Raw genomic sequence first — 60789 nt, 5'->3', positions numbered from 1 at the left:
CATTTTCTGCCGCTTTTCCAAAGACATTAACAGGAACAAGTTCAGCAGCAGCAGTAGCAGCAGCAGAGCAGCCAGATTTCAAATCAGCAGGTGCTGACTTGACAGGCTGAGCCACATGCCAACCCCAATGTTTCCTAGTTTCTGAAGTATTCGCCTTTGATCAGGGACCCCACAGCCATATGGGAAGGCCTATGGAGCCCTTTCTCAGAACACTATTTGAAACACATGTAGGGAGAGGGGTTTGGTGCCATAAGAAGCCACTTGGGATGCCCACACCCCACACTGGAGTCTCATCTCAGCTTCCCATTCCAGCTCCGGCCAATGCACACGGCAGGGGGCAGCAGGTGAGAGATAGCTCAGCTGCTGTGTTCTCTCCACCCATGTGGGAGGTTGGATGGAGTTCTCAGCTCCTAACTTCATCCTCGTCCAAACCTGGTTGGTGCAGGCACCTGGGGAGAAACCAGTGAATAGCAGATCTATCTCTTGTTCTGTCTCCCTGCCTTCTAAATAAATAAACAAAAATTAAAACACATGCAAGACATATAGGAATCCAATTGAAAAACTACACTGAATACCAGTAATCATAATAGTTTTTAAAAATGTGACAGAAGTGCATCTTTGATCTTTTTTAAAAAAGATTTATTTTTATTGGAAAGGCAGATTTATACAGAGAAGAGACAGAGAGAAAGATCCTTCATCTGCTGATTCATTTCCTAAGTGACTGTAATGGCCAGAGCTGAGCCAATCCAAAATCAGGAACAGGGAACTTCCTCCAGGTCTCCCACGTGTGCAGGGTCCCAAAGGTTTGGGCCATCCTCTACTGCTTTCCCAGGCCACAAGCAGGGAGCTGAATGGGAAATGGAGCAGTCGGGACACGAACTGGTGCCTATATGGGATCCCAGTGGATGCAAGGCAACGATTTCAGTCACTAGGCTATCATGCCAGGTCTTAAAAGTGCATCTTTATTAATTTATTAAATAACAAAACCTTGGAGAAAGTCTAATAATTACCTTAATTTTGAAGTAAGGATGAGTTTAAAGGAAATGAGAGTATTTGTGAACATTCATGTAAAATTGGATTAAAAGACAAATGTATTTTTTGTACAAAATATTTTGAATCTATGCAGAACTTTTTCGTAATATGCACTTCCATGAGCATTTTGAAGATGCCTTGCATTTCAAGATACCCACAATGAACAATGAAAATGAAAGTTACCCACAATGAAAACAACACAAAAACATCTGTGATTTCCTTAGGTGACAAGTTCAGAAGTGCTGTTTACACTGCTGGGTCTAACACCTATACCTAGTGGCAGGAAGGGCTGCATTTCAACTGGAGGTCAGTAAAGATTATGGTGGCATTTATTCCAGACTTCATGGACTCTCAAATTCTATCTGAGGAGCTACAGGGGTAGAAATTGTTGAGTTTGGTGGTCCCAAAAACCTAGAGTGTGGTTCTCACACCTGGTTCACCTTTTAATACCTGGCAAAGGGACGCCTGGCCCCATTCTTGCCCATTTGGGTCAGGCCTCATCATATGGTGTTTTAAAAAGCCCTCTGGGGGCTGCTGTGCAGCGCAGCGCAGAGCCCACAGCTAGAAGGACTGGAGGGAGGGTGTGAGCCCCGGGCGCTGGTGGCTGAGCATTAGTGCAAGCCCCAGCTCTACTCTGAGGACTGGAGCTAGGGTATCACTGCCCATCTTGTGGGCCTCACTTGTTGGGTGTCCTGTGGCCAGGTCTGTGCTGGGCATGGAGATCTCCTCCGCCCGTACTCCCCCTCACCTAAGCTGGCAAGCCCTTACTTAGCTTGGGTTCCTCAATTTGTCAATCTGCACTTAGTGCTCCCTTTTTTTTTGTGAGCCCTCACCGTGGTCCAGCCACTGCCTCTCCCCCCATAGCTAATCAGATACAACCCCATGGACACCACTTATATTGTGAACTGCAAAATGGCACCTTCTGCAATTGTGCAAGCGGTAGCTCTGCTCAATTCACCCCCAACAGGAATGCAAACTCTTTGCAGGTGTTTCACTTGAAAGATAGAATGAAAGAAGGAGAGCATGTGGGGAAAGGAAGGGAAGGAGAAAGAGCAGAGAGATCTGTTCCTTCTGTGGGTTCATTACTCAGTTGTCAGCAATAGCCAGGGCTTGGCAAGTGAAAAGTCAGGAGTCAGGAACCCCATCCAGTCTCCCATGTGAGTGACAGGAACTCAAGTACTGGGGCCATCATCCACTACTCTCCAAGATGTTCACCAGGGAGAAGTGGAGAAGCAGGGATTTGAATCAGCACTCTGATTGATGCAAGATGCCAGCATCTCAAGCAGTGGCTTAACCACCACTACCCCACAATTCCCACTCATGGGCACAACCTCCTTAAATGAGGTGGCTGGAGGAGAGCTCATCTAAGCAGCTAATCTGAGTGAAGTCGTGGAGGAGGAAAAGGAGAGGGCTGGGTGGGGAACCCCCACCACCCTGTCACAGGGCAGAATGTGGGGGTTACCTGCCTTTTTCCGGAGGAAATTCTAAACCAACCCCAAACCCTGCAGGATAAAAAGAATTAGGCACATCCCAAAAAGAAACCAGGGAGAAATGGGGGAATGGGTTGTAAGACCCTGAGCTTCAAGCGTCAGCAACAAGGAAAGGCTCAGCTGGGCTCTTATTGTCTGGAAACGGTAGCAGCAATGGCATGAGGTCCACCAGCGAGAGCCAGAGATGACCAGGTTCCAACTGAGCCAAACAGTGGAGGAACTGAGACCAGAGGAAGTGAAACCCCTAAGCCAGGATTCTGGACTGCTCCACTGCTGCCATGGCACCAGGTTCAGCAGGTCGGACTGGGGACTGGATGCCCAGCAGCCAGCCCAGACCTTGTCAAGCCTCCATCATGATGATGACATCATCTGGGCTCTTCCGTGGGGCTTCACAGTTGTTCTTATCTTTATAGTCCAATACGTGTGCAACTCAGTTCTATTCAGCGCTGTCACCTTGGCGTGATCTATCAAAAACAGCCCATCACATCACCTACCCTGTTCCTCTGTGATTCTACTCAATGTCCCTTTAGACACCAATACACACTTCCATGTTGTCTGTCTCCATCACTGATACACAAGCACCCACTAGGACAAACACTGCATCCTGTTCGTTGCTGGGTCCCTTAAGTCTAGATCTATGCCTGGCACACACCACACACTCTATTCTGTCACTTCTTTGCCTTAGAGGTTGCTTGAGAAATTATTTGCGTACTAACCAGAGTCTTTGGTAATATCTTTCCCATAAAGATACTCAATAGCTGTGGTGAGTTGGGGGGCCGGTGTTGTGGCACAGCAAGTCAAACTGATGCCTACAATGCCGACACCCCAAATTAGAGTGCCGATTCAGGTCCTGGCTGCTCAGCTTTTGACTCTGCTCCCTGTTAAAGTAGAAGATGGCTCAAGTACTTAGACTTCTGCCAACCACCTAGGATACCAGGATGGAGTTCCAGGTTCCTGTCACAGCCATTTAGGGAGTGAATCAGTAGATGAAAGATCTCTCTATCTCTTTGTAACTGCCGACAAATGGATCTAAGGAAAAACATTTGTACCAAATTGAATGATGTCTCCCACCAAGTTCAAGTTCACTGGGTTCTCAGAAGGCAACCTGATTTGGAAATAGGTTCTCTGCACTATAATCAAGCTAAAATGAGGTAATATGAAATTAATATGCATCCTTAATCCAATTGTATCTTTATAAGAAGTGAATATGAGAGAAAAGGAGGCAACTGCATGGTTGTGGGGGCAGGGATGGGGGCAATACATCCATGAGTCAAGAGATACCCAGGATAGCCAGTGACCAGCAGGTGCTAGAAAGAGGGTGGGGTCCTGCCCTAGAGCTTCAGAGGGAGCTTGGCCCTGCCGTAAAACTTGGTTTCCAACTCTCTCAGCTCCCAGCACCATGAGAGAGCACATGTCTGCTGAAGTGGGGCCATGAGCTCATGGTACTTGGAATGCAGACTGCCCTTGGAATGCGGACTACCAATGTTATGTGGGAGTCTAGTCTCCCAGGTGGCCCCAGAAGAAGCACTTTGTTGGCTAGGGGAGCCAGAGTACTAAACTTAACCCCTGCCCTCAAGGAGGCTTCAGTCTAGCTGGAGAAACATGAAGCACAGCTTCGTTCTGCACTCCTGGACAGACGTGGGGAAGTCCATCTGACTGCGGGAGGAGGCTCTGCATCCCCATCGGCAGGTGCCATCACAGAGCAGCACTGTTTGGCCAGCATGCAGCAGTCCCTGCTGCCTGTCACATGTTCTGGCCACAGAAAGACTGACAGACACAAAGGGTATTGCGGTGCAGTGGGTTAAAACTGCTGCTTGGGATACCCTGTGCTATCATGGAGTGCTTGATTTGAGTACTGGCTACTCTGGGCTTCTGATCCAGCAGTGCATGGAAGGCAGCAGATGATGGCTCAAGTGTGTGAGTTTCTTCCGTCCCTGAGGGAGGCCTGGATGGGGTTCTGAGCTTTAGGCACTTGGTTTCAGGCTCGCCCCGTCCAAGGTATTGCAGACATTTGGACAGTAAAATGGCAACTGGAGACAGGTCTCTCTTTCTCCCTCTGTTATTCTGCCTTTCAAATAAATAAGTCTTGGAGTAAGAATTCCCATCTGCTGACTCTCCACCTACCTGCCCTAGTGAGGGCTGCTAAAGCCTGGCATTGGGAACCCATCTTGAGTCTCCCATGTGAAGGAACCCAGTGACCTGAGCCATCGCCTGTGTCTCCTAGGGTCTGCACTGTCAGGAAACTGGAACTGGAAGTAGAACTGGGAAGCAAATCCATACTGCAATATAGGATGTGAGCATCTTAACCAGGGTCTTATCTGCTAAGCCAAACTGCCACCTCCACGTAGTTGTTTTTAAGATTCATTTAATTTTTATTGCAAAGTCAGATATACAAAGAGAAAGAGAGACACAGAGAAAGATGCTTCATCTGATGATTCACTCCCCAGCTGACTGCAATGGCCAAAGCTGTGCCGATCTGAAGCCAGGAGCCCAAAGCTACTTCCAGGTCTCCCACTCAGGTGCAGGGTCCCAAGGCTTTGGGCCATCCTCGACTGTTTTCCCCAGCGACAGCAGGAAGCTGGATGGGAAGCGGGGCTGCCGGGATTAGAACCAGCGCCCATATGGGATCCTGGCATGTTCAAGGCGAGGACTTTAGCCACTAGGCCACCGTGCTGGACCCTCCACATAGTTTTACAAAGTAAAAAGAAACCAGAAATCATGTATTTTATTTAACCCCAAATACCCACGCTTCCTTTAACACAGTCAATATGAATACTATGAGAATGTTTTTATGTTTTTCTATTATACTTAATCTTCAAAGTCATGTAGACCATATACTTCCTGCAAATCTCAAGGCAGGCCAGCTGCTGCGGAGGCACCCCAGGGCTGCAGGTGGCCACACTGGATGACACACTGCCACAGAGGCCTCCAGATGGGGCAGCAGTGCTCACTGCAGCATGAATGAGCCTAGGGAAGTCCTCTGATTTCCCTGAAATCGTTGGTTAACACTTGAGGGCTTGTATTTCTACCCAAGAAAAGTTTTGATGGTTGTGCTAACTCCTCAGTGTGGTCTGAGTCCTCCATGATGTTGGGAGTCCTGAGCAAAGGGTACAGGCCTGTAGGGCTGACGACCAAGGCTTCCTTTTGGGCAGTATAGGAGGCTGAGATCCGAGAAGATTAAGGGTGTTTTTCTGAGACTGCACTTGCATCATCACACGGCTTGCACTGGAAGCCATTTCTCAAGATCGTCAGCTCCTCCCTCTGCCCCAATCTATCCCCAGGGGACAACTGAGATTCCTGGACAGACATCCGCATGGGGCAGAGGCGAGGGTGGGAACTGAAATCAGCAAGTCGCAGTTTCCACAGCTTCTTGCACTTATAAGGTTGACATCCTCTGCATTCAACTCAGTTCTCACAGAAGTTTCCACAGAAAGACACAACTTCCCCTTTGGGGCTCTTCCCCATCTTACTCAGCAAGAAGCTACGATTCAGCTGATCTTCTACCTGCCACTCAGCGAGAGGCTGCCAGTGAAAGTCTTACATCCTCTCCCCTGGCAGAGCGGCAGAGCGGCAGAGCGGCAGAGCGGCAGAGCAACAGGGAGGGCCCTAAAACAATCTGGTCACCAAATTCGTGGGGAAGACCCCAGTTCTCCTGATGTCTTCATCTGTGTTGGCTTCTGGGTGCATTTTTGGTTTTTTCCCAAAGGAAGTGGTGTGGCTGAGAGATGAGCCCTGTGGTCACTTGATTGTAAATATTTATTTCTTTATCTTTTTTTTTCTGGGAAAAAAAGGATCAAGGATGAGAGAGACAAAGAGAGATTTTTCCATTCACCGGTTCACTCCCTAACTGCCAGCAAGCACCATGGCTGGGCCAGGCCAAAGCCAGGAGCCAGGAATTGTATCAGGGTAAGCCACATAGGTGGCAGGGGCCTACGTACTTGGAACATTTTCTTCTGCCATTCTGGCACATTAAGAGGGAGCTGGGCCAAAGATGGAGCAGCCAGAACTCTAATCAACTCCCTGATGTGAGATTGTGGCATTGCATGTGACAGTTTACCCCACTCTAGTATCATTCCAGTTCAGGTGCCTGAAATTTGAAGCTGGACTCCTTCCATGTTTTGGCTCTATGTCCTGGGGCACATTTTGTCCTCTACTGAATGGAGAGAATGTGAGATTGGATTGTACACACATAGGAGATCCCTGTGCTGAGGGCTCTCTGATGGCAGTTCCTGGGTTCACATGCCCCTGCACATGTCCCCACCCTTCTGCCTGGTCTCCCCCCATAGCACAGAAGTGTGTTCCCATGATTTGAACAGCAACCAAATGTTTCACACACCAACATATTTGGGCACAAGAAGCCAAAATAAAGATAACTGGCTATTATGCCCGGCGGCGTGGCCTAGCGGCTAAAGTCCTCGCCTTGAACGCGCCAGGATCCCATATGGGCGCCAGTTCTAATCCCAACTGCTCCACTTCCCATCCAGCTTCCTGCTTGTGGCCTGGGAAAGCAGTCGAAGATGGTCCAATGCCTTGGGACCCTGCAGTAATGTGGGAGACCCGGAAGAGGTTCCAGGTTCCCAGCTTCAGATCGGCGCAGCACTGGCTGTTGCACTCACTTGGGGAGTGAATCATCGGATGGATCTTCCTCTCTGTCTTTCCTCCTCTCTGTATATCTGACTTTCCAATAAAAATAAGTAAATCTTTTAAAAAAAAGATAAAAAAGATAATTAGTTATTTCCTCCAAAGGGAGGATAAAGAATATTCCTGAAACAAATTAAAATTTATTTATGGATTTATATTATTTTTATTGGGAAGGCAGATTTGCAGAGGAAAGGAGAGAATGAAAGATTTTCCATCAGCTTGTTCACTCCTCTAGTAGCCACAACAGCTGAAGCTGAGCCAATCTGAAGCCAGGAGCTTCTCTCAGGTCTTCCATGAGGCTGCAGGGTCCCAAGGCTTTGAGCCATCTTCCACTGCTTTCCCAAGACATAGCAGGAAGCTGTATAGGAAGTGGAGTAGCTGGGACATGAGCTGGTGCCCATATGGGATCCCAGCACTTGAAGGGGGAGAATTAAACACACACACACACACACACACACACACACACACACACACAGAGTTCTCTCTGTTGGTTCATTCCTCAAAAGGCCAAATGATTGGAATCCAGGAGCCCCGAACTTCTTTGAGATCTCCCATGTGGGTGATACTTGGGTCATCCTCTGCTGCTTTCCCAGGCACATTAGCATAGTTAGATTAGAAGTGGGGTAGCAGGGACTTGAAGCAGCACCCACATGGGATGGTGGCACTGCAGCAGAGGCATAAGCTCCTATACCATGGCGCCAGCTCCACAGGGCCTCTTCCTCCACCCATCTAATCCTTCAAGTCCCTCCTCTCGCACAGAGGAGTCCCCCATCTATGTTTGCAGGTGGCCTCCTCTGAATTCCCAGAGCCCTGAGAAAGCTGTGCCTCCTCCTAGCCCAGGCCTTGTCCTTACAGGCCGGAGGCATGGGTGCCCAGGCAGGTCCTGGCACACAGCAGTCTTCAGCCAGGCATCACTGACTGCTGTGGATAAACTGCCCAAGAAGTGGAAGCAAAAATGCAAAAAAAAAAAAAACAAACCTCAGAACCTGCACACTTCATGCCTATGTCAAGGCCCACTGAGCCTGAAATTGCAAAAGACAGGAAACAGGCGTTGCTGCAAACCACAGCATGACACATCTTGTTTGTTACCCGTGTGTGACGCTCTTGATTTCTGAAGCACATGTTACACCATTCCTTCTCTAGGCCAGAAGCTAGATCTTCTCCACCAAGTCCCCAGAGACAGTGACAGGTGCGCCTCCCAGGGATCAGGACCACTGACTCGTTCAGAAACTCTTTCTCACCAACCATCTGCCCACCAGCAGAATGGGTCACCAAGGCCCAGGAGGCAGCAACATGAGACGGGAAAAAAAACCTGTCCCTGAGTTTTTCCCCTGAGCTGTCAGTTGGATATCATGGATGATAATGCTGGCTTACATAACCAATCCAGTTTCTTTTTTCTCCTCAGGAACAAGGAAGCTCCGAGCTCATTTCTAAATCAGATTCTTGGCTGGTTCCATTTTGCATTCAAGTCTTCATTTTTCCTCTACTTTTCTCTTTCATCTGCTGAAATGTGTTCTCTTTAAAACAAGGAGGAGGGTTTAGAGAAAGGGGAAAATGATCCACACCATTGAGTCATCAAGAACAGTAAATAGGGGTTGGTGCTGTGGCACAGTGAGTGAAGCCTCTCATTGTGGTGCCAGCATTCCATATGCGCACCGGTTCAAGTCCCAACTGTTCCACTTCTGATCCAGCTCCCTGCTAATATGTTTGGGAAAGTAGCAGAAGATGGTCCAGGTCTCTGGTCTCTGCAATAAAAGAAGTTCATGGCTTCCTGCTATGGCCTGGCCCGGCCCTGGTTCTTATGGCCATTTGGGGAGTGAAACAGTGCATGGGAGACCTCTCTCTATATATATACCCCTCCCTCTCTCCCTCTCTCTGTTTAACACTGCCTTTCAAATAAATAGATAAATCTTCTCTTTTTTAAGAATACTAAGTGAGGAGATCAATGATAATGCTAAATTCATCATTGGCTCAATTGGCTAATCCTCCCCTTTCCTCTGCAAATGCTGGGATATCATAAGGGTGCCGGTTCATGTCCCAGCTGCTCCAGCTCCCTGCTGTGGCATGGGAACACAGTGGAGGACGGCCCAAAGCCTTGGCACCCTGCACCCACGCACGGGAGGCCTGGAAGAAGCTCCTGGCTCCTAGTTTCAGATAGGCTCAGCTTCGGCCGTTGTGACTACCTGGGGAGTGAACTGGCAGATGGCAGATCTTCCTCTCTGATTCTCCCTCTCCCTGTAAATCTACCTTTCCAATAAATTTTTTTTTAAACCACTATAGAAATTAACATGTTCTCAGCAGTTAGGCAAAGGAGTTTGGTGTGTATCATTCATCCAGTCCCCCAACTGGTCCATTGATCTACTGTTTTCCCCAAATTAGTATTATGGGCAGGCAAAGGGAAGCTGAAAGGGGTTCAGTCATGAGACGGAGTTTAAGATCCCACAGCTGCATTTGGAGTACGGTGGCCCAGCTGCCACCTGGAAAGCTGCCATCCCATATCAGAGTGCCGAGTGCAAATCCCAGCTGATCTGCTTCCAATCCAGCTTCCAGTTAATACACATCCTTGAAGGCAGCACATGATGGCTCAACTGCCTGGGTCTCTGCCACTCATGTGGGAGACCCCAGTGGAGTTCCTGACTCCTGGCTGCAGCCTGATCCAGCCCTGGCCACTGTGAGAATTTGGAGAGCGAACTAGCTGGTGGAAGATACCCTTCTCCCTCCCCTCTCTTTCAGATAAAGATTTTAGAAATGATCACAAAGCCGTGGGGGAGAGGGGACATTTGGCGCAGTGGCTAAGAGGCCCCTTGGGAGGCCTGTGTCCCGCGGCAGGGTCTCAGCTCTGCTTCTTTGCACTTCTCTCTTATTCCTAGTGGTCTGCTTGGCCCAGTCCTGGGTTAGCCTTCCAGCCCAACACAAGCCCTGCCAGCACACGGAACACAGAATGCAGCCGTCAGAGCCCTTCCGAGGCCCTGCGCCGCTCAACTCTCTGCACACAGAATATTGTATGAGAGAGCAAGTGAGTGAGAGAATTATTTCAAGGAGTTGACTCACAACTGCGGATACTGGGAAGTCCAACATCTGCAGGGGCCAGGTCAGGAGGTAGAGATTCCAGCAGGACTCGGTTATCACAGTCTTGAGTTGAAAGGTAATCTAGAGAGAGAATCCCTTCCTCCTTTGGAGACTTGAATCTAGTCTCAGAAGGCCTTCACCTGATTGGGGGAAGCTCACCCATGTTCTGCAGGGTCGTCTAATTTCCTCAAAGTCTATGGACTTAAATGACACTCTCTCCCCCTATATACCTTCATAGCAACATAGAGGACAACCATGTAAACTTTTTTAAAATTAATTTGAGAGGGAAAGACAGACACTACTTCTGTTCACTCCTCCGCTGTCCACAATGATCAGGAGCCTGGAACTCAATCCAGGTCTCCCACATGAATGGCAGAAACCAGAACTGTCCTCATTCCCCAGGGTTGGTTTTAGCAGGGTGCTGCAGCAAGGACTGAGGGCCAAGAATTGAACCCAGGCACTGTGAGGTGGGAGGCAGGCAGCCCAACAGTATTTTAACCATCACTCTGAACCGAACGTCAGTCCCTAGCGCAGTGTTTAAACAATTGGACCTCATAACCTAGCCAAGCTGAACATTACAAAATTAACCACCACCGACACTTACTAGCTTTGGATGTGACCTTGACAAGATCCCTGCTTGGCAAAGGGGTTGCGGGGGGCACGGTAGTTGGACAAGCGATACATGAGAGCACTCGGCACAGGCTCTGGCATCCTGTTGGAGTCGGCTCAGTCCACCTGGGGCTCTGGCAGTGCAGCATGAAGGGGATTCAGGCATCTGGAGTCCCTGTATTAAGTGGCAGCTGAACCATCTTTCAAATTGGGAGCCACAGCCCACCAGAGGTAGCCATCCTGACAGCAGCCAAAGATGTTCTGTCCACTATAGGAGAATGAATCTCTTTCCACAATTTTCATCTTAGCCAGACTTCTCAGGGATGTAGCCCTTCCTGGAGGTATCCCAGAGTTATTTGCTGGATCTGAGAGATAGGCCTGGTTACACACCCCAGAGGAAATTATTCATCACACCACTGGAACAACTTTTTGGGCATTTACATTCAGATCTCCCAAGCATTGCTGCTCACCCAGTCTGTGCTCCTCGTCAAACCATCTCTTCCCTTTCCTTATTTTCCTTGAGACATTCTAGAATATTCTTCAGAGTTCACTAGGGAGTGTTTGTATTTCACCTACATGTCTCCTTGGACTCTGAGACCCAATGTTGTGGCAACTAACTTCAGCCGCCAGCTGGTCGACCCCCAGCAGAATTCTCCTCCAGGTACAAGGAGCTCCGGGAATTGTGCGTCTAGGTTACCTAAAGCCCCCGGGAATGTTCATTCTGTCACTTGTCCACAGGCTAGGTTCCCCTTGCGGACCAAAGGCATAGAAGAACTTTCTGTTCAGGAGGCAATCCACTCCAGCTCCAGCTTCCTTCTCTGAACTGCCAAGGACAGGTGTGCTTTGCTGTACCCAGGAATCCCGTGGAGTTGTGCTAAAACAGATTCCTAGTCCCCAGGCCCAGAACTTCTGATCACATCTGGGCTACAGCCTGGGAGTCCGCATTTTAATCATAAATGTCTGATGTAGACATTGTGGGGACTTGTTTTAAGAAGCATGATACCTTATAGCTGATGTTAATACAGTCTATTGCTGAAAGCATAATCTTAAGGCTAACTGTCCCAATTACTCAGGAATCGTTAACTGGCAATTGTATAAACAAACCCCTGCACAGTCCTGGAGGACCAGAGTCGCCTATGTGAGCAGCAGCCTGATAGTTGAACATTCAGTTCATGTTGAACCCTGTTTTTCTTCTCTGCCTGTGGCAGCTTGGTGCCGTCCCAAGGCAGATGCCCAGGCCCCTTGTATCTTATCAGCTTCCAGAGGCTGACTGCTTGGTTTTCTGGGTGCCATAAGGGATCTCAAAGTGACTTTCCCTTATAATGCATGACTGCATTTCAGGTCATATCATTCCAAACATCACCTCTGTACTTGGCCTACATGTCCTGTCTAAGACATATCAAAAGATAGGTGTCGCTTTTTCATTAAAATGGTACAAAGCAGACCTGTGGAATTATCTAACAGTTTAGGTCATGATAACACATCCTGAAAGAATGAAACTTTACTTTTCAGACAAACTTGGGAAACACTTCTTAGTTACAAATGGGATGTAATTTTTTTAAAAAAAGTTTATTTTCATTGGAAAGGCAGATGCACAGAGAGAAGGAGAGACAGAGAGGAAGATCTTTCATCAGCTGGTTCACTCCCCAGGTGGCTGCAACAGCCAGATCTGAGCCCATCCAAAGCCAGGAGCCAGGAGCTTCTTCCAGGGCTCCAATGCAGGTGCAGGGTCCCAAGGCTTTGGCCCGTCCTCTACTGTTTTCCCAGACCACAAACAGGGAGCTGGATGGGAAATGGAGCAGCTGATTAGAACTGGTGCCCATATGGGATCCCAGTGGACATAAAGCAAGGACTTTAGTCATTAGGCTACTGCATTGGGCCCCTTAGTTACAAATGCAAGGTAATTATATTTTATGGGCTTCATGTACAGAATAAAAGATTAACTACTCAGAAGCAGGGCTTATGCCCATCTGGCAGATTTACACAATCAGCAGGTGCACGTGGTAAGGTGACTGTTTCCATTGTTAACATTGCGTACGTGACTGCACCATGTTCTTACTGTCTAAGCCGTGGCTTTTGGGACACAAATGCAAAGGGTAAAGGTTGTGCGCAGGAGGTTACAGGGGATAATGCAGGCTGATGAGTTCGTTGATAACAATATCAGACTTCGAGCAGTAAGGTGAAAGGCAAAGTGACTGAGATCAGGAAGGTGGAGGGGGCGTTGAGCAATGGGAGGAGTCAGAAGGCAATGGGGCACAGACACCAGGTGTGTGGCTTCTCAACAAGTCATTAACATCCAGCTTGCTCTCAGGTTTGCTGTCCTGAACTACATTTTAAAAATCCCACTGACACACAGAGCACGTACAATGCCTTCTAGCTGCTTCCTGTAGATAAAAACCGAATACTGGGTCACGACCTTCTGCGAAAGAGGCTGCTAGCAAAAGGGGTCTGGCTGGATCCCAGGGCTCACAGATGGGTGAGGTTTTATGACGGCTGTGCTCTCTGGGATGTCACACCAGCACACAGCTCTTTCTCAAAGTGTAATAGCCACAAGGATAAAGAATAATTTTAAAATAGGAATGGATGTCATGGGCTGTAGTTGATTTTTTTTTAAGAGACAATTCTCTGAAATGCAAAAGGCCCCCAAAGCCCTCTTACAGTATAAATGCATCTCTATGCATTTTAATTTTTGTTTTTTAATGCTTGGTCCATTTTAAAATGCTATTGTTCGCATCAACCTTCATCCCAGCAGTTAAGATCCCTGGTTTCACGGGAGTTTTGTTCCTGGCTCTGGCTCCCAACTGCAGCTTCCTGCTCACACAGACCCTGCAAGGCCGAGCTGATGGCCGAAGTAGCTGATTTCCACCCCCTACCCATTGTGGCCATTTGCGGAGCAAACCAACAGTGGAAGATATCTCTTTATCTCCCTCTCTGTCTCCTTGCCTTTCAAATAAACACATTTTAAAGACATATAACTTAGGGCTCGGCAACGTGGCCTAGTGGCTAAGGTCCTCGCCTTGATCCCATATGGCCGCTGGTTCTAATCCCGGCAGCTCCACTTCCTCTCTCTCTCCTCCTTTCAGTATATCTGACTTTGTAATAAAAATAAAATAAATCTTAAAAAAAAAAAGACATATAACTTAGAAAATAAAAAAGAACACACACAGGCCCGGCGGCGTGGTCTAGCAGCTAAAGTCCTCGCCTTGAAAGCCCCTGGATCCCATATGGGCGCCGCTTTTAATCCCGGCAGCTTCACTTCCCATCCAGCTCCCTGCTTGTGGCCTGGGAAAGCAGTCCAGGACGGCCCAATGCATTGGGATCCTGCACCCGCGTGGGAGACCCGGAAGAGGTTTCTGGTTCCCGGCATCGGATCCGCGCAGCACCGGCCCGTTGCGGCTTACTTGGGGAGTGTAACATCGGATGGAAGATCTTCCTCTCTGTCTCTCTTCCTGTCTGTATATACAGCTTTCCAATAATAATAAAATCTTTAAAAAAAAAAAAAAGAAGAACACACACAAAAAAACCCATATCTCTATGAAGCCCTGCCCTCTCGCAGGATTCAGGAGGAACTGGTAGCATGGGCTCAGACCGACTGATCTAGCAGGCAAGGCAGAGACCACCCAGACAAGCCCAGCAAACAGCGGCAGGTACAAGAACCATCCCCAGGAATCGTATAGGAAAATTCTCTCCATCACTCAGAGCAGCCTCCCAGAAATAACAGAGTAAGAATCGTAAGGCAGGGGAATGGCGTTGAAACAAATCCCAGCACTAGGCTATTCCCCAGAAGACAGGATATGTAATCAGGAAGGCCTTCACATTCACATACAAATTTCAACATTTTTCTCAGACAGCCTACTCAGGCTGGAGGGGTTATGAGGTCTCCTGGTAACAAGCATTAAATAGTTACCAGTGAATCAGTGAATGAATGCATGAGTGTTATCTGCCTGTTAGTCACCCACATGCCCAAAGTCTGAGAAGGGAACTGCAAAGGACAGTAGTATCCAATAGACATTTTTCATTAGCTCCATTATGTAGTCTTCACCCCCTGATGTTGGTTTTAGAGGTGAGGAAAAGAAGAACAAAAGGTTGCTTGAACTGAGTCTGTGGCTCTTATGGGTCACTAGCTTTGGCCCAAATTCTATCATGCAGCTAATGCCGCTAAGCGTTGTGGATATATGCATTTCAGAGCAGATTTTGCAAGCTTAGCACCGACTACTGAACCAGCTATCCGGGAGGGAGCAAGCCAGCTCCTCATTCCCATCAGCATCTCCACAGTAACAGGGATGAAACCAATAATGAAACACCAGCTTTACATACTTCAAGGAGGTGACACAGCATTAAACATTCCAGTATTACCAGGAAGTCCAAAACCCCCAAACCATGACATCACCGTGACTCCAAACTCAACCCAAACCAACATGTACTAAATAATAGAAGGATTGAATTTCTTCTCCCTGTTCTTTAAGATTTACTTATTTTATTAGAAAGTCAGACTTAACAGAGAGAAGAACAAAGAGAAAGATCTTCTGTCCACTGGTTCACTTCCCAAGTGGCCACCATGGCTTGAGCTGAGCCAATCCAAAATCAGGAGCCAGGAGCCTTCTCCGTGTCTCCCCACTTTTGTACAAGGAGCCAAGACTTTAGGCTGTCTTTGACTGCTTTCCCAGGCTACAGGCAGGGAGCTGGATGGGAATTGGAGCAGCTAGGACATGAACGGCCCCCACATGGGATTCCAGCAGTTGCAAGGTGAGGATTTAGCCATTAGGCTATTGCACCAGGCCCCAACTTCTTCTTTGGATGTGAGATCTGGATCAGCCACTGCAGCCACATTAGTGTCCTAAAGCAGCTTCAACATCCTTCACTCTGCACCGTGCCCAACCCAGAGAAGTCTAGGACAGGTTCTCAAAGTATAGGCCAGGAAACTTGGGCTACATACTGGGCAAGAGGGAATCCTATTGAAGCTACTTTCATAATCACACATTACTTTTTTCACTTTTATTTGCTTGTAAATGTATAATGAAGCTTTCCAAAGGATAGGAACCATAACAGCCATGAAAATCACAGCTCTTTCTATTAAAGATCAATGCAAAGATATAAACTATGCTATTCATCAGTCTCTTCTTGTGTAGGAAAATAATTTTTTGTATAAGGTTATGTTTGAATGCATGTTATTATAAGGCCAGTATTGTGGCACTAAGTCATACCCTGTGGTGCCTGTATACCATATGGGTCCCAGTTGACGTCCTAGCTGTTTCGCTTTTGATCTGAATCCCTACTAATGTGCCTGGGAAACGGCTCAAGAGCTTGGGTTTCTGCCATGCTTGTGGGAGAACCAAACGGAGTTCCAGATCCAAATGGAGTTCCAGGATTCAGCCTGGTACAGCCCTAACTGTAACTGTTGCTGCCATTTGGAAAGTGAATCATATGAAAAATATCTCTGCCTTTCTCATACTCTGTAACTCTGCCTCTGAAATACATCAATAAATCTTCAGAAAATAAGTGCATATTATTACTGCCATTATAACATCTACTTCTCAGGCCTGACACTGTAGCCTAGTGGCTGAAGTCCTTGCCATACATGTATCGGGATCCCATATGGGCACCAGTTCGTGTCCTGGCTGATCCACTTCCCATCCAGCTCCCTGCTTGTGGCCTGGGAAAGCAGTAGAGGATGGCCCAAGAGCTTTGGACCCCTGCATGGAAGACCAGCAAGAAGCTCCTGGCTCCTGGCTTTGGATCACCTCAGTTTCGGCTGTTGCAGTCACTTGGGGAGTGAATCATCAGATGGAAGATCTTTCTCTCTGTCCTCTCTGTAAGTCTGCCTTTCCAATAAAAATAAATAAATCTTTAAAAAATATATAAATTTCTTAATTTCCATCTCAAGACAAATTAAAAGATTTAAGAGTTTATAGAAAATGGAATTAGGGCCTGGTGTAGTAGTCTAGTGGCTAGAGTTCTCGCCAGGATCCCATATAGGTGCCAGTTCATGTCCCGGAGGCTCCACTTCCCATCCAACTCCCCATTTGTACCCTGGGAAAGCAGTACAGTATAGCCCAAAGCATTGGCACCCTGTACCCATGTGGGAGACCCAGAAGTTCCTGGCTGCTGGCTTCAGATAGGCTCAGCTCCAGTCATTTGCAGCTATCTGGGGAGTGAACCAGTGGATAGAAGATCTTCTCTCTTCTCTTCTCTTCTCTTCTCTTCTCTTCTCTTCTCTTCTCTTCTCTTCTCTTCTCTTCTCTTCTCTGTGTATCTGACTGTCCAATAAAAACAAAAATAAATAAAAAAGATAAAAGAAAATGTTGGCACCGAGGGCAGCTTCTCCTGTGTCATCACACCGCTGGCTCCTTCTCTGAACTTTTTTTTAATTGTATAAATTTTATTTTGATCATTTTTACATATTTGATTAGGGTGCAAACGGTCAAGGACTAGAGGAAAGTGGGTGAGACATTTTCTTTTTTCCTTACTGTATCTGGGGGGAAGGGGAGAGGTAAGAAGAGAAGCCACACCCAGCCTCCCACCCATCCCAGGGTCCCTAATGTGAGGCAGGCTCTGAGGGTCTTGCTCAAGTAGTTTTGCTAGTTCAGCAGTTCTGTATTGCTGCCAGTTTCGACACTCCAATAACGATGAAATCTCTCCAGACTCCACTGGCTGACACAGTCCACCTTAGAGACTCCATTTACTCAGGTATTCATTACCAACTCTTGGCTGGGGCAGTTGATGGATTTGTTCTGTCCTCCATTCTCTGTTATGGTACCAGGTGTCCTCTGCAGGCTCCAGAGCTGTCCAATGCCCTGAGCCACTGAGGAGGCCCAGCTCTGACATATGCACTCCACAGTCAGACCATGGAAACTGCATTCTTCTCCATGGTTGGAATTCTGAGTCTAGCAGTTCAGTTGGGGGGATTCCCAAAGAAACTTTGTCTGAGATAATCCCAGACCTAATTATTGCATGTGCGTGCCAATACAGGGTTCCGGACAGGCCGTCGCCCAAATCGACCTACGTGCATACTGTTAGTTGCAATTGCTGAGTCAGTTGTCTCCAGCCAATGGGTGTGGCAATCCAGTCCAATCCTGCCCACCGCACACTCGGTCCCCACACAAATCAGTGGGAATCGTAGCCTAGTCAGAGTGACCTACAATAACTCCCACCAGGCCCGCCCCTGTGCTTGCCAGTATGCACAGCAGACTGGTCCTGTCTGTCCCACATCCCACTCAGTTCTCACACATGTCAATGAGCATTGAGGCCTAGTTCAAACCAACTAGCCCCCCTATCCAGCCCACACATGTGCCAGTGGGTACCACTCTCTGTCTAGCCATGCCTGCCCCAATCCTGGTTCTCATGCTCACCAGTCAGTTACAGCCCAGTTTCCCTAATGGGCCCACTCCCACTCCTGGATCCTGACTCTCCAGGTGGTACTGCAGTTTAACTCAACAGAGTTTTTCCCCCATGCCAGCATCTGCCAGCTGATGCTGTGGCAAAGCCCAACCAACCCTCATCCCCTCTGGCTTATGCATGTACTAGTAGGTACCGTCCGTCCAGCCTGGCTTGTCCCTGATCCAGCTTACACACAGGCCAAGAGGTGTTGTAGCCCTGCCCGGCCTGTCTGCCCCCAGTCCCAGCTTTCACACTCACCAGTGGAATACTGACCCAGAAGGGGAGCACCCTGCAGCTCCCCCTACTGGGTTTGCCTACCCCTCCCACCCCCACCAGGTCTCACGTGTGCCGGTTGGGTGTTGCAGCTGGCCCAGTCTGACATGGAACGCCTCACCTCAGCATTTGCCAGTGGGTGCTGTAGCCTTTGCTCCACCAAAGGGTTACTTTGCTGCTTTTTCTTCATCCCTGGTCACTTCTCATTTTCTCAAAGTCCCATATAAATGAACACAACTAGAACAGCACCCTTCCCTTAAATGCTACCTATGTCACTCTATTTTCCTTCTTAATAGTACTGTGACCCTGAATTATCTTGCTTATTTGCTCTTTAGAGCAGGGCCGTGTGTATCTTGTTTGTCACTATATCCTCTGGGCTTAGAAAAGTAAGAATAGTGCCTGACAAACAGTAGACCTCAGTAAAAAATGTGAGCCACATATTGAGTGCATCACACATTGGTGACCACTGTTTTCAAATGTACATCGTTTTCTTTTTCTGGCCAGGTGCTTCTGTTGCTCTGGCACTTCGACTCTTGGCTGACCCAGGACAGGTAATCCTCTGAGCATGGTCCCTGTGTATTGCTTAGATGGGATAATGGACATAGTAATGTTGTTTCTGATTTGTGTGCTGTCAGGAGTTCCAGGAGAGGTGAGGCCTAGTGGTGGAATGTGGGCAGAGAAGCCAGGGAAAGGTGAATGTCTGCAGCTTTGTAAGTGTGTCCAGGTTATCTGTTAAATGTCTCTTAGGATAATTTATATTGTTGGGGAAGCTGGGACATAGGTCTTCAGCTTATGAATGGATTTAAGGATAATGGCCATTTGTTCCCCTTTGGGTTATGTTTGGTTGGATTATGATTGGTTGGATTGCCATATGGACTTGTGATTTGCTAATTCTAGTATGCTCTATTATCACCAAGTTTGGTTAATAAAGACTCCTTAATAAAACCTTAAAAAAAGTACATCAAAGGAAGGTCAAGGTAATTATCTTACACACACATTTATATACACAAGAATCTTATAGCTGATGTAGTACTAAACTTGCAGAAACAAATGAATAGGCAGCCAAATGATTCTCTATACTGAATTTTACAGTGGGTTCTAGCTGGAGGAAGAGGACTCCATTTTAATTGTGTGTTGCTTAAAATGGCAAACATATATCAACAATGCCTAACTACCACATACATATTCTTTTGCAACAGGGTAGAAAGGCTTACAAATCTACAAAGATTCTCTGATGAGAAACAACAACCACTAAGACTTTCTGGCATATAATAACAGGCTAGTAATTTTATGATATTTTATGAACATCATTTTAATGTTTTCTAGCTATGCAATGCTGAAGAAATATTCTCTGGTTTCAAAAAGCCAATACTTTTGAAGTACTAACAAATAAAATCAGCTCTTTCAAGGACACAAAGGAGAAATGGAAGTTTTTATTAGTGAAACAGTCAATTTATTGTATTTCCCACAAGCCCTTTTTTTTAAAAATAATTGGGACAAACCATTTTACAACACTTTAAAACAACATAACTTAATTTTTAGTATTTTCAAAAAGGATAAGTTTCTCTTGGCATTTAGGAAAGTAACTATTTTAGAAATAATAATTACAGGAAGTTAATTTTTCAACTTTAATAGAGTAACAGGCTCATCCACTAGGCAGTAGGTTCCTCTGCATGGAATCTACCAAGTACCAGGTCAACAAAGAACCTACAGTTAGTAAGTGGGGGCAGAAATGTTTGTATCTAAGTAGAAAAGAAGCAATCTAAAATATAAACCACATGCCAATTTTAACAAGGCAATTTACATAATTAGGTATAAATTACTAACTTCATGTTGATGAAGGTCCTAGCGCAGAGTTGATGGGGCTGTATCTCAAGTTCAAAGGCCACTCTTCTGCCTCTAGAGGGAAGGACCACAGGGAACTGGGCCTGTCTGACTAGGGAAAGAATTCTCTATGCCGCACATTTCCTGTGTACATATGAGAGCTAAGTTGGGGCCATCTTGCTTCTGAATCGCTCCATTTTGGTTGGGAGAAGATTAACCATTTCTTTACTAAGTTCTAGCTCAACTTCTATTTCCTGGGCAGCCTCGGGGTGCTTTTCACAGTAATCAACGATGAATTTGTAATGTTCTAATGATGTTGCCAAATTTTCTAGCTCTTTCTTGGGATCTGCAGTGATGATTTTGCCATAGAGTCGGGCAACTCGGAACTTTGCTAACATGGCAGGGCGGAGAACATCTTCCCCTATGTGCTCAGGGAAAACTTTATTTGGGTCTCTTAGGGAGTCTAAGAAGAGCTGGTAGTACTTCAGTGCAGACTTATTCAGATTATTGATTTTCTTTACAATGTGTGAGTCAGGGTCCCTTAGCTTGTCGGCAATGGCAACCTTCAAATCCATCATGTCATAGTAAGCGTGTGCAATTTCAAACTGAATCTGTCTGTTGACCAACAGATAATACTGTGGGTTCAGGTCAACAATTAGGGGCTCTAGCATGGCTATTCTCCGTTTATGCATCTTGCACCGTCTCTCCAGGTCAGTTTCAAAGAACGCAAGCACCTTAAACAGAGCACTGTGGTCTTGGACAACCTCAATGTGGTCGGTGACATAACCATCAATCTGAAAGAATTCTTTTGCCTCAAAGACATACTGCTGGCCCAGTAAGAAAAGTTCTCTGGCTTCTTCAAAATCTAAAGGCTTCAGATAGCTCACTTTCTCTTCCACGGCAGAGATGGCATCGCACAGCTCACCGGTTCCAAACTGCACAGCTTTTTTCCGAATGCTTTCTTCCTCATCTAGTTCTTTCTTCCTTAAAGCTCTTAGCTCACACTGTTTATCAACATCAAGTTCTCCTATGTTGTCCTGAGAGGAAAACATAAATTACGGTTAAATTGGCTATGTACCTGTTGCTGTCAAGTACAAGAGCAAACTTTAAAGAAAATTCTTACTTCCCAGCATGACTTAGCAGACATAGTACCTTAAATACTTTCTAAAACTCCTTCCTTTCTTTAAAAAAAAAAAAAAAACAAAGTTTAAAAAGTATTTTAAAAATACCTAAACCTCCTGTATATTATTTTTCTAGCCTGGCCATGGCAGCCCACTGGAAAGCAAATCACAGGTGGAAGATGTGTTTGATTCTGACCTAATCCAGCGCTGACAGTCCATCCATCTGGGGAGTGAACCAGAGGATGGAACATCTTTCTCTCTTTCCTTTTCTCTAACTCTGACTTTCAAATAAATAAATATTTAAAACAAAAAAGTCTATCCTTTTACGTTTTATCAAATCCATGTAACATAATGCTTCAAGGTATATAAACATTGGTGAGAATTAGCTTCTGCCGTTAAGTTGCTTACAGTATAAAAGATAATAAACATCCACTAGTTCACTCCCCAAATGGCCACACTGGCTGGAGCTGAGTCAATCCAAAGCCAGGAACCAGGAGCTTCCTCTGGGTCTCTCATGTAGGTGCGGGGTCCCCAGGTTTTGGGCCGTCCTCTACTGCTCTCCTAGGCCACAAGCAAGGAGAGGGATGGGAAGTGGAGCAGGCGGGACATGAATTGGCGCTCTTATGGGATCCCAGTGTCTGCAAGTTGAGTATTTAATCATGGAGTCATCGTGCCTGGATGACAACAAAAAGTTTTCAAAGATGCTATTTAACATAAGCTTTGAAGGACGAGTATGGTTTTTAAAAGGCAGAGAGATGAGGAAGGCAAGAAATAAATTTTATGAGAACATTCTCCACGCCTTTCCTAACAATCACACAGTGAGATCAATGAACACAAGCCCCGCTGTAAGCTATCGTGTAAATCTTGCTCATCTAAGAAAGAAAAAGACATCCTTTGACTGCCTTACCTGCATGGAGAGCTGGGCATTTTGCATGAGAGTCAAACAGTACTTAATCCAGCATCTTGCTATTTCCCCCTTTCTTTGATGATAAAGTTCTGGCACATCTCCTTCAGCCTCAGGAGCTAAAATCACAAACAGAGACTGTCAAAATGAATGTGACAACTGCAATTTTCATTGTGTTCTGCATTCTTTCTCTAAAATCATTTCCAGTTTTGTGCTTACTTATTTTCACTAGTATTGGAAAGGCAATCCCCACCCTAAATGCCCACAGCAGTCAGGACTGGGCCAGGATGAAGCCAGGAGCTTGACATGGGTCTTCTACATGGTTGGAAGGGATCCAATCGCTTCAGCCACTGTCTGCTGCCTCCCCCAATGCACACGAGCAGACTGCTAGCTTAGCAGTGGAGGAAGGACTCAATATGGGATGTGGGCATGTTGAGCTCCAGCCTAACCCACCATACCACAGCATCCACTGCTAGCTTCATTTTCAAGTATAGCATTACTAAACAGGTACTCCACAATTTAACCATTCTTCTAATACTAAGAGTTCATTATTTTTATTTTCTTTTTTTCAATTTTTATTTATTTTTATTGGAAAGGCAGATATACAGAGAGGAGAGAAAGAGAGGAAGATCTTCCATCCAATGATTCACTCCCCAAATGGCTGCAACGGCTGGAGCTGAGACAATCTGAAACCAGGAGCCAGGAGCTCTTCCGAGTCTCCCATGTGGGTGCAGGGTCCCAAAGCTTTGGGCGGTCCTCGACTGCTTTCCCAGGCCACAGGCAGGGAGCTGGATGAGAAGTGGGGCTGCCGGGATTAGAACCAGCGCTCATGGGATCCCGGTGTGTGCAAGGCGAGGACTTTAACCAATATGCTATTGCGCCGGGCTCTTATTTTATTTTCTTAAAAAAGATTTATTTGAAAGGCAGATTCACAGGAAGAGAAGGAGAGGGGGATCTAGAGGAAAATACATGTATCTTCCTTTCTCTTTCTCTCTACATAGATAAAAGTTCTTAAAGAAAATTCTAACCCTGGGGGCTCCATTTCCCATCCAGCAACCTGCTTGTGGCCTGGGAAAGCAGCTGAGGACTGCCCAAAGCCTTGGGACCCTGCACCTGAGGTGGAGGGACCTGGAAGAGGCTCCTGGTTGCTGGCTTCGGATCGGCTCAGCTCTGGATGTTGCAGCCACCTGGGGAGTGAATCATTGGATGGAAGATCTTTCTCTCTGTCTCTCCTTATCTCTGTAAGCCTACTTTCCGATAAAAATAAAATAAATCTTAAAAAAAGAAATAAAAAAAATCATATTTGAGGAGCAGATAGAAACAGAATATCCATCTGCTGGTTCTGCTCCCAAAGGGCCCTGGCTGGGAGGAGCCAGGAGCTAGGATTTCAACCTGGGTCACCCACCTGAATGACAGAAACCCAGACCTAAAGCCAGCATTGGCTGCCTCCCAGGGTGCACATTAGCAGGAATCTGGAACCCAGAGCAGAGCCAGCTGTCAAGGCCAGGCCCTGCAAGGTGACATGTGCCGAGTCTCTAACTGTCTGCCAAACACCCATCCCTCAAGGAAAGTTCTTAGAGCTCTCTCATAAAACATGCACACGTTAACGTACTGTCTTCCGTGGTTGAGATCTTTCCAATTTGACCGAAAATGACATTTGCAGCTGATAAACAGTGCCTGGCTTCCATGAAGCACAGCTGTTGGAGAAATAAACCAGAGTGAAGATGACTATCTCGCAGCCGTACATGCGACTGGTGCATGCCGAAGTCTTCAACACAGGAAAAGTCTAAATCCACGAAGGAGGCCCTGCATTGCTGCTCAACACCAAGGTATGTAAACCACACTGTAGTTTACCTAAGTTTACCTAAGACTCAAACCATCTCAAAGTCTTTAAGGTTCAACTGAAGCAGCCCATGGTAAGTTCTTAGCCCATCTGCACTCTACCGGAGGGCTCAAGTCTTCATTTTATCCGGTTAGGGATCCTACCAGTCAAAGGCACAGAGGAGTACCCTCACTCTGATACGAAAATATTCCTGTTTTCTAAAATCTTTGGGAGGAATTTAGTTACTAGCAGGGTTCTCGCCAAGTTTTAAAGTGAAAAGATTTCTAAAGATGAACTTTGTGGAATTATTCTATCAACAACACTTCAAAACTTCACCATTCCAACAGAGGCATGCTAAGTATCTCAGACACTTAAAGAAGACCCCCTTGTTAACAGAAACACTTGGGCTTGTGGTGTAACTCACAGAACTTCCCAGCAGAAATACAAAGTGAAAGTCCACCTGAAAGTGGGAGGCACCTTCAGTCAGTAGAATGTCTACTTCATACTAGTTGTAACTAGAAGTCTTTACACAGCTGGCGAAGACTACAATCTTGGCACCAAATGTTTTTGCTTCGTTACGGTGAATTCAAAAGCCATCCTGGCAATAGCTGGGCACCATATCTAACATCTAGAACATCTAGGTAGTGGAACGTTGGTGTTAATCCCAGAAAGCCAGAAGTGTGTTTACATAAACCTGCACTGCTCCTATAACTCCTTAACCATCATTATTTCTTGGATTTGGTGCACATGGATTCCCAGTGAACACCACTGCTAGAAAGGGGAGTGTCCCCTGCCTTCCAGGTGGCTGGTACTGGGGGACTTCAGTCCTGCCAGGTAGGGATCACCAAGCAGTAAAGCCTCATTACTAGAATCAAATGAAGATGATAATGATACAAATGACACCTGCATTTTCTAGCATTGTTCAAATCTCTCTGTTTGCTGAACAAAACAAGGGGCATCTACAGCCATAAAAAAGGTGCCACAAGCAGAGGCACTGGATACGCTTCTGCATGATGACCACAATGAAATGATTCAGAAGGAGATCGCTGAATGCGCTGCCATGCAGTGTCATTACTTACACACAGGCTCTTGGATCAAAGTCCTAGAAGCAGTGTTGCAGTCGCCACAGCTCTTTTTTTCCTAACAGTTTTTCTGAATGAAATTCTGTGGGACAATACTTTAAACATAGGGTGTATTTACAGAACCAACACCAACAAAAAGCTTAGGGGAATAAGGGCCTATGGAGCAGGCAGCTGGTAACCCAGAGAGATGAAAGCTGGGACTCTGATCAATAGAACTGCCAAATTGCAAAGAGGCTTGAGAATTAGAAATAATTTCCACAGCTAAGGCAGTTTATTAAGGATTATCACGAAAAAGTGGTTGGTAATAGGGGCTTAAAAGCACTGTCAAACTGGAAACTCTTCGTGACTTATGAAATAAATGGGTCAATTAAGAGTATAACAAAATGACTTGAGCTAATTCTGAAAAAAAAGTAAGATGCTAAAATTCACCCAGAAAAAGTGTATCATAAAAATGCAGAACTTTAGAATTCAGCAGACATTTCCAGCGCTAAAAAATTAGTAGAGAGGAGTTAATTCTGAAAAGTAACTGAAACGCATCACATGCTTTTATCAGAGCCCACATTTAACAGTCAACTTCCTTAGACAAATCTCATCGCTCCCAGATTATCATTGCACAAAGAAAAAGCTATATCTACAACAAGATAAAATCTGCAATTTAAGGTAACAGTTCCGTAGATGAACGAAAACAGCATGCCTCTTTTTAAAAACTGGTTTTAGGTAACATCTAGTTTTACTGGCTAGCAACATGTGAGACAATAATAAAACTTCATATTTTAGAACTCAAAAGGATTCATGAAACAAAAAAATGTAAGTTTCCTGGCAAATTGAGCTGCGTCTTCCTGTCTCACTTGATATCATTAAAGCTACCTGGTGCTAAAAGAGGATCTTTGCAAGGTTCTACTGGTTCTGTTTCTCTCGCTATCGGTTCCCTGCTGGCCAACCAGCTGGACAAGCCTACCTTATTGATGTAAAATTGCGATAAGGTGGCGGCATTAATAGCCCACTCCATGGGATGGTAGGCATTGTATTCAAGCTGCCGTTTCAATGTACTGTGGCAATAGTGTGCGGCCTTCTCAAACATTTCCATGTGCTGGTAGACTTGAGCCAGGTAATACAGGTTATGAGTATAAACCTTCTCAAACCTGTGAGGGGAAAAACATCAACAGCTGTGTGATAACGCACAATTTATAAGTAAATCATATATACTTATCTTGGTCTTCCCGCCAACCCTTTGAGATGGGTGTGGTTACTGCAGCTATCTGATAGAAAAGGAAACTGAGTCACAAAGCAAAATCACGAGTTACTCGTAGGTGGCAAATGGGAGCTACACTCATGGCAGAATCACATTCTGGAACCTTCACGCATGCCTTGAAACACTGTGTGCTTTTTCATCACCTTCCTTGCATTTTGTGGAAACACCCATGAGGGCAGAGTTCTCTGCTCACCTTTTGGATCGCTCTTGTTCAGTAAGTTTCTCTTCTTCAGGAAGAAAGTGCTCAGTAGGATCAAGGGGAGGACTCCCAATCTACAATGAATCACAAGTTCTTGCAGATATTAAACTGTAAGTGTCCAGCGCCCTCTTCTGGAGGAACTGAAGAAATCAACGTTTGAAAGCCTAACACACCTCCTTTTCTTTTCTTTTTCTTTTTTTTTTAATTGCATTTCATTTTATGACATTGTTTCATAGGCTCTGAGGTGCCCCCAAGCCCCCCCCGTACCCTCCTCCCATGGTGGATTACTCCACCTTGTTGCAGTATTACAGTTCAAATCCAGTCATGTGTCTTTCATTGTAAGCATGTACCATGCATAGAGTCCAGCATCTTATTGTCCAGATCAATTCAACAGCTTCTTGGGGAAACCATCTCTGGTCTAAAAGCAGAGCTGGCAGAATATCGTTCCGACCTATTAAAAGCCGTGACATAACATCTACAACAGTTTACAACATTATGGAGTTAAGTGACATGGTACTGAGTGACTGATATGTTAGAAAATGCAAGTTCTTAACCACATCCTGTGGCTACTTCATTGACATTTCATTTTTAGTTTACATACAACCGGCTTCTATCCACCTTAAAATGGCTATAGGATACTATTCAGCTGTCTCGTGTCTATTTTCATTTTTGTATTTAGCAGTTTATTGTATTGAAGCATAATTTGTACTGAACTTGGCAGATTTTAGGATAGTCCAAACTGGTTTATAACTTTAAAAAGGCATATGTCAACAGCTGAGGCACAGAACAGTTTTAGGAGGGGTGTGCAGAGAAATCTTCAATACCCCAGAACACACTTCATTTTCTACCCCACTTACTTTCATGTCACCCAGGAAGCAATTTTCCCTTATTTTTCAAGAAGCATTGTTTCCCAGGCCACAAGCAGGAAGCTGATGGGAAGCAGGGCCGTCAGGATTAGAACCAGCACCCATATGGGATCCCGGTGTGTTCAAGGTGAGGACTTTAGCCGCTAGGCCCCCACGCCAGGCCCAAAAATCAAAATTTAAATGAGTATTTGTTGCTTTTCTGTCTTGTTTTTCAGTATTTATTCTACTATTTTTTCTCGAGGAAATAAAGTATTACATAGACTTCCCTCTTTCAATACAAGGAAATGGAAACTAATGCTTCCACTCTTTCCTGCCTTGGCTATTTATTTTTAAATTTAAGAAAGGCACTAGTGACAGAGAGGCATAGATATTTTCCATCTATTGGTTTTCTTCCCAAATGTCCACAATAGCCAGGGCTGGGCCAGGCATACACGAAGACCCCAAATTGAGTTGGGTCTCCCATGTGGGTGGTATGAATCTAACTACATGAGCCAACAGCAGCTGCTCTGCAGGGTGTACGCTAGCAGGAAACTGGATTTACAAGTAGAGTGGCTGGGACCAGATCCAGGGGGCTGAAATGGGATGTGGGTCTCCCAGTGACATAAACATTGCACCAAACACCTGTCCTTCAGTGTTATATGCAAATGAAATACTATGGGCATTTGGCATCTTTATTTTCTTCTTTTATTTTATTTTTATTTTTTAATAATAATTACAGAGTTGAACAGGGTGGGAACGTTCGAGATTTAGGGAAAACTGGGTGAACTCATTGCTTCCAAATTTGCTATTTCTTCTTATTGTTCCTGGAGGAAGGGGAGAGATAAAGGGGGAAACTACTCATGACTTTCCACATGCCCCGGTACCCAGGGAAAACAAAAACCACAGGTCATCTCTCACTACCACCTGTGTGATCTCATCATCCCTCTGTAAATCAAGGCCCTCTAACCTTGAGGGTGTGCCGCCGGGCGGCCATAGGGGCTTCACCCAGCATCTTTGTCACCCAGCATCTTTGGCACCCAGGCCCCTCCCAGGGCAGCCATGTGACCCAGCTATAGGTACTGGTGCGAGTCAAAAACCTAACCTCCAGGATGGGGTGGTCCCAGAGGCCTGTTGAGCTTCCCTCCTCAGGGAGCTAGTGTGCTCAGTTGTATACACCTGTACCCACATCTTCACCCTCTAAGTGAACAATTTCAGTTACAAGATTATGATCCTAAAAGCACTTCACCATCTTTGTCTTTTTAGTGCTCTGCCCATCTCAGCACTTTAAGGGTAAAACTAAAAAATGTCATGGTAGAAGGGATATGAGCTTAAAGATTCTCAACTTAGGGAAGGGAGGAGGGAGACAAGATGTTAAGGGCCTGTAAAACAAGTATTTCAAATGCACTTTCCAAAATCTTTTGTGGGTGTCATTAACATGCCTGATGCTCCGATCTTTATCCTTAAAGCGAAGCAGCTTGTTATGGGTAGCACCAGATTTTATTCACATTACTACTTAGCAGTTTGCAATGCCTGGAACACAGTGAAAACGGTAAATGTCTAGTGACACTTCACTTACAGTTCAATGCCTTCATGTGCTACTTTCCCTTTTGGTACAGATATGAGTTCTCTAACTGCATAGCCCGTGCAAAAGTACTCTGTGCTTGTATTTTAGACTATGTTCACCTAGTAAATGAGGCAGTAGAAAGCAGTGGCTGGTGGCAGGCCTTCAGGACCTCTGCCTGGAGGTTTTTCTAACCGGCGCAGGTATGTACAGCTGAGCACAATGGCTCCCTGGTGGGTAGGGAAGCTCAGTGGGATTCCAGGACCACCACATCCTGAAGGTTAGTTTTATTTGACGGGTGCCTATGGCCAGGCCATGTGGCTCCTCCAAGAAAAGCCCATTGCTAAAATGACAGGATCAAATTACGACCCATTCATGCTAACCCTGAATGTAAATGGCTTAAACTCATCAATGAAACATCATAGATTAGTAGATTGGATTAAAAAACAAAAACCATCTATTTGTTGCTTACAGAAGACATCTCACCAACAAAGATCAGTGGAAGCTATATCTCATGGATTTTGATTTTTTTTTTTAATTTAGTTTCATCTCTTCAAAACACTTCCTCATTAGCATCATTTTCTTCAAGAAGGTTCTTGATTTTCATTTCTTCAGTGGCACATTAATCATTTAGTACCATGTTATTTAACTTCATGGTGTTTTTAATTTCTTCTTTTCTTCCTATTGTTGGTTCTGTTTTGTGTCTTTTCACTTAAGGGAATGTACAGTAACTGTATAGTGGAAACTATCATATCCAGTACCATGTTATTTAACTTCATAGCATTATAAATTTCTATTTTTCTTCCTGTTGCTGATTCTGTACTGTGGCTTTTCGTTTAAGAGGATGTATAGTAACTATGTAATGGAGACTATCATATCCAGACGTGAGGATACAATGCAGTATGCAGCTCTACTTCCAAATAAAAAATGAACTCCCAATGAAACTGTTAACCCAATAGGATGCTGAACTCCTCACCATTGTCCATGCCCGCAATGATGGACACATGACTGTTTATGAAGAACTAGGGGAACTCAGTGGGTGGCGGGGGAGGGGGCACTTAGGGAGGAGATGAGGAAATCCCAGGGCCTATGGAACTATATCATAAGATGATAATAATAATAATAATAAAGTAAAAACAAACAAACAAATAAAAAGGGTATCCTTCTCACTGGGCTAAACATCCGCCTAAATACCAAAGCATTTTTAAAAGCAGATAGCTATGACCAAAGGTAACGCATAGCAAAATACTGTGCCTGATAATGTTTCTTTCACATAAAAATTGTTTGTCAGCTTGGCAGCACTGTAACTCCTAAAGGGAGAGTTTTCAATGTAGGCTCCCTGCTGCTCTGGCGATTCTGGTGGAAAGGAAGAAATCTAGATGCGAACTTGAACCCTACTGAACTACTTGGCCAAGTTGTTCAATTTTTGCAGAATTTCAGAAGGGTTCCACAGGTTTACAAAATAAAAATCACTGAAAACCACTGCTCTAAGGAAGTAAAGATTCAGTACTCAGACCATCAGTGTAAGTATCATCCAGAACCTTGTTTCAAATGCCACATCTCCAGCCAGACCTCAGAACTGTTAGACCAGAGCCTGGGAGCTAGCCTGCTGGGTGTTTACAAGCCCTCCTTCTAGGGCATCCTCAGGCATGCATTGCTTCTAGGAGCTCAGATATTTTGCTCAAGTAGTTCTTGTTTGCTTTCCTCTAAGCACTGCAATTCTAGATTATAACCAAACACATAACAACAACAACAACAAATTATTTGCAACTAGCTTTGTGGTACAACAGGTTAGGCTGCCACTTACAATGCTGGCATACTATACAGAGTGCAGGTTTGTGTCCTGGCTACTCCACTTTCAGTCCAGCTCCTGAAAAGGCAGCAGAAGACAGCTCACTTACTCAGGACCAGAGCACCCTTGTGGGAGACTGGGATAGAGTTCCTGCCTCAAGGCTTCAGTATGGCCCAGCCTGCGTTTTATTACTGGGGAGTGAACTAGCAAATCAAGGATTTCTTTCTCTCTGTCTCTTCTTCTCTATCACCATGTCTTTAAGATAAGTAAAATAAATCTTCAAAATAAATTAATTTTTAAAAGTTTAAACACTCCAAGTCTTTATGAGAATTGCAGACTTTCCATATAGCTCTACAGAGAAATTTTGGAGTATACTGAGGAGTTATACCAATATGATGAATTGGGATTCCTTATGATTAGTTTTTGTCTAGTTTCAATCAAAACTGAAGATGTATCTGCCATGTCACATACCTCTTTCATATATTGGTTATACAGTGCTTCAGATGATTCTAGGTAAGCTCGTGCAGTTTCAATTTCTTCTCTTTCAGACCACAGGATACCCAAGTTATTCTAGAAAATAAAGAGGAAACCATGATGTAAGTCTTACAGTTGAAGCAACTTTCATAGCTTCAAAGCCAACATTATTGATAAAACAGAGTATATTGATAAAATATAATGGAGTTTTATTAACATTCTGAGATGAGCCCTCCCCAATTCCTTCTTCCTGCTCTCCTTGTCCTTCTGGAATCCCTACCCCCTAAGTATGGTTGGAATTTAGTGACTTGCTTCTAAAGAACAGGACATGGCAGAAGGGAGAGAAAGCCTCTTACAAGATTAGGTTACAAACATGGCCATGTGGTACAGCAAGTTAGGCTGCTGCCTGGGATGCTGGCATCCCATGTAAGCAGTAGTTCATGTGCTGGCGGCTCTGCTTGCAATCCACCTCTGTGCTAATGTGCCTGAGAAAGTCACAAAAGATGGACCAAGTGTCCAGGCTGCTGCACTCATGAGGGAGACCCGGATAAAGCTGCTAGCCTCAGCGTGGCCCAGCTCTGGCTGTTGTTGACATTTGGGGAATCAGTAGATGGTGGATGCCTCTCTACATATCTCTCTCTCTCTTCTCTCTGTAATTCTTCCTTTCAAATAAATAAATTTTGAAGAAAACAAAAACATACAGAATTAGAGTAGCTGGGACTCCAGCCGGCACAGTGATATGAGATGCCAGTGTCTTAAGCATCAGTTTAACCCACTGTGCAGCACATGGATCCAGAAAACTTTTTGGATCCGTGAAAGGAGTGGATGCAGTGACTCAACACGGTAATCCTCTACCTGACAGCGCAGGTATCCCACTTGGGAGCTGGTTCATGCTCCAGCTGTCCCACTTCCGATCCAGTTCTCTGCTTGTGGCCTGGGAAACCTGGAAGAAGCTCTGGCTCTTGGCTTCAGATCGGCTCAGCTTTGGCCATTGTGGTCATTTGGGGAGTGAATCAGCAGATGGGAAACCATCTCTCTCTGTCTCTCCCTCTTTGCAAATCTGCTTTTCAATAAAAAGAAATAAATCTTAACAAGAAGAAGCCTGAGAGGAGCTGAACCCTGACAATGACCTAGTGAGTGAACTGGGACAGAATCCACCCCAGGGATGCCTTCAAGTGAGATTACAGTCCCAGCAGGGCAACACTGTGCTGAGGAACCTGGAGCCAGAGAAACCAGCTAAACTATGCCAGTATTCCGGAGACAAGAGACAAAGGTAACCAGAAACAAACAAGGGTGAGCTGGCAGGTTCCAGAAGAGGGCAGTAATTCAAATTATAATGCTTGAAGATTCTGCCCTTTGCCACCAGCTATTATGATTCCTTATGTTCACCATTCCAAAAGATTTGTTTATTTTTATTGGAATGAAGATTAGATTTCCAAGAGAAGGAGATATAGAGAGAAATATCCATCCATCCTCCAAGTGGCTGCAACAGCCAGAGCTGAGCCGATCCAAAGCCAGCAACCAGGAGCTTCTTCTGGGTCTTCCATGCGGGTGCAGGATCCAAAGGCTTTGGGGCATCCTCTACCACCTTCCCAGCCCATCAGCAGGGAGCTGGATCAGAAGTAGGGCAGCTGAGAAATGAACTGGCACCCATATAGGATCCCAGAACTTGCAAAGTGAGGATTTAGCCTTTGAGCTATCGCACTGGGCCCCAGAGTTCTTTTCAATAAAAATTTATTTAAAGTAAGTTGGTTTTTTTGTTTTTGTTTTTAAGACTTATTTGTATTTGTTGGAACATGCTTGTGTCTTCTTTGGCTGTTCCACATCCAGTCCAGCTCCCTGCTGAAGGCCTGGGAAAGCAGATGACCCCAGTGCTTGGACCCCTGCCACCTGTGCAGGAGACCTCTAAGAAGTTTCTGACTCCTGGCTTGAAAATTCTGACGATACCAGAGCCTGGCCCAGCTCTGGTTGCTAAGGTTACCTGTAGGATCTCTGTCTCTCCTCTTTCTGTGTAACTCTGATTTTCAAATAAATAAATCTTTCAAACTTTTAACTTTTTTTAAAGTATTTATTTGTTTGAAAGACAAAGTCACAAAGACAAAGAGATCTTCCATCCACTCATTTACTCCCTAGTGGTCGCAATAGCTGGGGTTAGGCAAGGCTGACGCCAGGAGCCCAATGCCGCATCCAACTCTCCCACATAGGTGGTAGAGGCCCATGAACTTGGGCCATCTTACATTGTTTCCTCAGGTGCATTAGCAGGAAGGTAAACTGGAAGCGGAGCATCCAGGACTTAAACCAGCACTCCAATACATGATACTGTTGTGCCAAGTAGCAGCTTAAAATGTGGTATCACAACAGTGGTCCCAGAGTTCTTAAAATTATAGTTTTATAAATATACTCCATGAACAGTCAATTTAGTATTGACCGTTTCCTTTACATTTTATTCACGATCTTCCTTCTGCTTCCACAAGAGCTGAGGTTAAGTTGACTGGATTTGGGGTTATAGGCTATCTAACATTTTATATGATAGCTCCACAGGCCTGCAACAGCTGCAACAGCTGGGACTGAGACAGCCAGGGCTGGGAACTCAATCCAGGCCTCCCCCATGGGTGGCAGGACCCAGGTACTCGAGCCATCTCCATGGCCTCCCAGGATCTACATCAGCAGTAAGCTGGAACTGGGAGTGAAGTCATGACTCAAACCAAGGCAGAAAACAGGTATTCCACAGGCAGCTTAACTTTTATGCCAAATACCCGTTCCCTACAAAATGTTTATTTTTTTATTTGTTTTTAAGATTAATGAATTTATTTGAATTTATAGAGTTGGAGTTACAGAGAGTGAGACCTTCAACTGATTCAGTTTCCAATCAGCTGCAATGGTCAGGACTGGGCCAGGCTGATGCCAGAAGCTAGATATTCCATGCAGCTCTCGTAAGTGGGTAGCAGAGACCCAAGTATTTGGGTCATCTTCTTCTGCTCTCCCACGAGCATAAGCAGAGAGATGGATGGGAAGCAGAGCAGACAGCACTTGAACTGGTGCTTATATGGGATACCAGCATTGCAGTCAGCAGCTTAATCCACTGTGCCACAATGCCAGCCCTCACTATGTGACAGTTTTTTAATATAATATTTATTTTTTCATGATGTTTACATGGTTGAGAAGGATGCATGCCCATGTGGAACACTGATTAAGGTGGGAAGGGCCAAAGAATAGTAGAAAGTGAGGAGACCATTGTTTCCAATTTTCTTTTTCTTGTCTCTGTGTCTAGGGGAAGGGAAGCAGAGAAGGGGAGAAGCCGCAATCAGCATCCTAATCACATCACCACCCAGGGATGGGGAACGGCCACCTGATGTCATCCCAGAGTCACCAATGTGGAGCATGCTCTGAGGGTACTGCTCAAGTGGTTTTGACAGTTCTGAAATGCAGTTGAATTTGTTGCTCCAAGGATGAGGAAATCCTTCCAAGGTCCACTGGCTGACATAGTCCACTTTACAGTCTCCACTTGGCCAGATACTAGTTGTCAACACTTAGCTGGGACAGTAACACAGTGAGCTCTGATCTCCATCCTCTGCTATGGAACTAGATGTCCTCTGCAGGCCCCAATGGACTGTCATATTCCCCATGTGCATCTGGACATGCTATCTACCACACAGGCTTCAGCAACTGAGGAGGCCCAACTTTGACACTCGCACTCCACTTTCCTGGGCCCCTGCCACCCATGTGAAAGACCCAGAAGTTCTGACTCCTGGTGCCAGGATCCCATATGGGTGCCGGTTCTAATCCTGGCAGTACCGCTTCCCATCCAGCTCCCTGCTTGTGGCCTGGGATAGCAGTCGAGAACGGCCCAACGCCCTGGGACTCTGCACTCGCATGGGAGACCTGGAAGAAGTTCCTGGCTCTGGATCAGCTCAGCTCGGGCTGTTGTGGTCACTTGGGGAGTGAATCGTCGGACGGAAGATCTTCCTCTCTGTCTCTCCTCCTCTCTGTATATCTGACTTTGCAATAAAAATAAATAAATCTTTAAAATAAAAAGTGATTTGGTCATTCCACAGAAAGTTCTCTGGGCTTCTGGCCTCATAAAATATATAAATCTATATAGGACTATTAATAATACACTGAGATTGGGCATTTTGTTTTGAATCAAGAAATGTTTTTATGGTCACTCTCATTTCCACAAGACCTTATGTTAAGAATTTATCTACTTTATTTTTTTAATGGGTTTTAGAAAAAGATTTATTTATTTGAAAGGCAGAGTGCCAGAGAAAGGGAGTGCCAGAAAAACAGATCTTCCATTCCCTGGTTCACTCCCTTGAAGGGCTACAACAGCCTGGGCTGTTCAGCCACGCTGAACCGAAGCCAGGAACACCTGTGGTTCCCCATATGGATGGCAAGGACCCAGGTACCCGTTACCTGCTACCATCCAGGGTGTGCCACAACAGGGAGCTGGATGGGAAATGGGTCTGGAAGCGCTCCTTTGCAGCCCCCATGCTTTGGTATGGGACCCAGGCACCACAAACCGTGGCAAAATTTGCAGGGCCACAGCCACTCTTTAAACCATTTTTAAGGTATTGGTCTGAGGTTATACAGTTAAAGAGAATTTCAGACAACTGCAGTTTAGCTTTGACTTAACTCATCATGCACCTCAACAGTTCCTTCACTCATTCAGCAGATACTTAGAATGCGCACACTGTGTGCCACCTACTGGGGCTACAGTTTTAAACAGATGTATTCTTGGGCCTGGCACAGTGGCCTAGTGGCTGAAGTCCTCCCTTGCACATGCCGGGATCCCATATGGTTACCGGTTCTAATCCTGGCAGTCCTGCCTCCCATCCAGCTCCCTGCCTGTGGCCTGGGAAAGCAGTCGAAGACGGCCCAAAGCCTTGAGAACCTGTGCCCATGTGGGAGACCTGGAAGAGGCTCCTGGCTTTGAATTGGCTCAACTATGGCCGTTGAAATAAGATCTTCCTCTCTATCTTTCCTATCTGAATATCTGACTTTCCAATAAGAATAAACCTTTAGGGCCGGTGGCGTGGTCTAGTGGCTAAGGTCCTCGCCTTGAATGTGCCGGGATCCCATATGGCTGCTGGTTCTAATACCGGCAGCTCCACTTCCTCTCTATCTCTCCTCCTCTCAGTATATCTGACTTTGTAATAAAAAAAAAATAAATCTTTAAAAAAAAAAAAAAGAATAAACCTTTAAAAGATGTTTTCTCTCATCATATATGGCTTTCAAACTATTGGGCCACGACAAAAGAATATGACCTATAAGTTAAATTCCTTAATGTTGAAGTTTGTCTTTGAGGCTATTTAACATAGAATCAATCTGGGTAAATATTCCCTGAGTCACTTACATTAGGGAATGGATTTACCCACTGTGAGCTTAAACACAGTTCTTGGTACCGTTCATAAAACCTTGATTTTCAAGAGCTTTGATCCCAATCCAGACTGTGAGACTTATTTCTTAATCACAAATAGGAAACACTGAGAATTTGTAAGTATTCAAAGGCAGAGAGATCTGCTGGAACCAAAATGATCCCGAAAAGTCCTAAAGCGAGGTGATCGTGGAGAAGGCTTTGAATGGGCAAGAATTTCCGAAGGGGGTAGACCCATGTAGCAAGGGAAACTGAAGCTTAGGACATTTTGTTTTGAATTAAGAATTTTTTTTTAGGGTCGCTCTCATTTCCACAAGACCTCATGCTAAGATTTAGTTTAGATTTTATCTTCACAGATGGAATAGTATCTGGATTAGGGGAGAAGCGCCGGCGAGCAGTGTGCAGCCCACGGCGAGGGGAGGCAGCCGCGGGAGGGTGAGCTGGGGGTGCACGAGGAGCTGGGGGGCCCCAAGGCCGGCCCTGTGCAAGGCCCGACCCTGCGCTGCCGGGACCGGGACCGGGACCGGGACCGCTCTGCACCCCTCCTGGCCTCCCTCACCTGCGCCTGGATGTAGAGGGAGACGCAGCCGTGCGACAGCCGGTACCTGCGCAGCAGCCGCAGGCATTTCACCAGATGCTCCTCGCCGGCCGACAGCTCCTCGGTGTCGATGTGGTTCACCCCGAGGTGGAACTCGATGAGCGCCAGCCTCACGGCGCGCTGGGCGCCGGGCCCCGCGGCCTCCACCGCCTCGGCCGGCGGCCCCAAGGCGTGGTCCCCGGCGCCCGAGCCCTCGTCCGCCTGCAGCCGCTCCTCCTCGTCCTCGGGCGCTGGGCCCAGCAGCGCCTTCACCTCCTCCAGCAGCGCTCTGGCGCTGTACTTAGACTTGTACGGTTCCTTCTCCGGGTTTTTATGCAACTCCACTCGCGACAGGGCCAGCGCCGCCTGGAATTTCTCGTAGATCTCGGCCCACGGAGCGCTCGCCATCGCGACCCCACAGACCAGGTCTCCTCAAGGGCTGGTGATCCGGGACTCCCGCCTTCCTCCTTGCTTTGCGACACTTAACTTACGGCCCCGACAGGCCGCAATGTACTCGACGATGACCAATGGGAAGGCGAAAAGATCTCCATAGAAACCGCCGTCACGAAGATGGAGCTGTCACCGTGGGCTTCCCGGAGTCGGTTCGCCCTGTGACGGTGTATGTATGCATTGTGTACAATAAAGTGTTTAATTTCGGCTCACTTTATTTTTTAAAAAGATTTATTTTAATTGGAAAGGCAGATATACAGAGAGGAAGATCTTCCATCTGCTCGTTCAATCCTCAAGTAACCGCAACAGCTGAAGATGAGCTGATCTGAAGCCAGGAGCCAGGAGCTTCCTGCAGGTCTCCCATGAGGGTGCAGGGTCCCAAGGCTTTGGGTCACCTTCGACTGCCTTTCCAGGCCACAAGCAGGGAGCTGGATGGGAAGTGAAAGTGCCGGGATTAGAACCAGCATCCATATGGGATCCCGGTGCGTGTAAGGCGGGGACTTTGGCTGCTACGCTATCGCGCCAGGCCCTCGGCTCATTTCAACGAAGCGTTTCGGAATATCGTTTAGAAGCAGCTGTGTTCAGACATAAACTGGGACGCACCAACGTTTTGACATTAGAGAATGGGCCCCCATCCCTGATTAGAGTTCCTTTCGACCTGGGATAATTTACTATATCAACATTTTATTTATTATATTTATGTTTTTAAGACTTATTAGAACGTCGATATACAGAGAGGACAGACAGAGAGGAAGATCTTCCGTCCGATGATGCACTCCCCAAGTGAGCCGCAATGGCCACTGCTGCGCTGATCTGGTGCCAGGAGCTTCTTCCAAGACTCCCACGTGGGTACAGGGCGCCCAATGCTTTGGGTCCTCCTCAACTGCTTTCCCAGGCCACAAGCAGGGAGTTGGATGGGAAGTGGGGCTGCTGGGATTAGAACCGGCACCCATATGGGATCCCGGGGCTTTCAAGGCGAGGACTTTAGCCACTAGGCCATGGCACTGGGCCCTCAACTTTTTCAAAATTGTACAAATTTTATGTTTTTAACGTATTTGATTAGTGTGTGAAGGGTCAAGGGCTAGAGAAAAGTGGGTAGAACCATCTTTTTTCCTTCCTGTATCGGGGGGGGAGGGGAGAAACAGAAGTTATGAACATAAAAAGTACTCACTGGTAGACAAATACAGGTTGTGGGACATGAGATATATATTAAAATACATGTATATTAAAAGCATTAATGATGGAAGCCCCCAGACACACCAAAATTTGAATCTCAGATCTGCTCGTTAATGTTAGCTTGGGTATAAATGCTATTATCTAGAACAATCAGACTCAATGTCCCACTTTTTGCATATTATTAACTATCCCTCAATAAATTGGGCTGTTGCCGTATATAATCTTCCCACACCTTCCTTCAAATCATCTCTATTTTTGGTACCTACAACATGTAAATGCCACATTAAATAGCTGTTACACTGTGCTATTCAGGGAGTAAGAGCTAGAAAGTTCAGTACACCACTTGGGGGGGGGGCATTTAAAATACACAGCTGATTTAAATTCAGTCATGGGGTTTTAAACTGCAATTCTACACTTGGAGACATACCCTGAAAAAAAAAATTACCCTAAAATCAAACAAGTATGCAAGGATTTACACAAGGATACTAACTTAAGAATTGTTCTTATAATAGTGAAAAATTCAAGTGACATGCCCAGGGAGTGTCGGGTAAGTGTATAGTGGCATTCATATAGGAATCAACATTAGGCATCAACAGCGCTGCTGCAGCCCTGGACCTGCAGAAAGGTGTACATGTTGAAGGAAAAAAAGCAATTCCCCCAAAATAAACTGATTATTGCATTTTTATAAACAAACACACAGGAAATTTACTGTCCAAAATGACATGAGGCGACTTTTAGATTTTAATTCCTATTATTTAAAAAAACTTCAATCTTAAAAAAACCCACAAATGTAAAGTACCAATCTTTATTAGAGGATAAAGCAATATTTTTAACATTAGTTCATTTTACAGTAAAAACACTTTATGTACAACATTAGAGAAATTGCTGCAGATAGCTCCAACTTAAAAATGGGCTATAATTTAAGCCAATTGAACTGCTGGTACATAAATTGAAAAATATTTTTTTCTATAGAAAACAGTAAAAATGCTAAATTTCCCAAGCTAGCTCATCAAGCTTATCCCAACCAAACAATTGCATCACACATTTATAAATACAGCTTAAATTCTGGATCAGGAAAAAAAAGTTTGCTTGTTCCAAATGTTTTGGTTTTAAGTTGCATGAAGCAGAATTGCTATTCTTCTTCCCTCATATTATTGATTTATGCTGAATTATTTTTCTTGTGGCTAATCCACAATGCAAAACAAATTAGCTGTGTGTTCCTAAAAGGTACAATATCTTTTTGATCTGCTTGATGTGGGTGCCTATTCCTACCCAAATTATGAAACGTTCTATTACAGCATGCCCAATATATGGGCAAACCAGAATTATCTACTAGATTTTAACCCACAAAGGACATGAGGGCCAAGGACCTCTCTCTAATTCCCCCTCAAGACTTTGTGGGATACCATGAGGAGTAAGTATCAGAAGTGTCAAGTGATCAAGGAATTAAAGCCAAGAGAATTTCAGAGAAAACAGCAGGAACACTGAGTCACAATGTCACCTCAGGACAAGAGCTGAGCTAGCTATCAGGGTCCCCTGTCCTAAAGTGATGAAGAAAGAGACAAAGAAACCGGAGCCTAGAAGATTCACTTGCTGAGAGCACTCTTAATCACCTCTACAGGATGCATACTAGAGATCTGAGAGTACAGGGGCTAAGTCCTTTAGCTTCTCCAAAGCAATCTAACGATCATCAGAGCTTAGATGCAGTCTGACAGAACTGGGTCACTGAGAGAAAAACACTGCATCTTTCTCCCCCGAGCCAGTACGCCAGCTAAAATAAAGCTCTAAAATACAAGCAGTCCACTCGGCTTTCCCCAGACAGGGTGCTTTATCACCTCCCCGCACTTGCCCTTGTCTTGGCTGGCTCTCCAGTTTGGGGTCTGTTTTCTTACTACATGTAGAAACCAGACCTTTTTTTAATATACTCTTCAGCCACGCAAACATGTGTCTCCTGTTTTTCAATTTCTTGTAAAATAATGTTAATCTTCCAATAGGAAGAAGAGCTGTATGCATGAACACCATTTACCCAGCCTCCTTATATACAAAGAAAGCCGTGGAGCCATCCTATGTATTTGCAACCTAGACATTGGCTTTTGATTAAAAATACCTTATATATAATATCTGCTAAGTTCACTGAAGCAAGCACATAATGACAAGCTAAAAGCGTATCAAAATACATACAACCACAGGTAACCTTTACACAATGGACTGTGTTCTCCAAATCCAATTCTAAAATCTCATTCCAAAACCCTGCTCAGCGTCAATTCTCAGAAGACACTTGCAGGACCACAGCAGTACTGGCTGGCAGGTGGCTGAGGAATGCCGATGACAGAATCAGCCCTCACTGTTTACGAGACTGTTGCACCCCTTACGTATTTACATTAAGAAACATCTAAGAATGAAGACAGATCAACTCATAAAACATGGGTAGATCTTTGAATATTTCAAAAAAAATGCAATGAATTCATATATCCCTTTCAAAACTGGGCAGAAGTAGCAGTAACATTACAAATGACAATGAGTGGATGAGAAATTCACGTGAAGCTTGTCTCCGTGGACGAGATAGGAACTAGCAAGTGGTCAAAGGGGCGCACAATGTGCTTTTGACTTTGTATGAAAAATGTCCAGTTCCACACTGTTGAACACTTCTGTTCACCCACTACAATCAGCGGCCAAATGCTTTACTGAAACTCCTCTTCTGGCCTTTGTTTTGGGTCCTGTTGTTGCCACCTCCTGAGCGCCGCTGTCCTCCTTGAGAGTTCCTGTTGCCTCCTCGCTGGCCCCTGAAACCTCTGCCTCCATCCCGCTGGCCCCTGAAGCCTCTGCCTCCATCCCGCTGGCCCCTGAAACCGCCAAACCCTTCACGGGGCCCTTCCAGCTCGGGCTGCTCGGTGGCCACAGACAGCTGCCAGCGCCGGGAATCGTGCCATTTCTCCTGTGGAGAGAAGTTTCTGTTTTTCACCTGCTTTGATTTTTTACTGAACTTGATTAGATAAGCATGAGAAAAAGAGTGCTCTTGCTGCCACTTTAACTTTCTCACAGTAGTACTGAACAAAGAGAAATGAAAAATGTTTAAGAAAACATGTGTAACAAATAATAACGGAGGGGGGGATTCAATGTTCACAACTCGGTTAAAAGAAAACAAGCAGGCTCAAAAAGAAGATTCTAAGAATCAAGTGCCAAATAGACTGTCTTTTACTAAGGGGATGAAAGCTGCTGGTTCCCATTCTGCTACCATTGAGGTGTGCTGACCCAGGAGAAACAGTACCTGTATCTCTGCGACTGCTGCAGTAGGCACATCAAAGCAAACACCCTAGAAATCAAAGCAAATGGAAGCCAATCAAATACAAAGCACAGTCAGCGATACTTCAGGTGACTGGTTTGAGGGCCAGGCCAATGCCAGGAACCAAGTACTGGAACCCTCCCTTCTGCTGGAATTGAAATCAGTGACAGGAACCAACCTAGGCACTGTGACAGCTGGTGTGGGCCTCCCAAAAGGCAGGTCTCAGCCCTGCAACCCCCCAGCATCTCTTTTCCAGTATTTATGATTATTATTATTATTTGTTGAATAAATTCTTTCATGATATAGTTCCTTAGGCTCAGGGATCTCCCCTTCTCCCTGTTTTCCCCTATATTGTAACTACGGTTTAGTTCCTCAACAGCAGTCAGAAGTCTACTGCCCTTAAGTGCATCCTGACAATGCAGGTATAAAGTCCATTTTATAGATAATGGTATAAAGTCCATTTTGTAGCATTCTATTGTCAAGATGTATTTAACAGTTCCATTGGGCCAGGTGTGGCAGCCTAGTGGCAAAATCCTTGCCTTGCACCTGCCAGGATCCCACATGGGCACCAATTCATGTCCCAGATGCTCCACTTCCCATCCAGCTCCCTGCTATGGCCTAGGAAAGCTGCACAGGAAGGCCCAAAGCCTTGGGAGCCTGCACCAGTGTGGGAGACCCAGAAGAAGCTCCTGGCTTCAGATCGGCTCAGCTCCAACCACTGCAGCCACTAGGAAGTGAACCAGCGGACAGAAGATCATTCTCTCTCTCCCCTTCTCTGTGCAAACCAAATCTTCCAGTAAGAATAAATCTTTTTTTTTTTTAAAATGATTTATTTATTTTTATTGGAAAGTCAGATATACAGAGAGGAGAGACAGATAGGAAGATATTCCATCCAATAATTCACTCCCCAAGTGACTGCAGTGGCAACGGCTGGTGCTGCACTGATCCGAAGCCGGGAGCCAGGAACCTCCTCCAGGTCTCCCACACGGGTGCAGGGTACCAAACCTTTGGGCCATCCTCCACTGCCTTTCCAGGCCACAAGCAGGGAGCTGGATGGGAAGTGGAGCTGCCAGGATTAGAACTGGCGCCCATATGGGATCTCGGCGCATTAAAGGCGAGGACCTTAGCTGCTAGGCCACACTGCCGGGCCCAGTAAGAATAAATCTTAAAACACGTACTGGAATATATCTCTATGTTGTGGAATATTTGCTTTATGACAATAAATACCACCTCTTCAATCAAGGAAGTCAGCCATAGATGTAATCAAACTACCCTGTAACGGACACAGCCAATCCTGACCTGCTGTCTTTAACTGCAATCTTTTAGAAGGACCACACCCTTCCATCCAACAATTCATCATTGATAACAAAGGTGTTATTATGTAATGGATTTTGCTGTTACATTTCCTGAAAGTCTTCATTCAAAGTTTCAGAGTATAATGGCAAGCATTCACTGGGGTAAACACATAAATAATAAGTTTTTGGCCCTTTGTGTTCAAGCAAAGACAGCAAAGTTAAATTTAACTGAATAAACCTATGATCTAGGAATCTTGAAACACAGATAAGGATATTCCCCTCAGTCAGGCAAGGCCGACGGAAACCTGACAGGGAGATTTATGGTTAAGCCAAGCCATAAAAGACCTTATGAATGGACAAAGCCTCTACCTAGTGGCTTCAGCCTGTAGCTGGGAGTGGAGGTCCTGACAGAAGCAAACAGCACTGTCAGATGTGCCACAAACCGAAGGTGAACCTCATGGGCTCTGTGTGCCTGGGACTCCCCAAAGCAGTGATGACCCCTAGTGACCCAAGACCTTACAGGGATCCCACAAAGACAGAACTTAACCTCATTACACTCAAGACTATCTGCCCTTTCACTCTCACATTCCCTTCCCAGAATATAGCAGAATTTACAGAAGAGGCAAAATTTTACTTAACAGCAGTGGGATCTTCAAGAGCAGTGTTGTACACTGAATGGGTCAGGCTGGAGACACAGACATGGCAAATGCCCAGGGAAGACCACAGAGCGACAAGTGACAGCATCTTCCCAGGAAATGCAGAAACCACCCTGCAGCTTTCCTTCCTACATTAAGCTACCAAACCAAACAACAGAGGTCCATCTTACCAGCTTTCCTTTGAGAAAGACCATTCCCTTTATTTTGGAATCAATATCCTCGCCCAGTTGTTCTTTAAGTTCTCTCCAAGCATAACTAATGTTTGGCATTTCAATTGAACACTGCAAAATCATGGTCACAAAACCCTTGTGAAAGAAAAGGAGCAAAATTAAAAGTGAATTAAAGGAAACACTTTCTAAAGTTTCCAAATATGCTGGCTAACCGTGCTATTACAGGTATGTATATTTGAGGTTTTAAGGAATAAAAAACAAAGATGTAATTCACATGCCATAAATTAATATCCACAACATTTCATCACCCCTAAATGAAACTCGATATCCGCTAGTAGTCAATGCCACTCCTTCCACTCAGGCATGGGCAATCACTAATCTATTCTGACTCTGAATTTGCTTATGTAATGCATTTAAACACAGGAACCACAAAATACAGTGAATTCCTTCCCATCTTCTTGAGAAAATAAGAACAAGTTTAAACAGGAGCCTTTGACACCCTTAATGACAATGTCCACGCTGACAGGGAGCCTCACCACATCCGAGTTGATCAAGGAGCGCTGGTCTACAGATGTGGCGCCCGAGATCTGGGCCAGCGCTGCAGCCAGGGCTTCCACGGCTCCCTTCTCCTCAATCAGCTTCTCAGCAGACTGCTTGAAGTGGCTGATGGCAGTGGGAGGCACGGAGTCCAAAAGCCTGTAGTTGAATCACATTTGTTAGGGAAGGGAACAGATTATTCTTCTATTTGTTTAGATAATCCAATCTTACTATGAGTTATGGACTATCAAAGGAACAACCAACTCAATGTACTAGGCTGGGGGCTGCATTAAAATTTGGAACGCAACACGCAATTTAATCAGTTATCAGACTTAACATGCCCAACATAGATCAAGGCATTAATCGTTGCATGAACAGGGCTGGGTAGGATGAGTGGAAGACGTACAGGACATGCACTGAAGGTCAATGCAATGACAGGGATATACCTGATGGCATCTTTGCTGGAAGCTTTTATGATTTCTGTTGCTGAAGGAACACCAATTCGTTTGAATTTAATTCCCTACAAAAAAAAAAAAGAGTTGATGCTTACTAAATGTACAAAATGGATCGATGAGATTAGCCAGTTAAATCTTTTCACCAGTAAGGCACTCAACAGCCCATGAGATATCTATTAAAAATGTTAAGTAAATCCTCTTATTTTTGTATCATAGTGTCAAATAGCAGTAAAATGAACATGTTAAGATCCTTAATCTACTGCTATGTTTCACTGTAAAATTTACCTTTGTTAAAATTTGCTTCTGTTCAAATTTGTTGAGACCGCACGTAAAAGTATCCTATTACTTTGGCTGGTATTTTCTAATTACTGTATAATATTTTGGGAATGCAAATTTTATTTGAATGTCAATTACAGTTAAGCATGTGCCATTTGTTTTTCTTACTCAGGTTTTGTAATTTGATGGAATGTTTTTATCACAATTTAATAAATGTTTGCTTTATTTAATAAAAAAAAAAAAAAAAAACCAAACGTGACTCAGTGGCTATAAATGGAATGGTTCCCATCAAGACAAGCAACTGAAGTTTCTCAGGTTTACCAAATGTATTTATTACCTCAAAAAAGTTTCTTTTGTCAAATACAGCATAGCAAGTATTCATTATTATTATTATTATTTCTAAATTTATTTGAAAGGCAGAGTTACGGGCCCCAGTGGTGTGGCCTAGCGGCTGAAGTCCTCGGCTGAAGTCCTCGCCTTGAACGCCCCAGGATCCCATATGGGCACTGGTTCTAATCCCAGCAGCTCCACTTCCCATCCAGCTCCCTGCTTGTGGCCTGGGAAAGCAGTTGAGGACGGCTCAATGCCTTGGGACCCTGCACTCGCATGGGAGACCTGGAACAAATTCTGGCTCCTGGCTCCGGATCGGTACAGCACCAGCTGTTGCGGCTCACTTGGGGAGTGAACCATTGGACGGAAGATCTTCCTCTCTGTCGCTTCTCCTCTCTGTATAACTGCCTTTGTAATAAAAATAAATAAATCTTAGAAAAAAAAAAAAAAAAAAAAGAAAGAAAGGCAGAGTTGCAAGCGAAGAGAACTCTCGAGAGGTCTTCCATCCACTGGCTCAATCCCCAAATGGCTTAAACTGACAGGAAGCAGACGTGGGCTTCAGCCTGGTTAACACCCACCTTCCCTCCTAAGGCACTTGGTCACCACTTATGAAGCACTGATGAAGTGAATGAACAGCACCCTCACCTCGCCCAGGCAGTGTCTGCTGGTTTCTCTCCTATCAAGTTCACACTCCCTAACCATACTCTATCCAAGAATAATCCAGTCAAGGTGCAGGAGGTAGAAAATAAGTTTCCTTGTTCTACTTTTTTCCTCTTAACATACCACAGTCCTTACAGTTTGCAAGCAATTCCTTCTCTGTTTAATCTGGTATAAATGTTTATTGTCTTACGGTTGCCTTTCAATCACCTGAAAAAGAATCTATGGTTTTCAAATGCAAAGATACGTCACAATAGGCTCATCACAGGACAACATACAAAACATGTGTCCAACATTTCTCAGTCACAGCCACATGCTGGAAATAAAATTTAAAGTAAATAACAATAAAATAACAAAATACCAGCTTTAAAATTCAACATTTGCTAAATAAAAGTTCATAGTTTTACCGCTTTCTGCTCCACTTGTACTAGCTGATATTCTTCCTTGTGCTGATAAAAGCAGATGCAAACACCTGTTCTTCCAGCTCTGCCCGTCCGCCCAGAACGATGAATGTAGGACTCCACATCCTATGGAAAGGAAGTATCAGTGACGCTGAATAACAGAGAAATAGCCCTGCAGAGCCTACGCAGAGGACACTGAACGACACCAAGTTAGTGCAGTGCTAAACTTTGGCACAGGGGACAAAGTCCCTCAGCACTACAATCTGAAGATTATTACAATTCTCAAAAACTCCACAACTGTGGTCCTGATCCTGAAGGCAAATACAAACAGCCTCAATTGGTGCTTGTCTGGTAAAGGCTTATTTACAATTTTTTTTTTTTTGTTATTCTCTAGGAGCCACAATAAAAAGCTAAAAGAAAAAAGCAAAACTAATTTTAATACATTTCTCTAAAAAATTAGTCATCATTTCATGTCATCAGTATAAAAATTACCAAGACATGGGCCCAGCGCAGTAGCCTAGCAGCTAAAATCCTTGCCTTAAACATGCCAGGATCCCATGCAGACACTGGCTCTAATCCTGGCAGCCCTGCCTGCTTCCCATCCAGCTCCCTGCTTGTGGCCTGGGAAAGCAGTCGAGGACAGCCCAAAGCCCTGGCACCCTGCACCTGCTTGGGAGACCCAGAAGAGGCTACTGGCTTTGGCTAGGCTCAGCTCCGGCCACTGCAGCAACTTGGGAAGTAAATCATCTTACGGAAGATCTTTCTCTTTCTCTCTCTCCTCTGTGTAACTCACTTTCTAATAAAAAAGTCCTTTATTCTAATAATTAAAAACTCCTATTCTAATAATAAAGTCCTTGCGAAGCTAGGCCTAGAACAGGTTAATTTTTAAAATGACTCCTGGCATCCCAGAAATCAAAACATTACCATTACTGATTACATGCAACTATCTAATACACTTTTGTATTTATTAAGAGTTCCAATATGCAACACATACCTTTGGCGGACAGCTCTGTATAACCAAATCAACCTCAGGGATGTCCAACCCACGTGCAGCGACATTTGTTGCCACCAAAACGCCAAAAGCACCATTTCTAAAACCTTTCAGAGTGATTTCCCTTTGCTTCTGTGGAATGTCACCATGTAATGACTGGGCATCCTGTCAAAAAAATAAATGCATAAGAACTCCAGATGCAACAATACCTCATCAGTTAGATCTATAAAAGATACATTTTAATGCTAGCTTTGCTGAAAGTATTTATCAGGGGAAAACAGGTGTCTTAAATGGACAAGTCCCCAAATTATTTATAAACCCTGTCATGAAGTGAGCTGTATCCAATCTACCACAATCATCAGGACTGAGGACACTGGCAAACAGGGCTGAGAGCTACTTTGTCAGAGTAATTCTAATTTTAAGCCATCCATTCCTCATCTGTAAAATGAGGCAAGCTCTTACACGTACATATACTTTCTTTAAAAAAACGTTTTTAAGGGCCCAATGTGGTAGCCTAGCAGCTAAAGTCCTCACTTTGCATGAGCTGGGATCCTATATGAGTGCTGGTTCAAATCCCAGCAGCTCCACTTCTCATCTAGCTCTCTGCCTGTGGCCTGCAAAAGCAGTCAAGGACGGCCCAAAGCCTTGGGATCCTGCACCCACATAAGAGACCCAGAAGAAGCTCCTGGATTCAGACAGGCACAGCACCGGCCATTGGAGCCACTTGGGGAGTGAATCAGCAGATGGAAGATCTTTCTCTCTGTCTCTCCTCTCTGCATATCTATCTGACTTTCCAATAAAAATAAGCAAAATCTTAATTTTTTTTTAAGTTACTGGAAAGGTAGAGAGGAGTGACAACGATCTTCTGTCCAGTGGTTCACACCCCAAATGCTTGAACAACCAAGACTGAGACAGACATAAGCAGGAGCTCAGAACTCAAAACAGCTTCCTATGTGGGTGGTGGGGACCCCTGAGTTCCTGAGTCATCTGCTGTTTCCCTTCATTAACAACAAGCAGAACTAGAGTAGAACAGCTGGAACGGAACCCAGACTCTTGGATATGGCATGCAGATATCCCTAGTGGCAGCTGAATCAACGCCAAACACCCCTAAGAAGTATATTCTGATGTTTAGTTAAAAGGAACATCCTCTTATTTCTTACCTAAATTAAGGCCACTGAATGAATGAAAAAACAGACCAGTTCTAGTTTTGCAAACAAGAGGAACGACCAACCTGTTTAATGGACACACTCTGTGACAGCTCCTGGGCTTCTTTCTTGGTCTCACAGAAGATGATAGTGCGTCCCTGATGTCCACTATACACACGGATCACATCTCCAATAACTGCTGCCCTCTGAGTCCAGTGGCACTTGATAGCTAGATGCTGTGAGGAGGAAGATACATCCATGTAGAGCCTTGCTAGAACCTGTAATTACCCACTTCACATAAACGGTCTTGGCAGTGAACAGACTACGGCCACGGCTGCTTAGGGACCACCAAATAAACCATGGAGTAAGAAAGTGACACGGCCTGTCTCCTTGCACCTCTCCCCTCTCTCCAAAGAGCCTCCTCTGGCTTCATTATCTGTTTTCTCACTTAAGCAGGAAAATACAGGAAAAGAAATCCCACTTCTTGTAACAGACAAGAGAAAGCTTCTGAATGCTTTGTTCTTTCAACTTAAGTTCAATCAGTCCAGGTGTGTTCCTTGGGTGAAATGAATTCATCTAGGTACCGGACCCTAGGATGAGGATAGCTTCAAAACAAAGTGTAACATTTCCCTGCTGCCCTGTAGTGTCCATATTCTAAACTTAATTTGTATATATTATGCAAACAGACTTATGTTCCGAGTGATTCTGCAAAGAAATCGGGCTACCAGATAAAATTTAGAAAGAGCACATACCATATAGAACTTGAGTAGAAATATATCTTTACTTGGCCCTTCAAATGGAAAAAGCTTGTATTTGCCAATCGTAACTCCCAGACAGTAAACAAATGATACACAATTTCACACCAATCCGGCAACTAAATGAATCATTTACCTCCACAGTTATTGCTGTTTTCTGAGTCTTTTTACCAATCAGGTCCACCTGTTCATATGTAGATTTCATGTATTTCTTAGCAACATTAAATACCCAATGAGGGCAAGTTGCAGAAAAAAGCAATGTTTGGGGATTGTCTTCAGAATCTTTGGAGGAAAAAAAAATTAGCATGAACAATCCAAACAAACCTATCAGAATTCCACCTCATCCAGTTCTTTCAGGGCTCACCAACATTGATTAGCAAGCTTCCCACAGAAGACACAGATGATACAAATTCTCCAATGGACACAGGAACCCTGCTGAAATCGTTTATGCAGAGAAGCCTGGAAATGGTCAAAATATTTTAAGACTTGTCTCCCCTTTCTGACCACTGGCCTTAATGAACTACCAAGGAAATCTGTCCAATATAATAAACAACCAAGTGGACAAGACCAATTCAGAAAGCCCAGCAACCAATCAGTGCACAAAGCCTGGCAAATCACCTCTCATACACACAGGCCTATGCCTGAACTCACCTGTATACTCCTTATAAATTTGAAACTACAGCTCACTTATTCATGGGGTAAGCTACCATTTTTTGTTTGCACTCAAAGTTGCATAGTATTTACACATTTCAAATGGCAATGCAAGCAAGCAGAACCATTAATGAATAATTTGCCAATTTACACATGAAGCATGAACTTAAAACTTTCAGATCAATTATTACACTTTTGAAAATCTAATCTGAACAACCAATTCCAGCTATTGATGAGGTGTGAGAAAAGCTATCTGCGTTAAGTACGACTGTAAAAATTATAAAAATAACAGTGGATGGTCAAAGTAAAATCTTAGCCAATTACTTCAGTGAATCTATGTTAAATCTGCATATTGAGAATGAGAGTATAAATAGCACAAACTTACACAATAACATGCACAAAGTCAGGAATACATCAAAGAGCAAAAAACCATCAAGCTGGCAGCATGTATTACTCTTCTTTTCTTTGCCCTGTTTCCCTACTGTAGTGATGTGTGAAATGTATCCTTCACTTTTTAAAATTTTAGATGATTTCTTAATCATTCCTTTGGCCTCTTTTTATCAGTTTCTTGAATTTAGGCTTTACCTTTCTTGTAGGCAACTTTTAAAATATCTTCCACTTGGTCAGCAAAACCCATATCCAACATCTGGTCAACTTCATCAAGAACAACATGCTTAAGTTTGGAGAGATCTAGCTTGCCACTCTCCAGATGGTCTTTGATACGACCTGGTGTCCCAACCAGGATATCAATTCCATTCCGTATGCGTTCAACTACAAAGAACATCAATGATAAAATTTAGTGGGGTCTTAAAAGTTCTGTACAATCAACTACATCTCAATAAATAATAAAGATGGAGAACCCTCAAGGTACTTCTTACCTAACAGAGAAATAAAGAAGTTACAGTGAAGAAAGAAATTACTCTGTAAACTCTAGGCCTCTCTGATGCCTCAGCTTAGGCTTATTCCATCAAAGCTGAAAAGGAATTACAAGTTTTATGTGTAACTTCAATGCCTTCTTATTCTACATAGTGGAGCTTCAAAGTGGTCAACTGGAAACTAATGAAATAATGAAGAAGAGAGAGCAACATTAGGCCCTCCTCAGACCCCCAGGAAAAGTAACCCTACCCAAGGGGCAGAGACCCAGTGTCATGAGAGACTGAAAAAATAGTAGTAACCTGCAATTCTAACCTTTTAGCCCTCAGGGACCTACTAGATTTTTGCCTTTATAATTCAATAAAATGCAATTTAGTTAAATATTGATAGAAAACACCAAAGTCCCAAGAACCATATATAGGATTTTTCCACAGGACGAGGTTTCTTGACCATCTTTGAGCAAGGGCAAAAGATTAAGGGCAACATCAATGACTAGACCAGGTAGACAAATGCCAACGTCAAAAAGGAATCCAATCAGCGCCACAGCCGTGTTCCTCCCCCTTGCTTTTGAATTTACTTACTTTGATTTCCATAAGGAGTTCCACCATAAAAACATGCCACTGCCAGTTTTTTTGTGATGTCACTGAAGTCTCGGCTCACTTGATTTGCCAACTCTCTGGTAGGGGCAAGAACCAATACCTATAGAGGAAAAATTAACAATTAAGTCCAAAGTATTATACCGTATTGGTTTCCTAAGTACTTTCTAATCTATCAGAAAGCTCAACACATCTTACTCTTTTGGATATTTGCACAATGCCTATTATGTATATTGCTAAAAGCCTGAGTAGAAGAGAAGGATGACAAATACAGCCCAGTTCCTGATAATTAAACTCAGGAGATAAACTTGGGACTACATTAGTCCCAGGTGCCCAGACACACTGAACAGCCTGTACACACTGGGACCAGTTTCAGGGAGCCGCTATTCCTTCAAGAACAGCATTCAAGCAACAGAGCAAGCTCAACAAGGAGCCAATACTGATGACAGAACATTACCCAGCACCTGTGCTTCTACTGTGTCACATTCTCACAAATCCTCGCATGCATTATTCGGACTTAATTCTCACAACCTTTGAGGTAGGCATTAGAGGATAAATAACCCGACTGAAAACATAACCCAAGAAGAGGCAGAATCAGATCTACACTTGGGCTCCAAAACTGTAGTCCAATTTCTACAAAATAGTCAACCTCCAAGCGTGCACCCTGGGGTAGTTTTGAGCTTATTCAGGACACATAACAGAAAGCACTACACATCCATCAAACAACTAGGATCAAAGAACAACTACCTCACACACACATCCAGGAGACACTTGCTGCCCCTCTGTGTGTCAAGTACCATTCTAGATGCTCCACAGTGATTAACGAATTAATTGAGGGGAAATGGAAACAGCCAAGGAGCAGATGAAGTTTTAAGAAGGCAGAAAGACCAGGGTAAGCACCCAGAGCTTAGGCAACAACAGGAGCATCATCAGTGATTACACCAAAATTAAAGCCCATGGAACACCAGTTCTCTAAAAACAAGCCCAACAGCACTATCCTGATAGGGAGGCTTGGCCTCTTCAACCAAATGCCACCCCCCTCCCATTCCTGATCTCTACTGAAAATGATTCTCTCCAGAAAAAATGGTCAGACTCAACTCTGTGAATCACAGGCACACCTACATTTTAAAGGCAAACAGATAAACACACAAGTGGCCACAGCATGGGAGATTACATCATGGCCAAGTCTACGGGGCTTGTTGCCAACTGTCTTTCAAGAATGATCTCATTTGGGTTCGGCGGTGTGGCCTAGCGGCTAAAGTCCTCGCCTTGAACGCCCCAGGATCCCATATGGGCGCCAGTTCTAATCCCGGCAGCTACACTTCCCATCCAGATCCCTGCTTGTGGCCTGGGAAAGCCGTCGAGGATGGCCCAATGCATTGGGACCCTGCACCCGCATGGGAGACCCGGAAGAGGTTCCAGGTTCCTGGCTTCGGATCGGCATAGCACCGGCCGTTGCGGCTCACTTGGGGAGTGACTCATTGGAAAGAAGATCTTCCTCTCTGTCTCTCCTCCTCTCTGTATATCTGACTTTGTAATGAAATAAAATAAAATCTTAAAAAAAAAAAAAAAGAATGATCTCATTTACCTTCTGATAAAGAGCCACTGCAAATACATGGATAACTGAGGAAAACCCAATTTTTAACAATAAGGCATGTGAACAATGGCCAGATGTTCTCTTCTGTGCCAATTGCAGCCCCCGAAATCTGTGTTGGAAACACTCACCTGAGGCGGACGACCCCTCTTCCGGTCTTGCAGTTCTCCCTGAAGTTTTTCAACCAAAGGGATAGCAAAGGAGAATGTCTTTCCAGTTCCTGTCCGTGCCTGTGCAATCAAGTCCTTCCCACTGTAGACATGGTGAAATGTTTTTGCTTGTATAGGAAACAGGAATGTCACTCCACGAGCTGTGAACAAATCAACCTTGTTACCTGATGTCAAAGTTCCTAAGACATATAAACAGAGCTGGCACAATGGCTCAGTTGACTAATCCTCAGCCTGCAAATGCCAGCATCCCATATGGTGCCAGTTTGTGTCCCAGCTGCTCCACTTCCCTTTGAGCTCCCTGCTTGTGGCCTGGGAGAGCAATGCAGCAGACCTAAGTCCTTGGGACTCTGCACCTACACGGCAGACCCAGAAGAAGCTCCTGGCATCAGGCTGGCTCAGCTCCAACCTCTGTGGCCATCTGGAGTATGAACCAGAGGAATACCTTTCTTTCTCTCCTCACTTTCCTTCTTTATGTAAAAATCTTTCTTTCCAAGGCCCAGCATTATAGACTACTGGATAAACTCTCACCTTGCACACACCAAGATCCCATTCAGGAATCAATCCACACCATCCACTTTCCATCCAGTTCCCTATTTGTAACCTGGGAAAGTAGTGGAGAGCAATCCAAAGCTTTGGGACCCTGCACCATGTGGGAGACCAAGAAGAAGCTCCTGGCTTCAGATGGTTCCGCTCTGGCCATTTCAGCCACTTAGGGAGTGAACCAGGGGATGGAAGATCTTTCTGTTCTTTTCTCTAGAACTCTGCCTTTTCAATAAAAACAAATCTTAAAAAAAATTTCAATCAAAAATAAATAAATCTTTTACAAATAAGATAAAATATAGAGATATATATCAAAGGATTGAAGCACATAGTGTTAGTTCCTACACAATAAAGGAATTCTAAATTTTGTTAATCATCTGCAAAGTCAAGTTCAAATATATTCTGATAATAAAATATTTGCTTGGGACTGGCATCCTAAAATAATGACTTAAGGCACAGCCTGCAATGCTGGTTTGTGTTCCTCCTGGCTGCTCCACTTCTGATCCAGCTTCCTGCTAATGTGCCTGGGAAAGCAGTCGAGGATGGACTAAATATTTAGTTCCCTTCTACCGTGTAGGAGACCTGAAGCTCCTGGCTTTGCCCTGGCCTCAGCCCCAAGCTTTGCAGTCAACTGGGAGAGTAAACCATTAGATAAAAACTGTCTTTGTAACCCAGCTTTTCAAATAAATATAAATAATTTTTTAAAAGGTTGAAGTAGGGCCAAGTGTTGTGATATAAGTTACATTTCCATTGCCAATACTGGCATTTCATTTGGGCACTAGTTAGACTCCTAGATGCTTCACTTCCAATCTAGTGCATTGCTACATATGCCTGGAAAAGCAGCAAAAGATGGACCATAATTGGGCCCCTACACCCACACGCGAGACCTGGATGAAGTTCCTTGCTCAAGCCTGGCCACTGCAGTCATTGGAAAGTAAACAAGCGGATCTGTTTCCTCCATTTTTCTCTATAAATCTGTTTTTCAAACAAATCTTTAAAAAGTTCATGGAAATGCACATTGTGAAAAAAAAAAAAAACAACTATGTTTGGTTTTCAATTTCCTTTCACACCAAGAAAACCTCTTTGAAAAATCCCTTCACTCCCAACCCCTCACCCCCACAAAATTTTGCAAGCATTCTTTCACAGGTACATTCATTATCTGACTGCACACATTATGCTAGGTATAGGAATACACCCTGAAGCAGGCACTTAGCTTCACTGTTAGGATGCTCACATCCCAGCCTGGCTCCTGGGCACTCCAGCTTCCTTCAAGTGCAGCCCGTGGGAGGCAGCAGCCAGGACTTGGGAAGTTAAAGGATCTGGACTGAATTCCAGGCTCCCAGGCTGAGCCCTAGCTGCAGTGCCATGGAGGCATTAGGGCTGTAAGACAGTGGATGGGGCCCGGTGTGTGTACCCGTCTCTCAAACAACAAAGTCCAGGGCCCGGCGGCGTGGCCTAGCGGCTAAAGTCCTCGCCTTGAGCGTGCCGGGATCCCATATGGGCGCTGGTTCTAATCCAGCAGCTCCACTTCCCATCCAGCTCCCTGCTTGTGGCCTGGGAAAGCAGTTGAAGGTGGCCCAATGCTTTGGGACCCTGCACCCATGTGGGAGACCTGGAGGAGGTTCCTGGCTCCTGGCTCCAGATAGGCACAGCACTGGCCGTTGCGCTCACTTGGGGAGTGAATCATCGGATGGAAGATCTTCCTCTTTGTCTCTCCTCCTCTCTGTATAACTGCCTTTCCAATAAAAATAAATCTTAAAAAAAAAAAAAACCAACGAAGTCCAGCTCCTCAACAGAAACAGTGGAGTGCTTCCTAATAACAGATTCTAATCTTATAGAATACAGAGCCCTCTGAAGAACATTACCTTTGAGAAGTTTAACAGTCTCTTCAGAAATCGGAAAATTAGAGAAGGCACCTTCCTTCTGCTCCACAGGCACTTCCTAGCAAGGAAAGGAATACACACACACACACACATGCAAAATGAGTAACATATTTGTCCAAGAGTAACACAGAGAAGACAACCTAAATTATCTTTATTTGAAAAAAAAAATTTATTTGCACAGAGAAGGTCTTTCATCTGTTGATTCACTCCCGGGTCACAATGGACAGAACTGAGCCAATCAAGGCCAGGAGCGAAGAACTTCCTCCAGGTCTCCCACACGCTCGTGCGGGGCCCCAAGGACCCTACTTGTGGTCTGGGAAAGCAGTTAAGGATGGCCCAAAGTCTTGGGACCCTGCACCTACATGGTGACCCGGAAGATCCTGGTTCTAGATCCGCTCAGTTCTGGCCGTTGTGGGTACTTAGGGAGTGAACCAGTGGATGGAAGATCTTTTTCTCTATACTTCCTTCTCTGTAAATCTAACTTTCCAATAATAATAATAATAATAATAATAAAAAAATACAAAAATTCCATATTGGCACTGGTCTGTGTCCAGGCTGCTCCACTTCCAATCCAGCTCCCTACTAATGGCATGAGAAAGCAGTGGAAGATGGCCCAAGTGCATAGGCCCCTGTCTCCCTATGGACTTTGGACTGGCCCAGACCTGGTTGCTGTAGTCAACTGCAGAGTGGACCAAGGGATGGAAAAATCTCTCTTTGATTCTGATTTAAAAGCTATACACCTCTGTACTTGAAAAGCATTTAGCTTTTATTTAATGAATAAATGCTCAAATTCTAGAGAGCTTTCTTTTCGGTAAATTTCAACATTTTCTAAATTTCCTAGACCACATTTTTAAAAACAAGATTAGTTTATTTTATTTGAAGGTCAGAGTTACAGCGATATCTTCCATTCACTGGATCACTCTCCAAATGGTCCTAACAGCCAGAGCTGGACCACTCTGAAGCTGGGAGTCAGAGAACTTCTTCCAGGTCTCCCACATGGGTGTAGGGACCCCATCTTCTGTTGCTTTCCCAGGCCAGAAGAGGCGAGCTGGATCAAAAGAGGAGCATTTGGGACACAATCAGGGACCTGAGTGGCATGCCAATGCTGCTGCCAGATGAGCTGACTAAGCCAGTTTTAAACTCCTGACTCAGTCTAAAGGTTAAGATACCTTTCCAGTAGACCCATTTACTCATGATTTTGTAAAGCCCTTTCCCTAAAGAAGTGAGGGCCCGTTGTCACCAACTACACCATGACATGCTGAATTCTGATTTGCAAGTGAGCAGACCACATTTATTTCCAGTTGAGCCCCTTTGTGCAGCAGGCATTCTGATACCATGTATTCTGTAAAATGAAGTCTCTCCTTGCTGGTCAAAGGACCACTACCAACATGAGGCACTGACATTTCAGTTCCTCCACTAGAAAATACTAATGGATGGTTACTATCCACTTAGCAAGAGTGACGGTGAACAGCCCCACCTCCCACAGCGTAACTTTACCTTCTCTGGCTCACTGCTACTCTCCTCACTGGTGTTAGAATCAGCCTCAGCACGGGGGAGCCCATTCTTGAGCTTGGTGCTCGCCTCTCCAACGTCTCCATTCACTTCTTTGTCTTTCTTCATCTTCTTGGGCTTAGGAGAACCCGTTTCTTCTGATGGCTCCTCACTTTTTAGTACTTTTTTGGTTTTAGGAGAAATAATTGTTTTCTCAAGATTTTCCTTTTTCTTACTTTTTACTTTAGAAGGAATAACCTCATCTTCTGATGGTTCCTCTTGCTTTTTTTTCTTTTTGGACTTTGGAGAATTCATTTCAACTTCAGATGGTTCTGCTTCCTTTTTAACTTTTTTAGTTTTAGGGGTAATTATTTCTTCATTTTCCTCTGCCAATTCTTCAGTTTTATTAGATTTTGACTTCTGTTTTTTATCTTTCTAAAAAGAATAAAAATACAAACATTGAACAAAGCAGATAGAAATTTAGAACTCATCAACTCAGCATTATTGCAAGATCACTTGCAATTACTGAAAAAACATGATTTGTGGGCATTTCAACAGTTTCATTTTACCTGTGATAACAGGCAAAACTCAAACAGCATGCTTTTTTAGTATCTGTGTTAGTTATATCCCAGGTGAACATTACAGCTCTTCAAAAAGTTCATGGAAAAAACTTTAGCTTTGTGTGAAAGTGTTTGAAATCTAGGTAATCTTTTTTGTAGCATGCATTTTCCATAAACTTCTGATGGTCCTTATAAAACCAGATATTCCTAACAGTGACAGAGTGGCTCAGAGGATGCCCCAATAGGCTGCAAGCTAGATACTGTAAAAAGTGATGAAGGATGGGAAATCCCAGTCTATGGAAATGTATCATAATAATATTTTTAAAAAGTGATCAATTACAGTCCCAATTTAATTCCAGAAGAGCAATAAAGGTGATGGAGGGTGTTACAGCTTCCCCTGCCCCTCACTGCTAAAATTCCTGTAGAGGCAAATAGCGTCAGTGCTTTGTCCATCTATGAACTTATACAGACACACTGAAACAAAAATCATAGAAAATCACAACCCATCATCTCGTTAAAGAAAAGACATATAGCACAGTAAAGTAAAATAAACCTACAAGTACACAGAAAGGGTATGGTCTCCACACCAAACCAAGTGACTGCGGCTCTTCTCTCAAATCTCTGATCCTTTCCACCTTCTCACGTTACAGGAAGTGCAGACACCCGAGAGACCCTCTAGACCCGTGGACCCTAACCACATTTTAGGGAAACCCAATACCAAACGGCTCACTGGGGGATAATCTGAGAAACATCTTCCCCTTGACTTCCGGTCTTTCATTCTTTGGTTTCAGAAAGGAAGAGCGAGTTTCCTATCTGAAAATTACAAGTAGAAGCTTTGGATCGGACTGTCTTAAAACGGAACACACTGATGCCTGAGCCAGGATCTCCCCACCCGTGGGTGGAAATGCAATTTCACAACAAAGCTGCTCTAACAGCTCTGCATCAAAAACTTAGAAACAGGGCCTGGTGGCTAAGGTCCTCGCCATGAACGCACCAGGATCCCATATGGACGCCAGTTCTAATCCTGGCAGCTCCACTTCCTCTCTATCTCTCCTCCTCTCTGTATATCTGACTTTGTAATAAAAATAAAATAAATCTTTAAAAAAAAAAACTTAGAAACAGCACAAATTAAACAAATCACATCAGTATGAGACTAAATATTATGTTAAACCAAGCAACAAAAAAATTCTCCAAACTTAGAAACAGCATGAAAAGGAAAACTCTAAAGAGTCAGAAATGCAGGGACTCTTTGATCTCCATAGCTTTACCTCAGAACAGAGACAAAGAAGTTAAATCGCAGAGGAAACAGTAACACACGTTTACACAGCCACACATCATACACGTATATGCAATATTCAGTTAGCACCATTCCATGTGTGTATTTCATTGGAAGATGTGGCCAATAAAGTTAGATTTGAATAATCTCCTGTGCTAAGGGATGCTTATCTGAAAACAAGCTGTACTAAGGTTTAAAAAAAAAAGACAGCAGACACCGCCCACGCAAGCCGATGGCAGTGCTTCGGTCCCCACCTGGACTCACAGTCACCTCGGATCTCACTGGGAAGGCCCAGGCCTGCGCCGGGGTCCCCGGGGCCACGTGGGACGACCCCTGTCCAGCTCCCATCCGGCCTCCCACCCGGCGCCGCTGGGACCTCAGGGACTCCTAACAGGTGGGAGCCAGGGGGCCCACGCCTCACCCGAGGAGCCAGGAAGCCCATGCCTCACTCGGGGAGCCAGGGGTCCCACGCCTCACCCGTCAAGCAGGAGGTCCACACCTCACAAGGCCAACCCGCCGGCCCTTGCCCTGGCAGCCCCGGCCCCGGAAGCCCCGGCAGCCCCTGTCCCAGCTCGCCCGGCCCGGCAGCCACGGCAGCCCCTATCCCAGCCCGCCCGGCCCTGGCAGCCCGCGCCCGCGGAGTCCCGGAGCCCGACGCGCGCCACGCGTTCGCACCCTTCCTCCGCTCTCAGCCCCCGGGGCCTTCGGCAGCACCTTCTCAACCTGCTTCCGCGTCTTCTCCGTCTTAGCCATGGTCAAGTCTGATTCGGCCCCGGCGTCACTGCGGAGTCTGCCCGGCATAACGTAGTCCGAGTGGCGCAGGCCGTCCGCTGTCCTCAACCGCGTGGAGAGGAAGAGAGCGCACTTCCCCTCCGCCCCACCCAGCGCGTCACTTCCGGCGGCGCGCATTTCCGGCGGCGGCTGCAAGCCTCCCGCAGCGGCAGGTGCAGATGGCGGATTCCCGGCTGCAAGCCTCTGGGCTTAGTGAAATGACAGCTGCACAGCGGCGCTTGGCCCAGACGGCACCTGCAAAAGGACTTGACTGTAGCTCCGTATTCCCACTCTGACACCGGCCAGATTCTCGCTGGAGACAACCTGATTGTTGTTTGACAGGCGCTTAATTGCTCTGTGTTAAGGTCCTGGAATTTAAAAGGTTCTTTTACCACAATCACGAGGGATTTGCGTTCTTCATCTCGTGGAAAGTAATAAACGACGCCAGGAGCCTGGGTCAGCACCAGAATTCAGACAGATCGGGCGCGT

At 44.9% G+C, this 60789-nt stretch overlaps 2 protein-coding genes across 3 annotated transcripts; both read right to left on the bottom strand.

Annotated features, from left to right (window-relative positions):
* Positions 1-19980: 19980 nt before the first annotated feature.
* Positions 19981-37799, bottom strand: KIFBP (kinesin family binding protein). 2 transcript variants are annotated; one of them, XM_058671548.1, is made up of 7 exons: positions 37301-37799; positions 31365-31463; positions 26690-26769; positions 26203-26386; positions 23941-24037; positions 22344-22459; positions 19981-21352 (listed from the first exon to the last, which is right to left on the bottom strand). In XM_058671548.1, the coding sequence occupies exons 1-7, from the start codon at positions 37724-37726 to the stop codon at positions 20477-20479; spliced, it is 1878 nt and encodes a 625-aa protein (XP_058527531.1). In that variant the 5' UTR covers positions 37727-37799; the 3' UTR covers positions 19981-20476. The 2 variants fall into 2 exon arrangements, with proteins under 2 accessions (XP_058527531.1, XP_004583495.2); XM_004583438.4 differs by having other exon boundaries at positions 23953-24037.
* Positions 37800-40811: 3012 nt separating this feature from the next.
* DDX21 (DExD-box helicase 21) lies at positions 40812-60403 on the bottom strand. The gene is made up of 15 exons (XM_004583437.4): positions 60244-60403; positions 57700-58128; positions 56185-56260; positions 53741-53919; positions 52001-52118; positions 51132-51317; positions 50032-50177; positions 49227-49376; positions 47999-48160; positions 47011-47130; positions 45332-45405; positions 44885-45044; positions 44349-44483; positions 42213-42257; positions 40812-41879 (listed from the first exon to the last, which is right to left on the bottom strand). The coding sequence occupies exons 1-15, from the start codon at positions 60328-60330 to the stop codon at positions 41610-41612; spliced, it is 2337 nt and encodes a 778-aa protein (XP_004583494.2). The 5' UTR covers positions 60331-60403; the 3' UTR covers positions 40812-41609.
* Positions 60404-60789: the final 386 nt, after the last annotated feature.

Source organism: Ochotona princeps, chromosome 13, assembly GCF_030435755.1.
Source record: "Ochotona princeps isolate mOchPri1 chromosome 13, mOchPri1.hap1, whole genome shotgun sequence".
NCBI lineage: Eukaryota > Metazoa > Chordata > Mammalia > Lagomorpha > Ochotonidae > Ochotona > Ochotona princeps.
This window is presented reverse-complemented; position numbering and strand designations above follow the sequence as displayed.

Excerpts from the sequence above, each read along its gene's own strand:
- DDX21 (XM_004583437.4), bottom strand. The coding sequence starts at position 60,330 with ATGCCGGGCAGACTCCGCAGTGACGCCGGGGCCGAATCAGACTTGACC. Across the intron at positions 50,178-51,131 it reads AAAAGTTGCCTACAAGAAAG|ATTCTGAAGACAATCCCCAA; the intron begins GTAAAGCCTAAA and ends TTTCCTCCAAAG. Across the intron at positions 45,406-47,010 it reads TACAAGTGGAGCAGAAAGCG|GGAATTAAATTCAAACGAAT; the intron begins GTAAAACTATGA and ends TTTTTTTTGTAG.
- KIFBP (XM_058671548.1), bottom strand. The coding sequence starts at position 37,726 with ATGGCGAGCGCTCCGTGGGCCGAGATCTACGAGAAATTCCAGGCGGCG. Across the intron at positions 26,387-26,689 it reads GAACAAGAGCGATCCAAAAG|GTTTGAGAAGGTTTATACTC; the intron begins GTGAGCAGAGAA and ends TTCCCCTCACAG. Across the intron at positions 22,460-23,940 it reads GGAAGACAGTACGTTAACGT|CTCCTGAGGCTGAAGGAGAT; the intron begins GTGCATGTTTTA and ends TTGTGATTTTAG.